Source organism: Sparus aurata, chromosome 3 (assembly GCF_900880675.1).
Source record: "Sparus aurata chromosome 3, fSpaAur1.1, whole genome shotgun sequence".
Taxonomy (NCBI): Eukaryota; Metazoa; Chordata; class Actinopteri; order Spariformes; family Sparidae; genus Sparus; species Sparus aurata.
The window spans coordinates 25426659-25498414 of record NC_044189.1 but is presented as its reverse complement, the minus strand read 5'-3'; the positions used below and the strand labels follow the sequence as shown (position 1 = coordinate 25498414).

The 71756-nt window shown below is 41.6% G+C and overlaps 4 protein-coding genes across 9 annotated transcripts in view; 2 read left to right on the top strand and 2 right to left on the bottom strand.

The window, feature by feature from the left end:
• The window catches only part of ldlrap1a (low density lipoprotein receptor adaptor protein 1a), a 15452-nt gene extending 7575 nt beyond the window's left edge, over window positions 1–7877 (bottom strand). For all 3 annotated transcript variants that reach the window (XM_030413018.1, XM_030413017.1, XM_030413020.1), the window contains exons 1-4: window positions 7646–7877; window positions 1129–1271; window positions 549–661; window positions 256–370 (exon numbers count right to left, since the gene is read on the bottom strand). In XM_030413018.1, coding sequence (XP_030268878.1) covers window positions 256–370; window positions 549–661; window positions 1129–1271; window positions 7646–7730 — 456 coding nt within the window. In that variant the 5' untranslated portion in view covers window positions 7731–7877. The remainder of the gene's footprint in view (window positions 1–255; window positions 371–548; window positions 662–1128; window positions 1272–7645) is intronic.
• Window positions 7878–13193: 5316 nt separating this feature from the next.
• Window positions 13194–31615, bottom strand: maco1a (macoilin 1a). The gene is made up of 11 exons (XM_030412219.1): window positions 31340–31615; window positions 29898–30039; window positions 29062–29188; window positions 28780–28903; window positions 28484–28662; window positions 25600–26137; window positions 25324–25482; window positions 21820–22002; window positions 21552–21672; window positions 21020–21194; window positions 13194–15369 (listed from the first exon to the last, which is right to left on the bottom strand). Exons 1-11 carry the CDS (start codon window positions 31417–31419, stop codon window positions 15167–15169), a joined length of 2031 nt encoding a protein of 676 aa, XP_030268079.1. The 5' UTR covers window positions 31420–31615; the 3' UTR covers window positions 13194–15166.
• srfbp1 (serum response factor binding protein 1) lies at window positions 30886–34715 on the top strand. Of its 2 annotated transcripts, none has more exons than XM_030412221.1 (3): window positions 30886–30994; window positions 32227–32682; window positions 32848–34715. In XM_030412221.1, exons 2-3 carry the CDS (start codon window positions 32227–32229, stop codon window positions 34138–34140), a joined length of 1749 nt encoding a protein of 582 aa, XP_030268081.1. In that variant the 5' UTR covers window positions 30886–30994; the 3' UTR covers window positions 34141–34715. The 2 variants fall into 2 exon arrangements, with proteins under 2 accessions (XP_030268081.1, XP_030268080.1); XM_030412220.1 differs by lacking the exon at window positions 30886–30994 and adding an exon at window positions 31583–31715.
• A 239-nt stretch (window positions 34716–34954) lies between these two features.
• On the top strand, window positions 34955–41575 carry e2f3 (E2F transcription factor 3). 3 transcript variants are annotated; one of them, XM_030412940.1, is made up of 7 exons: window positions 34955–35323; window positions 36862–36973; window positions 38377–38617; window positions 38978–39106; window positions 39346–39460; window positions 40085–40271; window positions 40397–41575. In XM_030412940.1, the coding sequence occupies exons 2-7, from the start codon at window positions 36943–36945 to the stop codon at window positions 40669–40671; spliced, it is 978 nt and encodes a 325-aa protein (XP_030268800.1). In that variant the 5' UTR covers window positions 34955–35323; window positions 36862–36942; the 3' UTR covers window positions 40672–41575. The 3 variants fall into 3 exon arrangements, with proteins under 3 accessions (XP_030268800.1, XP_030268801.1, XP_030268799.1); XM_030412941.1 differs by having other exon boundaries at window positions 34964–35372; XM_030412939.1 differs by lacking the exon at window positions 34955–35323 and adding an exon at window positions 36295–36447.
• The last annotated feature ends 30181 nt before the right edge of the window (window positions 41576–71756 follow it).

Genomic DNA, 71756 nt, shown 5'->3' with positions numbered 1-71756 from the left:
AAAAAAAAGCCCTTGCTGGATGTTGAACATGCAAACAGACATAGCATTGCTTTACAATGGACCAAGAGTGATAGAAGAACAAGTTAAATTAAAACATTAGATCATCAGCCCAACCACATAAAGAGGAAAAATAAAAAAAGGTACTCTTAGACCTAGCAATTTATAACATACTGATGCTGGTCAAGTTATAAAAGCACTGCACCGCATTTATCATCATCTCAAATGAAACAAGAACACTGTAGTCAAGCTACTCACCACTTTCCTCTTGGAGCAGAGGTAGGCGTGGCACTCCAGGGTCCCATTGAGGGTGTTTTGTGCGATATAAGCAAACACTTTATCATGTAGTTTGTCCACCGTGCAGTAGGATATTCTGTATGCCAGAGGTGGCAGGTTATAGAAACAGGAAATTCACAGGTCAAAGGAAGTTCACAGGGTGGGGACACATGCCACATCAACCACAAGCAAACAGTCTTATAAAGTTGTGAACTAAAGTGCAACGACATTGTTAACTTGACATTTATCTAACACCTGTGCTGCTCTGCAAGTACCTGTATATGGAGACATTTTCCAGGAGTTTATTGGTCAAGCTGTCGTGCAGGACGATCCCCTGAGGGGAAACCTTGAGAGCAACCTTCTGAGGCTTCTTCCCACTGGCTTTAGCCTGTTTCAGTAACAAAAGAGAAGTTTGTTTTACTGCATGTTAGTGTTAAACTATACGATCAGGTACAGCTTACAGAGTACTTACATGAAGGTAAAGTTTATCTGACCTGTTTTTTACTCCAAAAGGGGCAAAACTGAAGCTTAATTTTCATAATAATCAACTTTATAAACCAGCCACACTAGTCATAGATACCGTATCTTAGTGATGTGAGTGAAGTGCATTTCAGTTAACTTCTGCTAACCATATTTGGTTGGCTCAGTTAGCCATGAAGCCAGCTAGTCTCGAGTATGCCAAGACTGGGAGCACGGAACAAGGAGGGAGTGTTCGTCTTAACACAACTACCACAGAAGCATTGTACCAGTGGGGCTACATGTAGCACTCTAAATATGAAAGTAAATATTATAGATACAGAGTGAATACAGAAGTAGTAGTGGTGTTGACAGCGTCATCGTCACTTCAGCTCTCACCGTAGCAACGATCCTCTTCACTGCAGCAGCCGACAGCTCCTCTCCCTTGGGCTGGTCCACCAGTGTCATGCCAAGGTGACGAAGGTTAAAGGTCATGCCCTCTAAGATGGTCTCTCTTGTGTCCGTCCAGTTCTCCGGAAGCTCTGTGGAGAAAAACACATTTTCAGAGAAAAAGTGGGTCAATAAATTGATGGATTGAACAGGAAAGGTTTTGGTTGTACCCATTCATCAAGTTTAAAAACATCAAATATTTCTCGGTTACAGCTTTGCAGCTGACTCGCCTGCTTTTCCCCTCTGTGATCCAAAATAAATGAAATAAGTCGGAAAGAACATTCAAAGAGCTTGAGAAAAACAGAAATCAGAGGAAATGTAAACAGCCTACGTTGAACTTAAAGTAGAGCCATTTCATCTGATCGCTCCCTGAAGAGCAAAGGCAAAAACAGGGTAATCTAGGTCAGAGGTTCTGTCGACGTAGAGTAAATATTTCAACCCAGAAAACAACTTATAGGACTTGACAATTAAAAGGCAAAGAGTTAGGAGTCGGTATACATGGACTCTGACATACTGTGATAAGAGGAAAGTGTGGTTTACATTTCAGAGAGGAACATAACAGTAAACTAGGCCAGGGATGTCTCTCTAAAAAGTGCATCACTGTATTAACTCTGTGTTCTTTTTCAGAGAGATTAAAGGTCAGCATGCTGATCTCCTCGCTGACGAAGAAAGAGGAGTGTAAGAACTGTAACTGCTGAAGGAACAGCTGCTATCTCCATGTGGTTTCTTATCAGTTTTTGTGCGGTGCCGGCCGGCCCTGACCTGCTGGCTGTGTTTACACAGATTTCCTGTGAGAAAGAAAGGAGGGGAGAGGGGTGAGGGAAGGCGAGAGCAGAAAAACATGACCATTACCTAGAAATTCATCCCCTGGGCATTTACCTCCTCTGGGATGTAGAGCATACAACATACTCATGCAGACACATGTTTACACACACGATCAGGTGCGCGCACACACACACACACACAATAAGGGAATACTGCAGCTGAAATAGGATCCATTTAAAGGGCCAGTTGATTAGACTGAAATATGACAATTTTCATACCAAAATCTTGCAACATTTCTAAAAAAATTAAACAGCTTTTACTCCAATGAAGGTACATGCTCAAACACTGTTAATGCACTGATGGTTTTGCTGGTATAATGTCTAGCTTATTTTGCATCTTAAACCTTTGCTTCATGCCAACACAGCAGTTTATTAACCATTTTGTGGATAACCTTAAAATGCCATGAGCTTATATTCTTCCTGACATGCTCAACACATACAACATGTTCTACTGTGCTTGCCTTTAGGGATACATCCCGGGGGCCTCATCACAGAAAGTCTGAAATCTTAACTTTTCTAAGTTAGGTTGCCATAGACACTAAATTCGAGACAACTGCCAAAAGTGGCAGCACCATTGTTGTTAGGTCTATGCGGAAGAGACGATGCAGATGGGGAGCAACATGGATGCTGAAAAGCCCTCATGCCACTTTGAAAGGTGTAAAGTTACGAATTCAATAGATGAGAGTGGTGGAACCAGTGATGTTTTCGGCTCTTTAATAGCCACCTACTGGCTTTCATTATAGCTTTGGCAAAACATGTTTTACCCTGGAAAACAATCATTGACATCTCCTGCCAACACCACAAACATGGACACAAACAAGATTTAAAAATACAGGTTTCAGCAAAAGACACCATCATTTTTTGAGCCAAAGATTTGCTTTTAGATTGAAACACCACCCATAACAGTTCTAAAAATAACAATTATTCAATGTCAAGTGCCTCCAATACAGCAGTAAATATCATGGGCCAACAAAATTTTCCATTTACACCAATAGAACTTCTTCCTTTTAACAGCTCCTTTAAGTCTTCACTGGAGCTGGTTTAATTGCAGGTTTTACAGACTGTTCATTAAAACCCTCTCACGCTATTCTGGACTAACTGTGGTCAGGTCAAAACCATCATAACAGAAAAGGGCAGCAGTGAATGGTCAATGTCATATCTGCAATAAAATCCCCGCAGCACTTTTCAAAGCAGTCCATCCTGAGAAAACAGCAGCAGAGCAGGTACCAGGCACCGCTCAGCCAGCTAATGTGGAGGGCCTTCTGATCTGAGGTCAGCGACCTGAAAGGAAACAGCTGTGGGCATGTGTGAATTCAGACCAAGTACAACCAGGTGACCCTGCTGTAAATACAGGTTGACCTCACCATCTGTTTTAGTGTTGGAGATTATTTATTGGGTGTGAAAAAACAGAGTTATCTGATGCCAGGTAAGTAGAAGGGTACATGACAGAAGCAGAGAAAGACAAAGAAAGTGAAATGTAAGAGAGGGATAAGACAACAGCACAGTCCACAGCTCCTCAGTCATCCATCAAACCAAACACTAATGGATGAGCTTCCATTTCATATATCAAAGTACAAGAAAAGCCTTTGTTGTACACTGTGACAAAACATACTGATCCAAAAGGGCCTAACTGACAAGCAATTCACGACCTGGCTGATTTGTGGGTCTCCACCAAACACTGAATCACTGTGGAAACCACCAACTGTGGCCCTACAACTTGGACCACTCCTGCCACCGTTTAACTTCTCTTTCAACTCCACTGGTTTTTATCCACACAGCTACAAAATTTGCTGTCAAGGACTCCAAATTCAACTGAGTTGATGTCAGGGTTTCTACTGTTGCAGAGAAATATCAAGTGATAGCGTGCTACTCTGGATGTCTCTGCAGATACAAAGTTAAACAAACATTTCAGAGCCATTTGGCTTCAAGTTCCCTTAGCAGGCTGGAGCCGAATAAACAGAGCACAAATCAATGAAAAACAACTTGTAGAGCTGTTTCTAAGTGAAACAAACCCATCTTACCAAGTCACTTAACTTTGGAGTAACTATAGTGTATTCTCTTTGCTACTAGAGATGTGATGCATTTTGTATATTTAAACAAAAAAACAAACATTTTTGAACCAAAAAAGATTTTTCTCAACCCTTAGGCTAAATAAGAAAAGTGGGCTACAACTAGCAATTATTTCTCTAGTCAATACATCAGTTGATCTGTGTTTTTCCCAAAGCCCAGATGACACCCTTTAATGTCTTGTTTTGTCCACAACCCTGTCAAAAAAAAAGATACATTCCCTTCCTTGACAATTGAAATTTTGCTCCAAAACTTCGTCCTGGTGCAGCAGTATGGAGCACCAGTGTTACTAGTGGAGAAATGAGTTTACAGCCCTGTACCTGGTGAATAATTTAAATAGGTAACAACTAATCGATTAATTGTTGCAGCTCCAAAAAAAAACCAACAACCCCTCAGTGGAAGATCACCTACCTCGTCACGTCTGCTAAAGCAATAACACCATAAAACATTGTGTTCAGAGATCCAGCTCAACATGCAGAAACCTATAGGCAGATTTATAAATTAATTTTAACTCTGAAATTAATATCTAAACACTCAGCTATCCTAATTGTAATAATTAAGTGCAGACACATTGAATAGAACTACAGCACTAATGCAATAGGTCAAGACACTGAATATATTGTAATCTTCGTTCTATGATTTCCTGTCGATGCATCGTCCTGTATCTGCGCCTCGACGTCTCTTGAGTCTGACTGGTGGGCTTCCATTACTTCTAATCCAAAAATAAAGTTTCCATCCTCTGAGCCGGTAAGTTTTAATCCAGCCTGTCACAACAGATACCACCTGCTGCATCTGAGACTTGGGAGAAGTTTATCAGTCCCATGTGGTTCTAACTTCCATTAGGGTCTTCTGATTGTGGACGGATGTGATGCAAACTAAACAGGCTCCAGCAGCAATCAAACATACCGTCTTTGCCGGCGGAGTATCTAACTGAAGCGAGTGTGTGAATGCGGGAATTGATTGAAAACAGTTATCATTGCCAACTTCATCACAAAGCAGAGAGGAGGATGAGAAAGTCTGAGAGTAATGGCAGAGAATAACGATAGAAACAGGAAAAAAAAAGCCTCTTTCCTAGCCAGACTCCTCACCTAAACAGAAGAGGTGAAATAACTTCATAATAGGGTAAAAATATTCCCACCCTGGTGGTGGTCTGCCATACTAAGCATCGCTGTGTGCAGGCAGAACCACTTGCTACCATTTGAGGAGGTCAATCCCTAGGAAAGGCTCTTTGCTTCAGACAAGCACCCTCTGGCTGGTCCTCGACACTGGCAGTGTGCCGCTGTGGGTCGTCTAAGGCGACCGAGACAGGGCAATAAGAGCGAAGTGGTGGATAAGGAGTGGGGAGGCCTTTGCCATTTAAAAATAGGGCAGTCTCCATTTGGTTGAATAGGTTTCTCCTCAATGCAAACTTGCTCACAGTATGCAAGATGAGTGTCTATGCCTATAGGGCCCCTTTAAAAAGGAGATTTCTGGGTGAGACGCTGCTCCGCAGGTGCTGCAGCCCTGTTGTTTTTCGGTCAGGTCAGTTCACCGCATTCACCTGACTCTCCAAGTGGAATTAATTCCCTGGGAAGATAGAAATGTAGGCTGATCCCAACTTGGTCCCGCAGGCCAGAGTCAGACGCGGAAGTCCAGCATGGCCGACATGGGTCAGCACTGGTGAGGAATGTGTCCTGCAGCCCAGAGAGGGCCTGGTAATCTATACTACAATACACTACTTCTATAACAAGTGGGTCACCAGCTCCAATCACAGGAAGCTTTTAATTCAGCCAATGATCAGTGTCAGTGCCAAATCAAGGTCAGAACACTTCATTGAAACACCAAAGTCTGAATAAACTAGCTAATTTTACTGCATTTAAACAGAGGCTTGTTTAATATAAGTGAAAATGTATTATTTGATTGAAAGTTATTACAGGATTGTCATCTGTTTCAAGTGTTGCTGGTGCAACACGCAAGTATGCACCCCAATTGAAGTGGGTGCATGAACTTGACTGCAAGTAGACAGTGTCAATAATATCTTTTCAAAACAATTTCAGATCCCAGGGCTTCCTTAGATGTGCACTGTGCTGCACAAACTGTATGGAGCCTTTTTATTTCCCTCTTTTGGAGATAGTCCCCATCTTCTTCAGTTGTTAAGAAGCGCTGTTTTGCTGCAATGCTCCAGAAAAATATTTTATGGACTATGAAACTTCATCTGACTTTTCATCTGCATGCGGCGAGTAGATAGGTTGGTGAACTTAACCTTGAACCAAGTCAATTTACTGGTCATGTACTGTAAATATATTGTATTTATTGCAAATACATGATCACATTTAGAAGGAATAAAGGTTGGACCAACATGTTGGACCTACATTATCATCTGACCCTCCAGCATTATCACCAAAATGTGCTGGCTGGTTGTGTTTCCGCACGTAACAGTGTAATCTCAAATTCCTGAGGCATTGCTATTCTTCCAGGTAAGATCCTAAGGTTACATAGTAATGGGGGACATTGATGTAATCGACGCTGTATTTTCTAATGATCACATAACTGTACCCTTTCCGAAGGAATCTAAAATAGACCAGCTTGAACTCACGCCAACAGAGGCCATGCACTGACTGACTTGCAGCATTCCTGGCTTGTCCTCATGGTTACAGGCAGGGGAGCTTTCAGGCTGCCTAAGCCATCCCGGTCATTCCCCCAGAACTTTACAGCCGGGATCAAGTGAGATTTAGCTTACAAAGTGGCCCTTGAGTCCGACAATGGGCACCCGGGTGCTGTAAAGGAGTTTCCCGTTAATGTTGCGGTGTGGATAAGCTCCTAAACTGCTGAAGGGCCCTTGAGCAAGACACAAAAATCACTGCAAGTTCTGGCAATGACCCTGACCTCTGTACTTCCTCTGGTAGGAGGCTGTGCTGGAAAACTGGGATTATCTACAAAACCCAAAACACTGTAGCTGTTGTGAGTAAAATCACAAGGACAGCGATAAAATAAAATGTCACAGCCTCGCAAAAAAGACCTATTTGAAGATTATTCACATAGCCTTAACATTTTTTCTTAAAAACAGTACACCAAGAAGGAGACCATTTGTTGATACTATTCACAGTGCCTGGTTTAAAAAAACAAAAACAAAACTAAAAAACATTTATTTCCGGAAAATTCCTCGAGCTGGGTGAACCGCAATGCAAACGAGAAGCTTTGCACAATCTCCGCAGGATGCCAAAGTCGCATATTTTCCCCGTAAACATGAAGAAATTCGAGAGAGAAAGGCGCTTCTTAAATTAGCAGTTTTTGTAGTGGAGTTATGCGCTTCTGTCAAACAAAAGACGAGTTGAAAAGATGTCCAACCTCATCCTTTTGAACTTCGGCGTCAGCTCAACACGGGTAACATGACATTATTTTGGCGTTTTCGTGTTTGAAACAAAGCGTTAAAGTTGTATAAAGTCAGACAGATACATGTAACAGTGACTCTTTGTCGCAGCAGTAGCTGAGGTGAGACGCTCACAGCGGGAAACAGAAGTCAACTTTCGCACGGTTCAACTGGAAAACGCAGCTGACGGTTAAAAATGCAATTTCTAGTTTTTTTTCCCTCTTACTTCTGTGTCTGCCGGCGGTCCACGACTGTTTCGCCATGCTCGGGCTCCGGATAATAGCTCTCCCAGCCGACTTGAGGGCATCCATGTCGGTTCTTCTGAGGAGCAGAGAGTCGCTGAAGTTTGCTGCGGAGCCCTGAGGAGAAATGTTGTTGACCAGACTGCTGATGGGGAGGATGGACTTGTGCTGCCTTCCCGTGCTGTCAGAAACCCCGCTATTTACGAGCTCGACGCACGTGAGCGAGCTCAGCAGAGGGGTAATGCTGCATTTGGGTCAAATGGGACATGATAGACACCATTACGGTTTAAGTGGATGTTTTTTAATCAGAACAGTGTTTTTTATCATTGTATATCGTGTATTAGGTCTCTGTTGCCCAATATTATGCCTAGAACGCAGTAAGCCGAAGTCTCCACAACACTTAAACTGCTTTTTTATCCACTTTTCTGATAATCTTTCCAAAAGTTTATTGTATTTCATTACACGTGAATGCAGCATAGTTGTTGAGATGTGACATTTTAATAATATATCTTTATAAATATGCGTGGATGACGTGACATGGCAGTTTTGCTGTCTTCAGTGTCAAACGTGCATGAATAAAAAATATACTTGCCAAAAACCTTCTCAATATTGTTCAGAACATTACGCTTCATGTGAACATACTCAACATTAAACTGATATGGTGTGACTGTCCAGCACAAAGTGAGAGCTTGAATAAAAATAAGAAAAGTAAATGCAAAAATTCTCAAAAAAAATAAATAAAATAATAATAACAATATCACAGCTGTCTATTTGTGAGTACTCTTTTCAAAGTCCAATCATACTGTTTTGAGTCAGTTCTAATCAAAAAGATCAAAGATCATTATGGTGTGACACTATTTTGGGATATTTCAATGGGCAACTTTTTTGACACCCTTGAGAAGGAGAGGACCTTCTTCAGCAAGGTTGTACAGTATTAGCAATAGCAATACACTGCTAGTACTGTACAACCTGAGGTGAGTTATCATTTTTATATTTACAATGAATCAGATCTTGTTGGCACTCTGACAAAAGTCCCACTTCAAGATGTGTATTGGTGTGACACATTTTTATTTTGTCATAATTACATGTAAATATATGCTGCTTTGTTATAGCTAGCATGTTGTTAGTATGCTAATGTGTAGCTACAAGACTCAAAGTTGTGCTTAATGCAGAAAACATCATATGGTGTGACATGTCTGCCTGTCATGCCATATGATTTGATTGTAACACCATATGATATGAATTGTAATTTCCTGCAGATAAAACAATAAATAACAAAGTCCAATGTATGTTTTGTCCTTTTAAACATTGTTTGGGTCCATCATCACATAAGAGCTGTAATTAATGTAACCATAAAACTAAACTAAACACAATCACAATTGTGGAATTGTGATTGTGTTTAGTTAAGTTTTATTCGGTGATACAGATTTCTAGTTTATCAGACAGACACAGCAGACCCCCTCACAGAAACCTTAGAATGCTGTTTAAGTCTAAACAATGTTTTGTCTTCATCTCAAACCATACATTCCCTTTTCTTTTGTCAACTTGAGGCAGATAATGATGATAAGTGCAGAGAAGACAAAGGTATAGTTGCTGTTGCTGAGGAAAAGAAAAGTAAACAACTGTCTGTTTGAAGAGAATAGACAATGTTGAATAATTTGATGTATTGATTAATAAATAAACATTTTCATTTTATTAAAATGAAATGTATTTTAGTATTTTGGTTAATGTATCACACCTTCAGCAAGGCAGTCGGTTTGCTACTCACTCCAAATTTGACTGGCTTATAATGTAGTTTACATTAATTGATTTATTCATGGATCCACTAAGCTACCCTGTATGTTCACGGTTCATATGATATGAAAATGTGTTTGTTTTACTTATGTTAATATATATTGTAGACCCGTTTTGAATTGAAATGAAATGAAATTTGATACACAAACATATGTTCATATGGTTCATACGATATAAAAAAAATGTTTTATTGTTAAATATAAAATAAATCAATAAAATTTGAATATTACCTTCGAGCATTTAAAAGTGGTTAAATATTTCTTGCCATGTGATCAGTACTTACCAATCAGTAGCATCATACATGGTTTGCATTGACACATGGCAACATTATCATATGGCAGAGACAAATACTAGGGGCGCCGTCATCCGCGGGGCACGCCATAACGGGGGAGAAAAAAAATGATAATAATAAAACATTTTTAAATTATATATTTTTTTTACCAGTGCCATTATTACTATTATTTCGAAGTATTATATAAGCCCACAGCAACATAACGTCATAGCAAAGACGATTAAATAACGGAGAGGCCTTTTCTCTGGGTTCTAACTCATTGCACTGTACCTGCCCTCTGTGAGGGGGCGGGTCCAATACCTGTCCTCTGCGAGGGGGCGGGGTCAATACCTGTCCTCTGTGATGGGGCGGGGCCAATACCTGTCCTCTGTGAGGGGGGCGGGTCGAGGGGCCAGCTGCCTGAATCTGACCACATCGAGACCCCAAGACCCAGAGAGAGATTTACTGATACTGTAACGGAACCACAAGGTCCAAAAGACTGAAAGCATCGGGCGCCCAGTGAAGGAACAGAAGGAGGGAAATGGAAGAAAAACCTGAAGAAGATACAGGTGCAGTAACGTCGATGTGATGAAGTGAATGACATTAATAGTTTAATAATCGTAGTTATCGTTGTTGGAGCAGAGTGTTAGCTTGCTAGCTTACTTCGGACGATGGCAGCATTGTTTAATAATCAGCAAGTAGCTCGAGTCGACGTAAGTTAATGTTACTCCACCTTAAAATCATCAGGGACATTTGGAAAGTTAACGTTTGGCCTGTTCAGGTGTTATTTTACAGGTGTCTTTCCTGCTTGTATGCCAGTTAAATGCTATTAGTTTTCATCCCCTTTGTAATAGGGTAGTTGTAAGCCTTTGGTTTATGTGTCACAGTTTATGTATGTTAAAGTTTACATCAGTGTTAAAGTGCAGTTAAAGTGTACTACTGTTAATACTCCACACCTTAGCTTTCCCATACCATTCGTAGGCGATATATGTATGTATATATATATATATGTATATATATATATATATACACTGCACTTGCACTCTGGTTAGACTGAATTGCTTTGCAATGACAAAGTTGAATGAATCTCATCACATTTTTGTTATTAGTCTATATTAGTCATATGTATAGCACACATCAAGCATCTGTTTTATTTGATTAAAATGTAACATGCAGTGGTCACATTCTCTTCTCTCTTCAGATGCACTTTAAACATATTTCACCACCAGCCCAGTGACACAGCATCAGGTGCTCCTGTCCCTCTACCTCAGCACAGCAGAGTGACACAGCATCAGGACTAAAGGCACCAACAGACCTGCTGACTGGCCATCTCTTCTAACTGACTAAGTGAGGTGAGAGTTAGTTCATAGAGGACCAGTTCAAATAAAAAAGCAGTTACACATTTCCCCAAAACAAAGATGGGAGAGTGTCAACATGACTTTTATGACAGAGTCTTAGTCAATGCTGAAAAAAATCAAAAGAAGCTGGCCGAAGAACTCAAACAGAAATGATAGCTTGCACTGCTTCTGCTGCTAAATGTTTGTAAAAATACAAGCCACTTGCTGAAGGTTCATGAGGATATCCAGGAGCACAATACCCACATGGCAACATGGAAGGAGTCGGAGGTCATTTTGCAAAGCGGCTGACAATAGATAAGCGAGAGATGGCACTTGCTGAGGCTGAGAGATAACATGCTATTTATTATATTATTTTAGCACTTGTTTATTTCTTCAGTGTTTATTAGGTGTGATATTTTTGACTTAAAAGAAATGAAATCTTGAATACATACATGCAGTTTCTGTGTGAGTGTATGAAAATTGATTGTGAAATTGACTGCGATGCAAGAGGGCTCCGGCTAAGATCTTGCCTAGGGCACCAAATTACTCAGGGCCATATGGTGTGACACTATATCATTTGGTTTGATATTCCAAATTGAGAAAATGACATACCTTTATTAATGATAAAACTTGAAAATGTTCATGAAATACATAGAAAATAGTATCAGCAAGAGTCACAGATATTTTTATAATTCTATAGCAAGTTTTGTCACAATAAATAGAAAATATGTTGAAAGAACCGACGGCATAGGTCTCACATTGAGCAATGATTTAGAAAATAATACAAAAAATGTAATGAATTTTCACCATACTATAATGGATCACAGCTTAGTTATGATAAATGACTTTGATAAAGTGAGTAACTTAAGAAAGGTATAATCCATTTTAAGTTTATATACAATTATTTTCATGTCACACCATATGACGATTTTAGGCACTAATACAACAAATTGTCACATAAATTCTGATTCCAACTGAAAATCTAGAAACAACATATGTATTTATAAAGATGAGAGTTAGTTAGTAGAACAAAAGTCACCATTTTTATGCCTGTTATTTGACATTTTTGAAAAAACACTTTTTTTCTGGTATATATGTAACTGACCCGCATATATATATATATATATATATATATATATATATATATGTGTATATATTTTTTTTTTTCTCTTCAGTTTCAGAAGCCACCCTATTTGTGAACCTGACTTGTGTTATCTTCCTGGAACAGGGTCGTATTTACCTAACATTTATGTCAGCCTGCACACACATTTACGTAATTCCTATATGATAAATAAACGCTGTGGCCTTCTATTTCTCTAAAAAGGCTTACGTGGTTGTTTTGTCTGCCCTGAATGGGCCAAAATGAACTTGTGTTGACGTATTTCTTTACGAAGAAATTTTTTTTTTCACAAGGCTCCTTGAAGGCAGCATCAAACCACATGGAGCCTATATTTTTCTGACTGTATCCAGAGGTTGAGCAGCAAGGTTTTAGATATTAGAATGTAAACAGTAATGATGTAGCTGGCTTCCGGGTCTGGGAGAGACAAAACTTAATCCTTGAAACATGAATGAGCTGTTAGCTACATTAAAATAAACATGGAACCTCTGAATTGAGAAAATATGATGATTAAAAGGTGCTATATGTAGAGTTAGAGACCTGTTGAATTCTTACTCAAGACCAATAGGGGGTAGCAAATCACCAGAGTAACCACTAACTGCTGCTATCTGTAGCTGCCATTGACTAGTTAGCTCGGTCAGCTGTGCATTTAGTGGGCCAGACTTGGAGCTTAGCGCACCAGGGTAGTGTTGGTGTTTACACTGCACAACACAATACATAGACATCTTAATGTCCAAACTGCTATTTATTCACTTTCTGTTTGTAATTTTTGTGTGTTAAAGTAAAAATGATTGCATATTGCAGCCATCAATTAGAATTTGTTTGTAAATAAATGTCATTTAATTTTTCCTCCAGCATGAACACATATGTTGTGGACCACACCATCACAATGGTTGATTTTGTGTGATAAAAGTTTGGCTTCTTGTAAGCATAAAAAGGAAAACTGGACACACAGATCATGACACACACACACACACACACACACACACACACACACACACACACACACAGACTTAACAGCTTGCATTGCCACCAGCAAGACTTTCTTTAATAGTGATGGCCAAAGTGAACAGTGTGACACAGCCACCATCACCATTGGTTAAAGAAAATAAACATAGTGAAACAATGAAAAGATAAAACAAAGCACTTTTTTTTTTTTAAACCTTCTTCCTTCTACACAAACTTATAAAAGCAACTTGAGAATTGAATTCACAACACCAGAGCGATCCACGAAAAATACTTTTTTTTTTCCCCAGGTAGGCAACATGACAGCACGACATGGTCAAATGGTTCAGGGGTAACCTTTTCCCAACACAACACATTCACAGAATCCTTCCTGGTAGAAAATATAGGAAATCAACTGAATATGATGGGAAATATCAAGGAGGTGCCACTCAACAAAAGTCTGTAACAAATAAATTAAATGTGTGAATAACAATCAGCCTCCTGATGATCAGCTCAGAACCTTTTAAACACAACACCACCTGAATACGTTCTAATGACGGGAAAAAAACCAACACTCCTCGTCTGCAAACATTATGCTAGCTACATCGACCAAAGTATGGATGGAAACTGAACATCAACACTTGGCACTTAAGAACTGAAATGAAATAAACAAAAAAAACATTCCTCAGTATGTTAATGTACATTGCTGTAAACAACTAAATGCCAACCGTAGGGCACGATAATAGACAATCAGTTTGGTTGGTGTTTGGCATACCAAGACTGTGTCACCATGAAATGACATGCACCATGTCCAGTGTAATGTTTTCCCTTTTTAAGTCTGTAAAAATTGTGAGCAATTTGTTGGAAAAATAAACATTGAATGTGTCTGTGGTAACACTGTTCGGCCTTTGAATACTGAAATTGTAAGAATGTGAGAAATCTTGAAGAAAAACCAGGCAAATCAGCATTGGAGAGAGAAACGCGGCTTTGAGGCTTGAAGCTTTTAGATCCCAGGATTGCAGAGTATGTGGTTTTTGCATCTTAAAAAGACAAACTGCAAGGCACTGTAAAATCTGCAAATAATGGTAACGACCGGTTACCTCGACATCATTAAATCCAGTGAACGATATGTCCTAACGGGTTCTAATTTGGTCCATAGGGAGAGGAGAGGCGTCTGCAGCAAACAGGTGGACGTTAATGCGACATTTTGGCAGTGCCAGGTCGAATCTAGCAGAGGCATTTTTTTTTTTTTTGAGGACGGCAATACATCTGCTTCATTCACTTACTGATAATACTGGAGACTTAACTGTTCCAGCACTAAGAGAACAAATCGTATTGGAATATCCAAAGAAAACAGCAAACTGTTCAATATTACATTGTCACAACCGAACTGAAACATTACAAAACAAACAATCACTGATTTAAGTTAATGGTGATAGCAAAACATGAACAGTTTTACATTCACGTATCTCTCACAGGGCTCAACTTTACAGGTGAGATTCAGACACCGATCAGAACTGAAAACACGTCTTCTTGCCTTGATATTAACCATCACGAAAAAAAGCCAATTGTATTTGAAAAGAAAAGTCTGGGTGTCAGTTCATTAGAGAAGAAAATATGGCTGTCAGGGGAGCTCACACTGACACCGAAAGAAGACTAACACGAAGCGATGCACGATGGCTCTCCTGTAGACGTTTGGCCGACAAACTGTGTGTTCCTTTCTCCCCCTTCAAACAGATCACGTTGTCAAATGGCTAAATCCCAAAACTCAACATCAAAAATTAAGAAACCAATTTTGCACACAACCCCCATGAAAATAATAGTTCTCATAATAGAACCAAAAAAACGGAGCCAAATAAGCACATGTAAGGAGGGGTTGTGTGCACTGTGTGTGTGTCATTATGTGTTCGTTAAGAGTGCAAAAACTTTCAGGGGCTGGTAAACAAATCAAAACCAAAAATAACCCAAAACTGAAACTGAGAGCTTCACCAAGATAAAGAAATAGACAAAGTTCTGTCTGACAAAAGTGTGGGTGTCACAGTCACTTTTTGAGGGGCTGGTAGACTGAGGCATTGGGGTCCAGGGAAGAGGGACTATTGTCCATGAACTTGGAGGAGTAGTGCGGGGTGACGGGGCTGAGGTTGCTGCTGTCTGAGGAGTAGGACAGGCTGGGCATCACCGCCATCACCTCTGCTATCTTCTGTTTCAGCTCTGCGATCTCCTGCTCCCTCTGGTGGATCTGGCCTGGAGGAGACCGAGGAAACAGAGACATTCATGTAACAGCATGGAGGGCGGAATAGGGGGACATTTGTTCTGAAGTGTCCATGCAAATTAAATCCTTGACAGATTTATAACTTTCCAGTGTAGAAGGGTTTAAGAGGCTCCTTCCTATACACTGGCATTAGAGCTGCAATGATTAATGAATTAGTTGTAAACCCAGAAATGTATGACCAGCAGAAAAAAAGTCTTTACAAGGTCTTAAAAAAGGTATTTTTATGGTTTCTTTTCTTTTCTTTGACTGTTAACTAATTATCTTTAGGTTGTGGACCAAACAAACCTTTTTGGGGCATTTAATGGACATATCAGTTAATTGAGAAAATAACCTACAGATTAATCAACACTGAAAATAATAATTATTTGGAAGCCTAGCTGCAATAGGGATGGTCAATATGCATGAAATCCTTTATCTTGGTTTATAAAGCTTGACCAACTCATCACAGATACTGATATAAGGCAGTAAACATTATTACACACTCATTATTACAAAGATGGAGCTTAAAAGTAATGGAGGCAGGCTATGAACAATTAACAACAGCCTCTTTTTCTGCATTTTGGTAGAGAAAGTCAGCACAAAAAGTGTGTCCAATATTTTTAAAAAGTAGTCTGATCTGATAAATGGCCTCCACAATGTGTGAATACGCTTTAATGATAGAAGCTCAGAATCTGATACTTCTTAGTAAGGCTGCCACATTTCCAGAATTTGAAACCTTGATACAATACCAGTTTAAGAAACCAACTCAAAACCTCTAATAGTAACACAGTAAAAGGATATATAAAAAGCCATAGATGAAAAAAAATAAGATATTTCTGTTCAGTTTTCCTTTTTGCATTTTTTTTATCGTACTTTTTAAACCACATGGTACTGAAAAAGTATAAATACTTCTGACATCCTTCCCCGCCACATAATTCACTGTAAGACAGGGCTACTATTAGCTAACATGCTAGCTAATACTAATAGTGTTAGCTACTAATAGACTGCTACACTGCTATCCTATTTTAGAGCTTATTTGACAGGTCACAGCAGGCAATAGCTAATCATATTAGTATAAATGCACACTGAATGGAGCTGAGCCATCATTAAGGAGATTTATGTCACCGGTGCTTTTCCCACTATGACAAGTCAGACTGTCTGCTGGGAAAAAAGGCCTATTACAGTTAGTAACTCCACAGTATAATGGTAACAGTAGTGTGTTTCATGTACTGCAGCTCTGGATTTTAAAAGATTTTCCTCAGGAGCTGTTGTGATATCAACATTATAAGTAATACACTAAACACACCACATTTTTATCTTTTATTATTAATACAGCCATGGGACGGGCCAGTTCGGGTCGAGCATGTCACCTCATATCATATTGTGCTTTCAGGTTCTTTTACTGAAAATATAGTTTAGCCAGCATCCTGTCCTACGCCACCTCTTCCAGGGTTGGCTCCAAGCATGTCACCCTGGAGGAGGTGGCGGTGGACAGGATGCTGGCAAAACTGCTGGGAGTCATGGACAATGCCTCTCACCCCCACCACAAAACTCTGGACAAGCTTAAGAGCAGCTTCAGCAACAGATTCATTCAACCCCTGCTGCCTAAAGGACCAGCACAGGAAATCGTTCCTTCCAGGTGCCATCAGACTCTATAACACACTCTACAACACACAAAACATTTTTGTGCCTTAAATTATTATTAATGTAACTAAAACTGCATCCTCTTGCACCTCATGTTCCACTTACCTTTAAACAAGTAAAAATGAGTGTTGAACTACATGTCCTGTTAAGTGATGTGGTGTTTCATTTACATGACAAGGCTTTAAACATAACACAGAGGCTATTTGTTACTTACATTGTACTTGTCTGTGATCAGGGTAAATTGTAACTACGGTAACAACTTTGGCCTGTCACGTTCAGGTCAGGCTACTCTCTAGGACTCTCGGTTTTGGACAGAAACATGAGGCACGATCGCACTCCTAATACTTTATATATATATAAACTTTAACATACATATGTACATACAGTCTACATTTCACTATTGAGTTTTTAAGAGAAATGTGTGAATATCTAGAGTGAGATGAGATGATGCTTAGTCATCTTTAAGTGTTACAATATACTGTAATATTAATATGCTGTGTTTGAATTCCTGGCTTGAATGTACCCGGTTGAGGTGCTGGTCTGTCTTAATTTAATAAAATACACTTTCACTTTTAAAACAAATCATGTGATGTTTATGACATGAATCAAACTAGCAGACATGAGATCTCTGCTGTAAACATTCAGATGTGCTGGGTTAAAGTGTTAAATAGTAATCATTTAATCCTGTGGGTCTGTGGCACTGAGAACAGCCAGAAAGGCACACAGGAAGAAGCCACTGTAAGATGCTGCGAGCAAGGCATAATGGAAACACAATCAGTGCTGCAGTGTTTGTGGCTTTGTGGTGTGGTGGTAATGGCTCTGGCTTATTGTTTCAATTTCCAAAAGCAGAAATACACTGAACAAAGATATAAACGCAACACTTTTGTTTTTGCTCCCATTTTTCATGAGCTGAACTCAAAGATCTAAAACATTTTCCATAAAGATCCATTTCTCTCAAATATTGTTCACAAATCTGTCTACATCTGTGTTAGTGAGCACTTCTCCTTTGCCGAGATAATCCATCCCACCTCACAGGTGTGGCTTATCAAGATGCTGATTAGACAGCATGATTATTGCACAGGTGTACCTTAAGGTGGCCACAATAATAGGCCACTCTGAAATGTGCAGTTTTATAACAGCACAATGCCACAGATGTCGAAGTTTTGAGGGAGCGTGCAACTGGCATGCTGACTGCAGGAATGTTGCCCGTGAATTGAATGTTAATTTCTCTACCATAAGCCGTCTCTCCAAAGGGGTTTCAGACAATTTGGCAGTACATCCAACCGGCCTCAAAACTGCAGACCACTTGTTACCCTTGTTACCAGCCCAGGACCTCCACATCCAGCAAGTTCACCTCCAAGATCGTCTGAGACCAGCCACCCGGACAGCTGCTGCAACAATCGGTTTACATAACCGAAGAATTTCTGCACAAACTGTCAGAAACCGTCTCAGGGAAGCTCATCTGCATGCTCGTCGTCCTTATCCAGGTCTCTGCAGTTCCTCTTCATAACCGACTTGAGTGGGCAAATGCTCACATTCGATGGCGTCTGGCACGTTGGAGAGGTGTTCTCTTCACGGATGAATCCCGGTTTTCACTGTTCAGGGCAGATGGCAGACAGCGTGTGTGGTATCGTGTGGGTGGGCTGTTTGCTGATGTCAACGTTGTGGATCGAGTGGCCCATGGTGGCAGTGGGGTTATGGTATGGGCTGGCGTATGTTATGGACAACGAACACAGGTGCATTTTATTGATGCCATTTTGAATGCACAGAGATACATGACGAGATCCTGAGGCCCCTTGTTGTGCCATTCATCCACGACCATCACCTCATGTTGCAGCATGATAATGCACGGCCCCATGTTGCAAGAATCTGTACACAATTCCTGGAAGCTGAAAACATCCCAGTTCTTGCATGACCAGCATACTCATCGGACATGTCACCCATTGAGCATGTTTGGGATGCTCTGGATACGACACGTATACGATACGTATACGACAGCGTATACCCGGCAACTTCGCACAGCCATTGAAGAGGAGTGGACCAACATTCCACACTGCGTGAGGCAAATGGTGGTCACACCAGATACTGTCTGGTAGGGGTGGGAATCTCTTAGCCCCTCACGATTCGATTTGATTCTGATTCAGAGGTCAACGGTTCGATTCTAAACCGATTCTCGATGCAGCAATTTTTTCCATGCATGATTTAAAAAAATAATAATTAAATCTGAGTTTGCTAATCACTTCCTACTTTTTTATCACTGTGTGACTACATGGTACTTTCAAAGCAAAGTATTTGTGATGATCCATACTTTATTTACTTCCAATATATTTAATTAATAAAACAAATGAAAGAAATGTGGCAAGTAATCTGGAAGGTTACATTTGCTAGCAAACATCCAGCTTTGCAAAGAACCAAAAGGAAAAGAAAAGTGTTCCTGTAGCAGCATACATGTAGTACATTAATACAGCTGCAGCTGGTCGACGGTCGATACAGGTGGATGTCTCACACTTAGCCACAGCTGACTGACCTCACGCTGAGTTCGGGCTGGATTTCAACATACTGTGCGGGCTGTATGACAGTGTACAGTTTCACATCGACTTGGATTCAGCCTAATAACAATGTATGCGGCTGGGAACAATGGCTTTAAGTAACCATTTGAATGCAGTGTGTGGTGACAGAAATACCAGAGAGTTACAGGTGTCCCAGGTTAACCTGGACGCTGCACACTCAACGCCACAGCTAACAGCCAACTGCTAACAGCGGTCTCCACGCTTCTCTCGAGCCACTCGGCGTGAACAAATGCCTCAGACTTGTTGTGTGCACGCCGTCGCACTGCACTTCCGCACTTCCGAGTTCTGCCTCTTGTGTTCCGTCAACATTACGTTGTCAATTAACATGATTTTTGACATTTGTGAATCGATTCAGAATCATCCACGTCCAAATCGCGATTCATCCATAATCGATTATTTTTCCCACCCCTACTGTCTGGATTTGTGACCCCCCCAGACCCCCCCAATAAAGCAAACTGCACATTTCAGAGTGGCCTTTTATTGCGCCCAGCCTAAGGCACACCTGTGTAATAATCATGCTGTCAGCATCTTGATATGCCACACCTGTGAGGTGGGATGGATTATCTCAGCAAAGGAGATGTGCTCACTAACACAGATTTAGACAGATTTGTGAACAATATGGGAGAAAAAACAAGAGTGTTGCTTTTATATTTTTGTTCAATGTAATCATTCACAGACACTAGGTCACACCTGGTTAGAGTGCAAAGTTAAAAAAGTTATGATAGGGTTTGGTCTAGTTTCAGTCGCTGCTTCTTTGTTCATTGTGGCTTTTTAATATTCCATTATCTGCTAACTTGATGATGATGTTGCCTCGAAGCTTAAAGGGACAGTTCAGGTTTTTTGAAGTGGGGTCATATAAAGTACGTATCTATAGTTGATCTGTTCCCTACCGTAATTGCCGATCAGCATTGGTACGGTAATTACGGACGTTCTACATTTTCTCAACCATAGAACGTCCGTATATCCGTGCCAAAAGAAAGGGCCATCTGACGGCGATGTAAAGCGGTGTGAATTTTCTCTATATAACGTACACTTGAACTGATATAGATTTTTTTAAGGTGAGGCTGTTTTTAGTTGGTTAAAATTTGCTTTGCATCTGGACTCTGTTCACTGCAGTACTAGCAGAGTGTCTGGGCTGGAGCGGCTCTCTGCTTCTCCAAACTGAGGCTGCGCTGATCGGCAGTTGCGGTAGGGAACAGATCGACTATAGAGATGTACTTTATATGACCCCACTTCAAAAAACCCGAACTATCCCTTTAACAACTGCAAACTGTTCTTATTGCCTTCTCATCATCATGTATGGATGGACGATTTCACCTTCTGGTCACTGCCTGTATAACTAAGAAAAGTTAATTTCTTTAACTTCTCTCTATTAGATCATGTATTGCTCCCATCAAGAGCTTTGCATAATTTGTTACCAATAACCAACCTTGTGCTATCTCCAGCTGTCTCTTGGCGTCCCCCAGTGCAGAGAAGAGGTCCAGTTTGATCCTGGTCTCAGCGCTCAGGCTGTTCTCCAGGTGCTGGGTCTTCTCCTGCATGGCTGACAGCGCTGACATCAACACCTCTGTGTCCTTCTCGTTCTCTTTATACTTCCGCAGCTCCTGTAAATCGGCAGGATGTGAAAAGGAAAATGCATGAGAAAAAGCGATAAACACTCATCAAAAATGATAAGCAACTAAATGGTCTTATTTTCTAAACAACGCTATTACTGAGCTAAATGTCTGATGCTCTCCAAAGGCACAGGGGGTCTATTCATTTAATTACATCAATTACTCAAACTAAGTGGCATATAATCTGAGCGAAGTGATTGCATTTGTTTCAAAGTCAAGTACTGCAGCAGCTTAATGACTGCAGAAGAAAGCGTATTTAAAGCTCCACAGAATTTAGATAATCAATTCCACAGCCTGTTTATCTTTAACTAAAATTGTTTTCTTATCAGAGGAGTTATTCCTTCTCACCTGACACTTGCCCTCCAGATCCCTTATCTGCTCCTCCTTAAGTTTCATGTCCATGCTGAGCTTCTTGCACTCTGTCTCCAGCTCTCTGATGCGACCACGCAGAGAGTCAGTGGACTCCACTCTGCAGGACAGGAGAGAAAAAGAACAACTCTGTGAAGAGCAGAAAAGGCACTGCAACTCCTGTATTGATATTTAGGGATTCAATCTGTTCAAATTTTAATTTCATTTTGACAACACAAAGCTGGGTTAGATGATGAGATCATGATACCTGGTTGCAGCGGCTAATGCTACCGCTCTGGCAGCAGTGGCCTCTTCCATCTTCTTCCTCTTTCTCTCCTCAGCCAGCTGTTTCTCAGCGAGAGCGCGGGCCTCCTGCTCAGCCTTTAGCTTCTTCTCCAGCTGGGAGATGGTCTGCTTATCTTTCTGCTTGGCCTGGACGGCACTGTGGAGCCTAAAGAGTGGAGACGATCATAGTCAACCTGGCTGGATCATGAGATGAACACAGAGGCTCAGAGAAATATTTAAAAATTCAGGTTATTTCCTGAGACACGATTAAGCTTTTCTAATTATCAAACTCACACATTTTAGCAGTCTTTGAGGGAATTCAGACCTTGTATTAACATCCGTCCTGAGTGACCTGATCACAAGAGGACACCTCGAGACCGTCCGTTCACACCTGGCATTAACATACACCTTGAGGAAAGTAAGGTCACCTCTTGTGATTACACCTTACTTTCCTGACCTAGATGCAAATAAACATGATAATAACTTGAAGAAAAAGAAGAGATGTGATCTTTGTGCATAAAGTTTGCCGAATTAATTAGAAGGCTCAAATAGTTAAGAATTTGCCAGTATTTCACCGAATTGAAGATGTTTTCCTAACTAAACAACTAACAAAATTGAGCAATTTTCTAAGGGAGTCTGGGGACTCTCTCCACAGGCTATAAAGAAGTAGAATGCGTTGGTTACTGTTAACTTTATTTGTAAAATTCAACATTGTCCTTTGTCAGAACCTTAATGTAAAAGATGAAATCAGTTGAAACAGTGTTTTCAATCAGCTGCTAAATGTTTGCAAGTAGGAAGCGCTTTAGACACAGATGCAGACAGGCTGGTACAGCAGTGCTGTGACAAACATTTTAAAAAGAAATAAAAAAAATATATATATATTGCATTTAAGGCCGAATTTACAAGAATAAATGAATGATTCATAATTGACCATAGTGTCATTTTAAGGTTGCTGAACAGCTATCTGTAGGGAGCCTAGGATATCACGGTTACTAATGCAATGGTTAATTGAAACAGACAGTGTATTCACAAATGTCTGCTGCCAACATTGGCAGGTTAAGAGAGAGCATTATATTCATTACCGTAAACCTCATGGAAATCAGACAGTGTGTAATGCATTCTGCCTGTTGTTGTGGCTTCTTGTAAGACATCATTTGAGTAGGTGGTCCTTCAATGTGGCCGAGGACACATGACTTAACACACTGCTAAAAGAATGATTAGAGAGATTAGAGATGTCCACTTGTGATCAGATCACTGATGTTGGTACCAGGTCTAAACAATTGTTGTTGTACTGTTGTCTACTGTATTTGTGGATGTGACTGAAAAGGAATTCATTTGAATTTTTACAGCCTCTCCGCCCCTTTACTGCCATTATATCTCAAAGTAAAATCCTATGATAATGTTTGTGAATTCACCTCAGATTTAAAAGGTTTAACCTTTAATTTTGGTCACTGATAACACATCATTACACTAGCAGAGAAAGCAGTTTGTGTACCCAGGCTTAGTCAGAGACCTCTGGAGAAGGAGACAGGTTCAGTTGTTACATGACCTATAAGTAACTCATAGAGATAAAGGTCATAGACTTGCTGCTTTTGAACCCCCTGTGCTTCAAACGCAGTGGTACTATGCAATGTGTTCAGCCAAAATTGATGCATCAAGATTCTCTGTGGCTTTTTGTGCTCTTTTTTCAAGGAGAAAGTGATGCACTATGAATGGTAGCTGAGCTTATAACAGTGTTGTCAGTCGTAACTGAGGGGGGCACAACTGCTGACACCTGATTTGTCAGGTGATTCAGTCAGTTGTGTTTGAAGGTATAAATGTGTGCTGAACTCCTATGTAGTCTTTCCTCGAAGGCATTCATAGTGTCGGATAGAAGTAGTTGCATGAAGAAGCCAAAGTATTATTTTTCCTCCACACAACTGACTTATCATGGCGTGAAGTGGGGCATGCTTGCCAGAGTTTCATTTTTCGAACAGTTTATGCGGTTGGCAGGGTGTGTGTGTGTGTGTGTGTGTGTGTGTGTGTGTGTGTGGGGGGTTTCAGAGGCTGTTCGACCAATTTACGCATGCTTCGACTGAAGCAGGATGACAACTTTAAAGCCATCCTAGAAACTAGTTCTTTCACAATGCATGCTTTGGATGGGAGCTTCAAATCAAAACTAATACTCTCATTTACATTAAAACCACTCTGATTATTTCAGATTGAAATGAAAACTATCTCTACGACTGATGTGGTAAACAAAATTCCTCTGAGATTATTTAGGAAGGCTACAACAGTGCAGTATGCTGTAGTGCGATTTTTCTGTTTTTGCAGATGACTCATACTGTAGGTGTTCAACAGGATAATGTTTCATCTTAGACAATCTTTAATTTTGGTTCCCTTCCTGTCACCTGCACTCCCTCTCCTGTTGCCTCCTGGGTCTGCCAGCAAGACGCTGTACAAAAAACACCACACTGTGGCCACAGACCACAGATCTGACAGTGTTTTCTACAAGTACTGTTAAAAATTACGATGAATATCAGCACTGAATATTTAAGCTGTCTCAATACTCATATTCCACAGCAGTGATCCTGATACCAACTGTGCTTTCTTTCTCTCTTGTTTCTGATGTAAGGTTGACACACACACACACACACACACACACACACACACCGCTGCAGTGTCCACATAGGCCTGCCTCCTCCCACTCATCTGTCTGTGGTCTGAAGTAATTGGTCTTAAAAGCTATTGTGCTTTACACACAGTACACAAGCCTGGTTATATTTATCTTTATTTAAAATCTAAATTTGTCTGCCCTTTGTCTGCTACAGTATGTCATTTTTTCCCCCCTGTGGTATCCAACAGTGTATCGTATTTTGATATTTTAGAAGTTCCAGTATTGTGACACTATTTCAGTCAGGCTATGTGACAGTTTCCTGTGTGGAATTGTAATACTAAGCAAAATTCAGATTTGATTCTGGGACTCTTTGTACTTTTGATTCTGTGAAATGGGCGACAGTGGATTTCAGAGAGAATCCTCTTCTGTTTCACACAGCGCTTTTACATTGGCAAATCTCTTTAGCGTAGCCGCTCTGGGATGCTTTTTACAGCGGTACTTTTTAACATGATGCAACGTGACATCACATACTGTCGTGGTGGTAGTTTGCAAGCCCCTGTGGGTGGTTTGTCATTATCTGGTTCACTCAAAAGCCACACATTTATGTGAACATTACACCAGGAACAATTTATGCTTGTACAGGACAGAAAAATTAAGAGGGGATGAAAATACAATAGCAAAGCTCCAGCTGTTCTACTTCGACGCACTGTGGAGATCACGTTTTTGAATACACCCACAAAACCCTCCAAACGCCAGTACTTTGCTCCTCATTTGTTTGTTGTTTTCGTCCCTTAACTAACCAGCTCCTTACCTTTCCATACTGTTGAGGAAATAATATTTATTGCGTAACAACTTGAGTATGATTGTCAGGGTTACTGTACATGCACCCACTTGTTCTGTAGCAGCTCGTTGTCCTGGCGGAGCTGGCCAAGCTCCGAGCGAAGGCTGCGGTCCTGGCTGCTCAGAGAGGAAAGCTGACTCCGCAGCTCTGACTCCAACTGCCTGTTGGCCTGAAGATCTGCCTTGAGACGCTTTACATCCTGCTCCAGCCTTTAAGGAGGAAAAAGAGAGGGCCATGACATCGTCAAAAGGCTGCTACAGGAAACCACATCAACACAGGCAAACGAGGAGTGGGTATTTGAAAGGGGTGAACAGTGGGTGTCTTACCGTACAAGAGCATCGGGCTTGCCCAGCTGGTTATTGGGGATGCAGTTCTCCACTGGGTCCTTCTGCCCTTTCCCCGCCCCCTTTTGCTTCTTCTCACTCTTACTGGTTGAGGAACCTGGCAGCACGCTGCCATTTGAAGAGCTGTGATTCCGCGGAGACGAGTTGGAAATGTTGCCCCCGCCTCCGCTGGCGTTTTTGTAGTTCTTGCCCCCCATTTCCTCTTTAGAAGTAGAGAGTGTGTTGGTTTCGGCATGTGTGTTTTCTCCTGCCAGGTCGTTATTCAGTCTCTTTGCCCCTGCGTAGTTCTCTATGTACTCTGTTTCCTGTAGTTTGGAGTCCAGTGCGTGTATAATACTGTTGTTATTGATTCCAACTGTGTTTTGTTTTTTGCCCTCCCGCTCTTTTCCAGTACTGTCCTTTCCTTTTTCCCGGTACTCCAGTTCTGGTAATGGGACTGTGGTGCTTTTCTTTCCAGGAGGTGCGCCGTTTTGCGATATTACTGAGGGCTCTACCTCTGAGATCCCTTTAGCTAAAGCAGCTGAAAGAGAGTAAATACAGGCAGTGTTAGAAGACACATATATAAAGACACAGAATTAAGCAAATCCCAAATCAAACTTAACACAAAAAAAAAAAATACAAAAAAAACCCCTGACTGGATGATGGCCTTTTTAATTTGGTTCATTGGGCTGGTGTGAAAGTTGTCTGGTGCCGAAAGGTTACCGTGTGGTGTTTAAGCAAGGGTTACACACAAGCAATAGGGTTGTAACCGAAGCAGAATTTAGTCAAATCCACATCAGCGTAGATGAGACTCTTGTGAGAATATCAGATCACCAAACATTTCGAGAAAGTAAAAGTGTGTCTCTAAAAGATCTGCAACAAACTTCCAGCCCACCATGGATCCGAAGAGTCAGCAAAAGAGTCAAGCACAGTTGACAGCAGTAATGGAGGATGTACAACCATATGGTTCAAAAGAAGTTAACTGACCTTTCTGACAGTCATCACTGGAGCAAGAAGAATGGAGTTGTGCTGCCCTATGTTTCACCCCTCTCCACTTAAGTAGTTAGTTTTGTGGTTTGTGGTCATTTTGAGACTCTGTCTATAGCCTGCCATCCTGTTGCTCCTGCACTGCTGTGTGTTCAATGACGCAGCTAAAAAATCAAAGGTGCAATGATTCGACTGACAAAATGCGAGTCAGCGCTGGGAACATTTATACTCATATCATCGACTTTTAAGTAGCAGCCCTAGAAGGCAATGGTAAATGGAAAGTTCAAATCACGAATACATATTTTTTCACCTTGATTATCTGGGTCATTATTTGTGGAGAGAGTTCTATTGAATCTTTCAAATGTAATTTTTGGTGAGCACCACGAGCCGGGTGCCATCTTATTCCATTATATTCAAGAGAAGGATGTGTTTTTGATTTTGGGGCGAACTTTCTTTTTAATATTCGAAATTATGTTGGTAATAAAAAAGGTACATAAATAAATACTCTCTTCCGATACAAAACCTGGTGCAATCCAGTACAGCTGCTCTGTCACGTATTCTGAGCTCGATATTTTTGCCGGCCTCGATAATTTCCATTTGCATGCTTGTTTGTTTTCCTCGTGTCTCTCACGTGAACCCTCTTGTTAGTCACTCTTTGTCTCTGTGTGGGGAGACGGGGCCCTTCCCCTAGCGTACCACAGAGTGCAGCATGAGAGCCCCGTGAGGAGTAGCAAGCCAGAGGTAACGCTAGTTGGTATTTGACGGAATAAAAACAAAGATGCAATTGGTTTCAAAGCTGAACGCAATGGCTGCAGTGTGGAAGCACTTCGGATTAAAAACAAATGACCTTGGTGAACCACTTAACCTGGACAAGCCGGTGTATCGCATTTGTTATAAAACAGTAACAACTAAAAGCGGCAATACAACAATCATGCACCTGCACCTAAAGCATAATCATCCGATGCAGTTTTTCCAGCTGGGGAAACAAACTACAATCAAAGCTACAGGGGGCCGTCTCCGTCTTCCTGACAGTCCACAATCACTGGGGCATTTAGTCAACAAACAAAATACAAACAGGACAGTGCAAAATGGTGCGCACTCACAGAAAGGGTAGTTCCCCACATCGCTAAAGAGATGCAGCCCTTTAATACCGTCGAAAAGCCGGCATTTCAACAAATGCTGCAAACATTTCACAGCCAGTGCGAATTGCCTTGGAGAACATATGTGTCACAAACAGCAATTCAACAACTGTACAACAGCGTGAAGTACAACATACTAAAGGGTTAGGGTTATAGTTTTTGGTTGTGTTTAATTCAAGTGCAATTTTAACTAACACAGACTGAGAGTCCTTTTTATTTATTGTTTTTTGGTTGTTTGTTTACTTATATTGGATATTTAAAATGTCTTTTTCACATTCCAATTCCAACGTTAAATATTCTTTAGAAATAAAAGTTGATTGATCTTTGAAAGGGTGTACTTGCATTATTATGCCATTATCATTATATTAGTTGAAAAATGGTCTCAAAACGACAATATTATCATTTATCGCAATCATTTCTGGGACAATTTATCGTCCAGCAGAATGTGCTATCGTGACAGGCGTAATTCTATGTTGACCAGGCTTTTGTTTAAACAAAGTTAAATCAGCTATATGGTATAACGGATGTCAAAGTAAGTGGTTTTGATTGTATGGACCTAGACACAGTCAGCCACTGAATTGGTTAAGTAACACACTGCATGTTCATCTGGTAACATTTGCAACCTTGTTCCCCTCTCATGGGTGTCCTGACAATAAAATTACAACGGAGCATTCCTACTTTCATTTTTGGTTCGATCTATTGTGTTTTATTTTGATGATTTATTTTGAAAATTCCGTATTTTTTGCATGAAAATGTCTTACCCTCTTCTGCCTCCCTCTCTTGTCTCTGCAGCATCTGTTGCTCTGGAGGTAAAGCCTGCTGTAGAAGCTGCATGTAGAATTCGTTCTCCTTTTGCACTTCCTTCTGTTTCCTCAGTCGCATCTTGTAGCTTACGTAGCTCTTAAAGCCGAAACCCAGAGTCACCACTGGATAGCCGATACTGGGTGGTGAAGAGAAACACAGAGTCAGCTTTTTAAAGATGAGTATCCTTATATTGTAAGCCATTAACTATTAAAGGGTGTACTATTTTCCTGACAAAAGGCACAATGCCATTTACCAGTGAGCAGCAAAGGGTCGACACAGGTCTACATGAAAGTTCTTCAGATCTTTGAACCGTATGGCAGCCTCGATGTACACAAATAGGATCCACAGCGATACAGTGGGTAGACAGACTCCTCTCTCTGTGTGAAAGTAAAGGCAAGGGGAATAAAAAAAAAAAAACACTCTTGAAGAAACTTGGCAGCCGTGAATATCTTGTGCAGTCTCAAACATTCTTTGAGGTGAAAGTGTCTGTTTGGCTAGCAGAGATAAAATCAGTCGGCAGAAAACTTGGACTAACCTGTGTGCCAGACATACTGGACCCATACGTAGGTGCTGGCAGCGAAAAACAGCCATTGGACGGGGATGAAGAGGAGGCAGATGATGTCTGACGTAAACGCCACACATACGAAGAAGACAGAGAACGCCTAAGCGTAGGAGATAGAGACAGACAATTAAATACGCCTTGACTGTGGTGCAGACATACAGTAGTTTCATTTTGGAAAACATGTGTATACACATATGCACTAATGTATTGGCATGTATGCACAAGCATAACCCCGTCACACTTACGCATTAATATGAGCATTAAAAACACACTCAAAAACCTCATCTTTCGCAACCATCAAGTTTTGTCAAGTATGATACCACCTAACAACCTTTATCCCACCTTACTTGAATGTTTCTTTGCTACCACATGAACAGTCCAGTGGCTATAGGTTGGGTAATAATGCAATTTATGCACTAGGTAGTTTGGCGAAGAACTTTTAATCAGAGATTTTAACTGACTGATTTTTTATGCCTTAACCAACTTAAAAAAAACTAACTCTCTTAAACAGATTAAACAAACTGACCTTATAGGACAAGTAACTTTCATACCATTTTACTGTGTTCATATTTGGCAGACCCTGCCACCTTTCTAGCTGCAAACAGTGTTCTGGGGACCTAACTTTCCTCCGAGAACAGCTTGTTTATTCAGATATTGAAAAAATAAATATTCCCGAGTTTTTTTCTATTCCCTCATTAATATTGGAAATATTCAAATTTATTGTTGAATTTCTTCTCTGAAACGACATAGTGTTTAATGTATGGTGGAAAGGCAGAGAGGGGTTCAGGATCATACAAACAGGCTCTTACCAGTCCCTGATATCTGAAGGAGTCGTAGACACTTCGAATGAAAAGCCAAAAGGGCCACAGGTACTCAAACCTGAACTCCAGCACAAAGTCGGCCAGCAGAACTAACACCCACACCACCAGGAACTTCAGGTACAGGAACGTGCTGCGGGAGGAGACCAGATAAAGAAATTAAGATTGAGAAATAAAAATGGATGACACGGGAACATGACAAAGAGAGGATGCTGAACAGGGTTTACAATGGATTTAGATGGTATCATGACAAGCATCAGGTTTATACAACAGTCCGATGTTTATAAGAACGACATCTAGGCTGCACCACCTCAAGGTCTTGCTAGATTCCACAGCAGATTAAATTGCAGTTTTGGAGAACAAATTCACTTCACTCAGAAATGATATTACAATATAAATGAAGTAATAATACACAATACACATCCATAAGTGAATAAACAATCTGAAAATAAGGTCCCCAGAACACTGTGTGATGCTAGAAAGGTGGCAGGGTCCGCCACATATAAACATAGTAAAACAGTATGAAATTGTGTTGCCCTTCAAAGTCAAAGAGAGTTTGTTTATTTAGTTTGGTTAGGCAAAAAAATAAGTCTTATCTGATTAAAACTATATAGAGCACCTTCTAAGTCAATTCTACAGTTCAACCATGAGCGTGAATACAAATCTGGATATTCCCACTAGTGTGTTTCTATTATGAAATTAACTGACTAAGATAACAATGGTTTAAAAACAGTCAAACCAGTGAAAGAGAGGGGCAGGGTGGCTAAAAAGCGACAGAGAGTGTATATATACAGTGACATGTCTGGACATGTTCTTTAAAGCACAGCTGGTTTCAATTTATATCTATAGAAAAACAGTCTGCTATTTTGTTATTGCATTTCTTTAAGTAGGCCTAAGACGTGCGCTTTGCATGTCCCAGTTGAACCCTAATGCTTTGCTGGTAATGTCTTATCGGCGCATGCAAGGTTCAGACCTCTGCCAAACAAAGCACAGGTGAGAGCCCCGCCATAGCATCACCCCGGACTTCAGAAGAAGCGCTCCAGACGCCGCTGCTGTCAGCTCGAGCTAAAGCTTCATTATTCTAACAGGTTCATGTTATCTTTGTTCTAGCCGAGGAGGTTTTTACATTGTGCAGAACGTGTTACAGTAATTACTTAATGCCCAGAGTCCGTCGGCCAGCTTTCATTTAATGCCAGAATTTGAATGAAAAGAAACGTTACCTAGTCGGGCACAAATCACGCACGAGATGCCTTCTAAGTAACGTTAGGCCGTTAATTTTAACAATACGCGGGCATGTTCAGTTAGCTCCTTCTGTGGCTCCTAACCAAAGCGTGCTAAAATATGAATGTAGCACAAGCTGGCAGCCCCGTCTTGACATATGCAGAGAGGCGCCATTGTTATACAATAACGTCCCTCCAGCCCCTTTTTTGTACCTGCTATATATACCCTCGGTGATTCGGTTCCGTTTTAACGGCCGTCGGAGTTTGCTGCAGTCCGCATTGCGCCGCTTCATCCTCCCCCTGTTGATTCACTTGTGATATCGGTCTGGTAGCTGGAACTGGAAATGTCATTCGCTCATCCTAATTTTCACACTTCTTTAGTTATCCACCATTGTTGTTGTTTTATGCACATGAAACAAAGAAATAAATAAAAACAGTCCGCGGAAGGCCCTCCCCTTTTCACGACACGCTGCGTCCCCTTGCTTGCACTTGACGTCATGACGCCGTCAGTGGCGTAGGAAACATGGCTGCCTCCAACGAGTCGAGACGTTTCTCTGAGTTTTAAATATTTAATATTCGTTCCGGGACGGTAAGTGTGTCAATAACAGCATATGTTGAAGCTATGTTACTATATAAGCTACCGTTTGTTATGTGTACGCCACTGGTGCATAAATTAAGCGTACACACACGATATTACGTGTTAAAACGTATCCATGCTGACTCCACGTTTGTTTGGCAAACTTGGTCAGGCATTTTTCTGCTCTCTTATTAAATATGTATTTTGCCTCAAGCCTATTCAGCAGCGAGTTCATTACCACATCTAGATATAAATATAAGTTCGACAAGGATGTTCGTGTTGTAATACCAATGCATGTTGGGGAAGTGTGGGTGACAAATGTAGGGACCAGGTCTACAGTGATTAAAACACTGAAAGACAAAAAGCAATCACACGTTTTAAATGAGCGTCTCTCGATAAGAGTGAAAACGCAGTGCATTTAAATTCATGTCGTGGTGTTTTTTTTTTTTTTTTTGCTAATGTGGTTGTCCCCAGTAAGGACATCATCCAGTTACAGATCTATAATGGGTATGTTTTTCAACAGATGATGATGGACGAGGTAGAGAAAATTGACCCATCTGCTGAGGAAATAGAGAAGGAGGAAGAAGAGGATGAAGAAATAGAAGACGAAGGAGGAGATGATGTTTCTGGTGATGAGGAAAAAGATGGAGATGATGAAGAACAGGAAGTTAGAGATGCTCCAGAAAAGGCAGAAGAGGTACCAATTCCAAAGCCCGCAGAAAAAACTGGGAGAAAAATTCCGCCGTTTGCGAAACCCAAGGAGAAAAGGCCAGATGATTGCCTGAACCTCAACAATGAGGTGGTGAGGATGAGGAAAGAGGTGAAGAGGGTGAGGGCTTTGATCATCAGGAAGCTGTCGCGACAGATGGGCGCCCTGAAGAAGAAGAAGGGGAAGGACACGGAGATTGAGAGGAATCAGAGGAGAGCTGCCAGACTGCTGGAGGAGATCCACGCCATCAAGGGGCTATCACCAGACCTGGTAAGGTTTCTAATGAAATCCGTGTATTCATCATTTTTGGACTATTATTGTGTAATATATTTCAGTGCAAATTTTAAAATGTGAAAAGGTTATTCAAATTTATGATTCTTTTTCAAAAAGGTGAGACACTTTTTCTGATTCGATAATCTACTTACCCATTGCCAGGTGACAAAGACAGCTATGCAGAGGGATTTCAACTTTGAAAAGGAATGTAAAAACCCCAAATCCACTATGTCCGACCGGGCCATTGCACGCATCGCCACCCACCCCCAGTTCAACAAGAAGATCCAGGACCTTAAAAAAGCTGTGAAAGCATTCAAAAATGAGCGGATGAAGGGTGGAAGGCTGGTTGAGAGGGTAAAGGTGGAAAATAAGGCTGAAAATGTGCAAAATAAGGCTGAAAATGTGCAAAATAAGGCTGAAAATGTGCAAAATAAAGATGTAAGGGTGAACTCACAATCTCCTGACAAAAGAGTGGAAAGAAAAAGCGAGAAAGACGAGGAAGACATTATAAAGGGGGAAAAGGAAATCATTCACAGTGAGGTAGGAGACTGTATCCCTATAGACACTACGGATGCAATTATGGCTCAACCCGAAAAGGAAATTGTCAAAGCAGCCCATTCGGCTGTTACTGCCGATGATGAGAGAAAAGAAATGCAGTCCAAGCCCAAGAATGTAAGACCAGCCTTAGTGAAAAGTAGTACAGTAAAGGACATTGTGAAAAACAAACCTCAAAGTAAAGATGCAGAAAAGAAGCCCAGTCTTAAGCCTGCACCTGAAGTGCTTCAGAAAAATGATACAGATGAAGACGAGAGTGATGCGGAGTCATCAGATGAAGAAGAGAAAGAGTACTTTGACGACAGCACAGAGGAACGTTTCCACAAGCAGTCCTCTCAGTCAGAGAGCGATGAGGACGACTTCTTTGTTGGAAAAGTGAGCAAATTCAAGAAGAAGAAGAAGAAGGTTGTAGAAGAGGAGAAAGTGCCTGAAGTTAAAGCCGGCCCGACAGACGAGCTCCAGGGTAAACTTGATGAGCTCGAGTCTAGGCTTAAGTCCAAAGCTACCTCATTTCAGTCTGTGTTTTGTTCTTCTCTCTCTGTGTCTAAGCCTGGTGGGGGCAGGGGTTCAGGCAGAGGGAGAGGTGGGGATAAATTTGGAGGCAGAAGAGGTGGAGGTGGTCTTAATAGAGATTTAAGTCAGCAATCCAAGTTCCAAAAGCAGGAGAAGGGAGCAGACAGAAATTTAGGGTCCAAGTACAGCAAGCCAGAGTCGTCAGAGAAGAGCTTTCCCTCTTTTGGCAGAGGAAGGGGGCGAGGCAGGGGCGGAGGTGTCTTTTCCCATCAGGCACCACAGCAGGCACTGCATCCATCCTGGGAGGCCAGTAAGAAAAGGAAGGAGCAGCAAGGACAAATCCTGGCCTTCCAGGGGAAGAAGATTAAGTTTGACGATGATGACTGAACTGTTTCCTGTGTGTTTACTAATGCTGAATTCATACCTTTTGCTTGGGTGTCTTACATGCCATATAGCGGTGATTGTTGTTATCTGACCCACAAGTGATTTGTAAAGGTTTACTAACTTGATCTGTTGTGATCTCAGCATAGTTCAGTGATGTGTGTTGCTAGGCGTAAACTGCTTTTTATTCTTATGGCTGGGAAATGACCAAAACCTGCAGGTTTTTGTATAAAGCATCAATAAAAATGTGTTGTTTAAATATTTTTTATTACTTAATACCATTTAATTCTAATTTGTGAAAGGCATCACTTGAAGCATGTCAATTTTGACTTGATTTGTAATGATTCCAGTTCTTTGAGAAATTAATTAAATATTGTTATTTTTAATGATTTAACCTTTACACAATTGAACTGCTTTGTCTGAAAGCTTCAGTTATTGTGTAGTACAAATTTTAGGAAATTATGTTTGGTTAAACACATGCATTTTCTGCAGGGTTAGACTTTCAATGAATTTTACTGTTTTTGGTACCTGTCTGTCACAATTGTATGACTTTCCACAATACAAAGTTTATATTACAGCAATGGCTTTGATTTATTTCGATGCCTTTGTATCTAGAAAACATAATTAAATCATTGTTATATGTTGTTTCATTTGTAAAATTGTAAAAGCAGGACATACATTAACATTATTCCTTATTTTACTGTTTATTTTTGTAAAATTACCCACTTTGTTGCAGAGCTCTGTAGCCATTGGTCGGCTATCACTACGTCACACGTACACAGTGCCCTTTACGCATTGACGACCAATAGTAGTTCACATGCTAATGTGGTTTAAAACTGTAGCGGGGAAACTTGAGTCTCGCACGTATAATGTATTTATACATTCTCTGCGTTATTAAGAGAGGTGATAAACAGGATGTAGATGGATACATGCTGCTACACAGTGTGCATGCGGTGGAAAGGAAACACAAGATGAGTGGAGAGGTTTCCTGTGTGCGGGAGACCTCTGTCAAGATTCACGCAGGGTGTTTCGAGAATAGCACGCCTTCCGGACCAGAAGTACTCCGTGTACCCTGTTTAGGACCGTCAGAGTGGAGGCCTATTCCCCCGAGCTGAGTGACGCTCAGAAGTACGGCACACTCCCCGGGCTCCTCACAACCGGGACTGGGCAGGAATCCAAGCCCGCTCAGGTAACGTCAAGGGAAACAGTTGAGGTGGAGCTGGGTCAACTTGAATACGGTATGTCAACATGCTAGGTGGTCGCTGGGTAAAATCCCGCACCATACGCGTCCATTTTAATTTCGCATAACATCGCCTATTTCATGTGGATCCGAACAGTTAACGTTACAAGCGGTCAACATTTATGGAACGCACATTAGCCGCTTTGACGTTAGCTTTACGACACATCTGGGCGAGTTTATTATTTAGCTTCCTCTCCGGGCTTGTCCCTCGTGATGGGTTCTTTAAAAAAAAAAAAAAAAACACATGTTGTATGCCTGGTGACATGTTCTTGCATGGTTTACCGAATAAGCCACCCGGTGACACGCAAGGCCAGTGTTTTTTTCTCTGATATTAGCGCCATTCGTAACTCAAAATGCAACTTTAGTTAGCCGCGTCAAGCGCGCGACGTTTGCATTGGTTGTTGGCGGAAGTACCCATCTTGTCTTCAAAATAAAGGCAGATTGTTATTCAAAATAAACTGTACTGCATGTGTTGTAATTTGGTAAAAATGTACTAAAATTACTGACTGCCTTGTATAAGAGAGTTTGGAAAGGGCGTGGGACATTCATGAGTGAATTACAACCCGTAATACAAGTGTAGGTGTTCATGTGGACTGTGTCTTTTGTTGGGAACATTTTATATTAACACTTTTTGCTAATGTAAAATCACGGTTTTTCCTTTAATCAAATCCAAAGCTTGGCAGTGGTATGGGTTGTGTATTTTCTGGACTTAGACTGTGTATAAGTCTGTATTGATGTTTACTCATACATTGACCACTAAATCATCGCTCTATACTACTGTCTTTAAACACTATGCTATTGATATAATTATGTTCCATCCAAAATCCCTGATTTGTGTAATCATAGTTGTTTAAATAAGAGTAAACGTACGATGGCGTGCTTTTATTTTGGTGATGTAAATGTTGGACTCTACGGCTACATTTCTGTATTTCCGGTAACTTTCATATTGTTTTACCTTTGGCTGAGGCATCACACCGCGCCTTGTCGGGACATACTTTTGCACACTTTGGTCTTCGGGTTTAGCACACGCTGACAGCGCTCTTTAACTGCCGCTTTTCTCAGGGAATACACTGGTAAGGGGGTGACTGTAATCTGTAATGTGTTCATGTCTGCCTGAAGCGAACTACTGCTCAGGGCCTCTGGTGAGCATGGGAGGGGGATGGGGAGGTGTTGCTCTAACGAGCTAAACACACTGGTGAGGGAAGCTAGCTTATATCCCAACCCCCAGGTAATAACAATCCTCTAAAACGACGAATAGCCAGCTCCAGGTGACGGAATTAACTTAATATTTCACGAAGAGGCTAATGCATTACTTCTGATTACATGCTGCTCCAGGCACAAGTGAATACAATGGATTCTTGACAAGTTAATACTGTATTGCTGCCCAAGATGGCTGCCCTGTTAGCCACAGGGTTCAATGAGATGGGTGCAAACTAAAAGTCTAAGTTGCATGACCATTGTGAGTAAATATGCCTTCTTTCTCTCAGGCAAAAAGAAGGCTGGAGCTCGAAGTCGGTGACCCCCAGGACCTTCAGGATGGTGATGGGCCTGCCAAAGCCAAGAAGCAGATGGCCTGTCAGTCTCAAAGTGGAGGAAAGGGTGAGACACTGTACTGTAGGGTTTCTTGTACTGAATGCTTCAGTGCTGGGTGATAGAAGTTGCAGATACCAGCCTGTACTTCAATATTTTTTGTGTGACAAACCCTCAAACATTTATCGGACCCGCTCAAATTTTGTTCAACACACACAGTCAGGGGAATGATGATAACCTACAATGCCATAAGTGGTCTTTGCTGGTGTTTAACATATCCACATCCAATGGTGCAAACTGAGTTTAATGGCCTGGTGAGCTAGTTTGTGATTTGGCACTGTGTGTACATGTGCAACATCCTCTTCACGGTTGTTTTTGATAATTTGTAATCTGTTGAAAGCTTCCCAAAGTTTGCCATTTGGCCTATTTCAGACCAAATCAGACATTGCGATGATTTGGGCTGGCAGGGTTGTGCAGTGGTGTTGCGGAACCAAACTGGGAGTATATCACATCACTCTGTGACCTCTAACTGCATTTCTCCTGGTTTCTGGCACCCATCGGAGGAGCACCACTCTCTTCCAGACAGGCTTTTCCCGGAGGATTTCTCCCTCCCTGCTGTGGTAGTCTCCTGGCAGCACGTTGTTTTTTGAGGCAACTCAGAGCAGTTTTGCAGACCTCTGAATGTTTGTGCCATGCCTTTTGTGGCCCCATGACGGTATCTGATTCACCCAGACACTGAACAAGCCATGTCAACTAGCTCCCTTAAGAGAACATGAATAACTTCAATTATGAATACGATAGTAGAGTATAGTCTCAGGATTGATTTATACATTTTGTGTAAAAGGGTTTGACAACAATTAAAGTTGACTAGCTATTGTGATTGCTGGTCATTGCAGTACAGTATCTTGTAACATTGCTTTTCTCCAAAAGTTCATTCTGTTTCAACTTTTCACTACAGAGCTGCTACATGTTTTTATCAGCAACACCAGCAATAAATGGGAGGACTGGTGCTATCACCACATCTGTTATGGTCTGAACCAGGATTTAGTATGCACCGTTTTTCTGCAGAATCTTCTTAGTTCATCAAACTTAAACGAGGTCCCCCTTATATTGCGAGTGAAATTCAGTCCCCTTGATGGACTTTTGAAACACGGTTTCTGGTATTAATTTAAGTAACTTTTCCTGAGGCCTGTTTTCCAAATTCTTTGGCAATCCACTCTCACATCCAGTTTAAAATGGATTTATGATGATGAAAGAGTGTCAAATGTCCTATGACATGGGAATTGTGAAAGCATTTTGATTTTATTAGATTGAATCGTAGTGTAAGGCCTAAGGTCTTTCCCTGCATCCACTCCAAGTCAAAATGAGCACACTACAATATGACATATTACATTGGATATTGGAAAAATTAAAGGATCATAAAAAGAGTCATCACAAATTTAAACTCTGTCAATCCTCACCCCTTTTTCCAGCTCCCGCCCCCAGTCCCATAGCACGCAAGGCCCTGTTTGACAGGTCACGTCTTGACACCTCACTTGGTCGCTTGACGCGGCGGTTTGCGGAGATGATGATGCGCTCCGCTGACGGTGTGTTGGACCTAAACACAGTCGCTCAGGAGCTTGGTGCCCCTAAGAGACGTGTCTATGATGTCACCAATGTCCTGGAAGGAATCCAGCTCATCAAAAAGAAGTCGAAGAACACCATTGAGTGGTTGTAAGTATGAGAGGATGTAACATGTAGTGTAACATGGTTGTTCAACTCAAATGTGCACATTATATCTGCTTCTGCTTTGCCAGTGTCTTTTGTTGAGAAATATTTTTTATTTTTTAGAAACCAACTTAACAAGTGAAAGTCAATTTAAAAGATCTAATTTAAGACTGGCAGGTAACAGCAGGTTAAACTGCCATTAACACTACCTCTGTTATGTGTACAGTTAGTGTTATTGTTACTTCTAGTTCTTACTACTTCTCCTATTCATGATATCATAAGGATTGGTAAAGTTTACGGTCCAGTTTGATGTCTGAAGTTTGGTCTGGAGTTAATCCTGTGCTGCTGCCGGATGTGTGTGCACAGGGGCGGTCGTCTGACCGGACTTATAGATGTCGAGCTGAGGGCTCTCGAGGAGCAGGAGAAGAAGCTGGACGAGTTGATCCAAAGCTGTACGCGGCAGGTTCACCAGATGTGTGAGAACGGGCATCAGAGATATCCTTTTGCTTGTGAGTAAAGACTACCCAATTCTGTTTGGCCGATTAGATTTACCCTAAGTATAATGGGAAAATGATGCGATTTAATCCAAACCAACAGCTTTTGTGTCTTGGTGAGGATTGGACGGCTGAATGTGTGTCTTATGATGTGTGTTCGGGGTTTGGTCATTGAGTTTATTCCCAGCTGTACACAAACACCAGCCTAGGTTGAGTATGTTCCCTAACCTTGAGGATCACATTTGCCTACTTGACTTACGAGGATGTCCATGGGATTCCCAGCTTTAAAGAACAGACTGTGATCGTGATCAAAGCCCCCGTGGAGACAAAACTGGAGGTGCCACACCCAGAAGAGGTAAATCTTTCGACATAATAGGATAATTCCATTTTTTTCTTGTTACAAATCTGTCAATATTAAGAAATTAAGATAAATGACTTGCATCCTTTTCGTTAATTAATTAATCAATTTGAAAGAATGCATGCTAGATGTTGACAACAAAATAAGAGGGTGTGCTCTGCTGTGTTATTAAAATCCAGCAGTGAGAGCACGCTCTCTAGTTAATTTCGAAGGGATCCATTATACAAGACGCTGAGCAGGAGCAGGGTTTTTATTTTCTTCGCCACAGAGTTTGTTTAACGTGTTCAAGGCTGCGGTGTGTGTTTGTTAGCGGTTTTCAGCTGACCACTGCTCCAATCCGGTTGCATTATGTTATGTCTTGTGTCGGCATAAAAAGTTATCACAATAGTAATCCAGTCATTAAATGAAAAAAACAAAACAATTTGAACAATTGTTAACAGATTCTGAATTGTGGGTGACTAGAATCTTGATTCTCATGGGAATCGATATATTTCACCAACTGCTATATCCAAAAATGTAACATTTTTCCTCTCTGCATCTTCTCATGACACTGTATGTTTCCATTGTAAGCTTATAAGCAAAGACCATTTCATAAAAGCACTCTACTTATTCTGTGCTCAGAGCCTCCAGGTACACCTCTGCAGCACACAGGGGCCCATTGAAGTGTTCCTCTGCTCTGAAGAACCAATCCCTATGGACGCCATAGACGGCTGTTTAGCTAAGGACAGCCACTTGTACCCATCAACCAACAGGAACGGCTCAGCTCCCTTCTTGCCTTACTCGTCCTTTGTCCAGGTCTCTTCCAAAGGTGAGTCTTTCTTTAGTAGAGGAAGAAGAATTTCTTACCCTTCATTTTAGATTGTCCATTTTGCTTTATATATATTTTTTTGCTTGCCCTATGTCTCCTCATCAACAATTCTTTAATCTTTCCAGACAATGCTAAGCCTACTTCTGGAATCAATAGTATCTCAAACCCGTCACTTGAGCAGACACAACACTCATCGGCTACCATCAACGCTTTTTCCCCCATGCCTCCCTCCCTCCATACCCCCTCTCAAGATCAACAGAGCTTCGTAACCCTCGCTCCGCCTATGGCGTTCTCTATGGATGGCAAGGAATACCTCCTGAGCCTGACTGAGGATGAGGGCATCACTGACCTCTTCTCCTCTGTTGACCTGGACCAATTGCCCCTGGATATGCCTGTCTGAAAAGCCAATTGGGAAATGCATTAATTTTGGAGGCATTGGCCATCTTCCCATGAAGAGGATATGTGTGTCCAAAGTGGATACAATAACAGAATGATTTTTTTTTCCTTTTTATATATTACATTTGCATCTCATGGACGATGCAACGGGGATTTACTGACTCTCAAGTATCAGGAGGAGGTTATCCAAACCCATCCCATTGGCGTTGTCTTGGAAGAGCTGTACATTGGAAAGACAGAGTGAGATGTTTTTATGGATTCCTTATTGTCTTTGACTGACCTGGATGTTGTTTGACACTTTGTCTCAGACCTTTAATCGGTTACACCTGTGTTTCCTTCCTAAGTGCCCTTCTTCTTTAAGTCTCAACTCAGGACTTATTGTTGAACAGTAATGTCATGACATCCTGTAGTGACAGTGTTGAAAGTCTTTACAGAGGATATTTTGTATCATGATCACAGAGGACTCTCTCAACAAAGCCTGATGATTTGGACACTTGTGTAGCATTTAAGACGTGTTGATTAAAAGCATTAAAAATGTAAAGTGATCCTCATGTATTGTGTTGGCTGTGCTAGAAGGACTGCACTGATCCAGCTGTTTATCACTTCGTACAGATTCAGTTATGTATACTCTGAGTATCGTCTGAGAATGGGCAGAAGTCTTATTTCAGTGCTGGCAGTTTTGCGAGGCCAGGGATTTGTGTCGTACTGCAATCTGTGTCGGCAGCTTGGTATGACTTAATGAACTGACATTTGGCCACAAAAAAAATGATTTTAGACCAATGTTGTGCTACAAGATATATCTATCTCAATTTTTTGAAATCTTTTTAAAGCACTTCATGAATCCTAGGACTTGGCGACAAGGTCACAACATTTTTTTTTACCAAATACATCCATTGATATTACAATCATTTTGTAGTGATGAGTATTGGTGATGTTCTCAAAATATTATATTGTATATTAGTATTAAAATAAGTCCAACAGTCTGATAAGTTAAGAAAACCAAAAAAAGTCAAGGAAAAACCCTTGTGTCATATGATGATTGAACAGTATCCAAAATCTGAGAAGAAATGTGACTTCATAACGGGAAACAATATAATATTGATGTATAACCAAGCGCCAATCTGAGTAATGAGACGGCGTCATCATCAAACTAAATGTCCATAGATCACTTCATGGCTGATACTCAGCCCATTTATTGAATGAATCCAGTTTTCCACTTCATGGTTTGCTCTTTAATGCGGTTGCCCTTAGTTTGTCATTTGATTTCTAAAATTCTTCTGCCATTCAGAGTGGTTCGTCTATCAGCTTTATTGTTTAATCTTCCATACATGTCGGCCTATAACATGCAGGTACAGTAACCCAGCCTGTCTTCACCCTCGTAGCTGTTTAGAGGCCTGGAACTGATAATGTACTAAACAACTAAAAGCAGACTTGCCTTTCCTTTGCGGTATAAAAACAACAACCAAGTGTCACTTCTCGATCACACAGTGACAGGTTGCTATACGTTTCTAAGTAGCTTTTGAAAAGCCTGTTTTGGGAAAAACTGTGATACCCCATTTTGGAGCGCAGCCATGTACATCATTTTTACATCACAGGTAATTAACGGAGAAAGCGGTGCTAAAATGTTGACATTATTTTGACCACTAGGAAAATGTGGCACAAGAAAGGGTACAGAAATGGAGGAAAACATAGTTTTACCTGCTGACGTGATTCTAAGGTTTACTTTTGATTTAGCTCAGTGTATAATTAAGGACATGGAAATACGAAATTTCGAAGATCTGAGATGAGTGAAGTCCAATATCAGTGTTTAGAAAACTGTAAAACTATTGTGGATTTAATAGCAATGCCACCTTTGTTCCTCTCACTCATTTATCTTCTCATTTCGGTCAGACCTGAATCTCTCTCCTGAACAACTAAATTCCACTGCCAGGAGCTGAACACCTTGAAGTTTAAAGATAGTGTACGACTAGCTTCAACTGGCCCAGCATGATCCTGTTTAGCCGCATACCAGGGTAGTCTGTTCGGACATTTTCCAGTTTTAGAATCAGGGTGCCATGAACTGAAGGAGGATTGAACATTCTGAAGGTCTTCCAGACTTTGACGCTGTTGGTGGTGAGAGGGGTCGTGAGTAATGTTAATCAAAATTATACACTGAAGGTGAGAATTCTGAAAAACATCAAACCAAGGTCTCACCTAGACTTGTAATGGGGTTTTCTTTTAAATTTGTTCAGAGCTTCGTGTCGGTGGTTTTACCCTTGTATACCTCAGTTTAATTTTTTACTAGACAAACCACTTGGTGTATCAAGTACTATACACCATATCTGTGCTTTTATGCACGGTTTTCAAGCAGAAGACCTTGAGGGCTCAATGGCTTCTACGTAGCTAAAATGTTCCGTTCTGGTGAAAGGAAGTACGGTAACAGATTAAAATAAATGGAAACATCTGGTTACGTAAGCTTTCACTGTACATAATATATTATCGTCTTATGTATTATCGTCACATTTGTAGCACTACAGTAATTTCTACGACTGAAACTTTGAAAAGCATTTCACAGCAAACCAATTACCCATAAAGGCATTTATAACTGTTTATATGTTTTGGAGTAATGACTAGTTTTATTGCGACCCGCATGTTTAATGGCAATTGGTTCTCATAATAAAACACAACAGTACTCTTAACATTGTAGTTTAAATGTAGCATTATTTCACCAAACTATATTGATCTCCAAAAGGAAACGCAAGATCTTTGACGAGTCATCAAACGCCCCTCCTCCATAGCTTTTAAATGCAGATGCCCTCTACATTTAGCCCCTTTTGTTCTGCAATCTCCTCCTGACTTTTTTGGGTTAAGGAGCGTTCTGAGCAGTATATTTTCTTTTTATAAAAGCTAATAAAATGTGTGTTAAGTAACAGTTTATCGGCCATTGTTTTCACCAGCTGTGATTAGCTGTGTGAGAAGGTGGGGGATTGCTTTGCTTGTTTGTTTGTTTTTTTAAATAGGAACCCTCTAAAAATGAGACTTCTGTCTTTGTTTGACAAGAAGAGAAGGAAATTATTCAGCCAAGCCAAAGGAAATGTTTCATTAACTGCCAAATGTTTTTTTAATCAAACATTTAACAGGCTAATTAATTAAGTGATGAAAATAATAATTGTGTAATTGGTTAATTTTTGGTCAACTAATTGATTAATTAACTTACTTCAATAGACACTTTCGTTCACCATCGTACAATTTTTGCATTGCAAAGATGCTATAAGTGACTTCCCAAAACTGAACAGTATGTAGTAAGCAGTAGTTTAACATGTATATCACATTTCAATGTAGTAATTGTGAATGATTCTGTTGAATTTGTTTATTGATTACACACTTGTTACCTGCGTATAATCTTGCAAATCTGACTTTCCCTGCTGCTGAAGTCAAGTCAGCCAATTTCAACCACTGCCAAATGAATGTGTCCAACCCATTTGAATAGAGCAGTCAAGTTTAATTGCACACTCACATTAGTTGTCATCTGTTCGGATCTCCCACCGATTCCCGAAATGTAGCCGCTTGAAGTGTCCTTTGTCACTACCTGCTGCATGAAATGATCAGTCATCAAGTTCTGTTCTTAGCTCAGGTGTTCTATCAGTCCACTATGCAGTGCTAATATATATGGAGACACTAGGAGGCAGTGTGATCCCACACAATCCCTGCCACAGTCACATGGCTGTGATGTTTTGAAACTCTGTGACAAAGTGTTCTCTGTCTCTGTGGTAACCCATCTCTTTCTGGGAATTTTTACTATCTTGCGTCAACTGAAATGTTGTTGCGATAGCTAAACTCACCTGTAGTGTGTTTGGCTGCTGTGTCCATGACAATGTAAATGTCGCATGTTCAGTGCCATCCAATGGAGGCAGTTCTAAAGGAAAGTATCCTCAAATTGAAGTGTAGAGTTTTGTTTGATCACCTCTTAAACCAGTTGTGCTACAGCAGGATGGACACATGTTGACAGGTGAAAATAATGGCTTTATATATAACATCAGGTCTTCCTAGTGATTCAAGTAAATTGCTTTTGCAAGAAATACTATGTGATATTTCCACATTAAAATCTCTAAACACTGCTAAACTTTTGATGCATATTTTTTTGTGTTGTGTACTTGCATTAATGTACATTTCCAACATTAGTCAAACATTTAGCAGACAGTTTTGTCCAAAGCGATTTACAGTAATTCATACACTGATGGCAGTCGCTGCCATGCAAGGTGCCGTCCAGCACATCTGGAGCAGTTTGTGGTTCAGTATCTCGCCCAAGGGCACTTTGACATGCAGACCAGGGGAACTGAACCTGTGACCCTCAGACAACAAGACACTGGCTCTACCCCTGAGCCACAGCCGCCCAAACCTGGAAATATATGTAATTCTAGTAAATGTAACAGTGCTTTTGACTTCCAGGAGAGATTTAGGAGGAGAAAGATGTCAGGCAAATGCGACTGTACATGAATAACACACCTACAAAAATGACCTTGTCCATCAACATATGTGCTTCAGCACATAGAGAGATTTTCATCAGCGCTGGTGTTTGTTAAACAATGAAGGCAACTTCTATCAGTCCACGCAATTTCTTTTGTTTTGACTCGAGTAAGACAGCCCATGTGGCAGAAATTAGAAATAGTGTCAATACACATGCAACCTGTTAAATAGCATGTGATAACCCTGTTAAAAGACTGGGGCAGAAGGGATTAAAACCCATGTTTGACTGACATCATTTCCTCTACTGACCTGATTACGTTTCCTTTCGGTGGTTTATTGTCCATGGATATGAGACGAGGCACTTGGCAACTGGCTTGGTTGTCAGGTAGACTGGTGTATCTAAGATATCTAGGGTACATTTTTAGGGTCATAAGTATCTCAGATTCAAACTTACAAACATCTATTACTCAGACGCAAAACAGCAAAAGGTTGTTTTTTTGTGGAATCTAGTCATTAGCCCAGATGGCAGTTACTGTCAGTGGATTGATCAAATCCTCAATTATTTTTTTTGAAGTCATATACAGATGTGAAATATTTTACAGAAGTCAGAACCAAAAACTTCCATTGCCTTTTTCCCGTATACATCCACATAGCTTCTTTCAAACTCTTCCTATATCTGTCCTCTGTGGAGTTCAAATGTCCCTGCTTCTCTTTGTCTGAGCCTCAGCATCTGAGAAAAACACATCAGTGCCCTCAACATGATGATGTAATCCGTCGGGAACGGCAGCCTCCAGACCTCTCCATAGATGGCAGTGTTGTACCTCAAAATCTCAAATAAACCCAGTCAACCCAGTTCCCCACAAACTGTGGCACACACACTTTGACTTGATGGAGAGTCACTGGATCAACGCTGTAATTGATTTGTGTGTGTTTCTGGTGTTTTTTTTGTCTTCTCTGTGCCACAAAGATTTGCGCATGTAAAAAAACAAAAATCAAAGTTAATATTGAGTTGGGTCATATCGAATTAGGCCTGATGTCAGCCCCCTCTCATCTCAGGAGGGCTCTGTTAAAGATCAGTCAATATCGCTGCCAATCGGCCGATCAATTGGTCAATGAAGTTTCATTTTTGGAGTGCTTTTCCCTGTCACGTGCAAGCAAGTGACGCAAGTCGGAGGCCTTAAAGCATCGGACAAAACACACAGATGGCTGGGCTTAAAGGGCAAGATAGGACTAGGTCACCACTTAAGACTCTATCCCTCAGGGAGTGTAGGAGTGACTCTGAGCAAGTGCAATCGGCTCTGAAAGTGTAGGGTGACGGTCCTGTCCAGCTGCCACCTTACCCTAAAATATGGCGTTTGTATTCTGCGCTGCGCTCTCCTCAGCCAGGCTGTTGTTTTGACTGCTGTAATGCTCTGAGGCAAGGAGTGAAAGAGAGAGAGAGAGAACCAAAATGAGAGAAGGTTAAAGAGGGAGCATGAAAGCGAGAGGGAGAGGGAGAGAGCGTACTACTGGCCTCTCATTGGCTGCCGAGAGCACGCCGTCTTTTTGCGTAGCGCGCGCCCAGCCTATCGGCTGCCTTAACAATATTTTGGGTTTGTGAATGAAGTGAATAGTGAGAGAGCAGGACAGGAGTAGTTTGATTCATCACCCGTAGCTGGTGGTGCGCAGAGTATACCAAACAGATAGGTGTGCTTGTTTGCAGTGCAGTCTGACTAAGAGGGCCTCTGGATGTGGATATGGGGAGAGATCAACAGATGACCACAGCAGCACATGTGAAAAGCACCTGCAGGCACTTCTCCATCTGTCTTTGGTACACAAGTGATTTCAGTCTAAGAGGCACATATTTCAGCACGAACCTGTAACTTGAGCAGCACTGATGGACGGGGATGTGGAGGAGCGGCTTCCTCAGTTGCATACCTTTCTTAGCAACCCCTATGTAAAGTCGTTTCATTATGCCATGAAGTGATTCCGCTCGCAGGCTGTCGTGCTAATTGCAGCAGCAGTTCTTGGCCTTTTTCCAGAGAAAGAGCGAGCAGTGCTGCCCTCCAGACGAAACACATCTGTGACATTGCCTCGTCCTCCACGCCCCAAAAGTACAAGACAATGTCAGATTCTGTCCAATCAAGATAGTAACCCTCTTTGCAAAAAAAAAAACATGACGGAATTCAACTTTCAGCAGAGTGTGGAAAGCTTAAAAGATGCAACATTAGATGTTTGGGTAATTTTTGTTACTTTCTGAAAGCGACAATCACACACCTAACCCGGAGACTGGTTGGTGTATGAAGAGGAGAATGCAAGCTCTCAATGCAATTATGTCCCTAACTTTTTTGTAAAATTCTCATGTCTAAACCTTCTCTATAACATTTTAAGCTTGGCCTTCCAGAACAGCTATAAACACTTGGGTTCAGACATTGGACCCAATTGGACGATGGTTTGGATCGTTGAGCTTCTGCGGCCCCAGTTGTTGCAGTGCGTCTTGCATCTTTGGCAGTGGTCGGCCGTTGTTAGTGGCTTTTTGGGCGTTTGAGCATGTAGAATTTGTAGCGTAGCCCGTTTGTGTAAAGTGTACCCTGGCATTAAATGTTAGGGGCATATCTGTGTCCACTCCCCTGGCCTGATCACTCTCCACTGCAGTATCTGCCGAGCCTCTATATTATCAACTAGAAGATTATAAGTATGGACAAATTCTTGGCCATCTGTGGAGGTAAGGGACTCAGGTGAACGGGAGTCACTACTGCTGCTTTGGGTTGCAGTTATGCTTTAGTGAAATGTGATCCCCTACCGATGTAGACAGATTTATTGTATTTACCCGTTCCTTCAGACGAGTGTGAGCCACAGTGAAAAATGTGTCTGAAGCACGCGGACAAAGGGAAATGTGGAGGGATGCTGGAGCAACGATCTGTCGGGGCTGTGAGGAGCTGAGGGGGGCGTTCAAGCTAAAAACCGGGTCTTACATAAGGACCCCTTTAATTGTAGTCCATGCGACCTGAGAGTCAGGACAGCATACCAATTGGTTGCGTAATTCCGGGCTAGTTTCTGCCTTGTAACCGTTGATGCATGTCATCCCCTTTGCCCTCTAACCAAGTCTCCTGTCTCTCTTTTCTGTCAAACTCCAATTGAGGAGAAAACTTTGAAAAATAATGTGTGCGTCATTGCCAACAATTATGCCAAAGGGTTGGTGGACCACTGTATTGGGCAAGCTAATGTCTAAAAGATCTGACACACCAGGCCGATGGTCAAGTGTCAGCCATGTCAGGGTGCTGATGCTTGTATACCATTTCATACAGACATGCCATAAAATGCTTATTTAGCAAGAGGGTTGGCTTGGTTGGTCACACAGGTCAGTCAGGAGTATTTGTGGCATTGATTCCTGTCTCATAACTAGCCCGAAAGCCATTTCAGTTTTGTGGAGCAGCTTGCACTCGGATAGGCGGGTTAAATAAAAGTCAGCGGTGTGAACAGCTAAACAAGGTAGGATGGCTTCCTTCATTTTGTGCTCTCTGTTCCTGAAAAGGTCAGCACTGTCAAGATGTTGATCAAAGGCCAGGATTCTCATGGCAAAATTCAGGGATGAAATTGACAATAAAATGATAGATTCCATTCAGTTAAACTGATTTCACAGCCACATTTCATCATGGTAAGTGACAAAATTGAAATAGCTCATAAATACAGAACTGTGACAGAACCCTCAAACCCTCAAATATTTCCTTTTTTCTCCAGTATCTCATTCTCAGAGTATATCATCTTACGTTAACTCACGCTCTGGCACATTCTCCAGTGGATTGCATGTGGCTGATGTTTGTGAATTATTCCTTTTGAAGTACACGTATGCACAAAGTTAAGTACAATACAAGTTATCTAAGGTAACATCCACATGACTCAGTCTTGAGCTGTACTGCTTCAGGGGGTGGCCATCAGGGGATTGAAGTGGAGTAGGCTGATACGTCACCTCACCCCTGAGGAGTTTGCAGCAGGTTCACCGTAACGTCACCGTATGTTCCCTCTGCTAGTCTAATAGATAGAATTGACCTAATGTGGAACAAGCTTTTACCAACAACGGACACGTAACAGATTCTGGAGGTGCATCGGGACTGGGACAGCCTTGGCAACATGTCATTACATATTTAGTGTAGAACTGTGGCTTTGATGGAGGAGGAAACTTGAGTGGGTATAGAGCTCAAAGTATGGAGGGAAGTGCAGGATATAAATGTGAGCCAAAAAGGAGAAAAGCAGGAGTTCCTTTATAGCTGTCCATGGCAGAAGCTGGCTCTAGCTCCTTTCCACTCGTGTTGATGGTTCAGTGAGGATGGAGGGGGATCAATTAACCGCTCCTGCCCGCAGGAATCCATATAGTAGGTCGGTGTATCTACTGAGCATTAGAGAAACTGATTTTCCTCTGTCACGTGGCCTCTGGGGGCTTGTCTGTACAAAGGCTTGACCTCTTCACAGGGGGGGCTTTCACCTCAGATGCAATTTGACGCTGACCGGATATGCCGTATTTGTACGTGTGCTTTGGAGGGCTTCATCTCAGAAGTGAATATATTAGGCAAGGCTCCAGATGATGTAGGAGTTGGCTGGATCACACGCAGCTGGGTCCTGGCTTTGGTAAATGTGGAGCGGTTGGAATGTAATGTCTACTTCCCTCTTGTTCTCTGGTTTGAGGTCTGTATTTTTCCTCTCCTGCACCGGGCCACGCGGTGTGGGTGTATAATGCTTCAGCTGTTGTGATGACAGCCTCCTGACCTGTTGTGAACCTCCACCCCGCTCTCCAGTGGGTATTTACAATCTTTAGTTCCACTTGGATACATCAAATATTTGCATAGACAAAATCGGACGAGAACCCAGGCCCATAGGCTCCTACCCTTTAGCCAATAGAGACAAAGACAGTCAGTTGTCATTTGCATGTAATTTGCATTGGATCCCCCCGTGACTGCTTGCAATGTCAGGAGGCCAAATTAACCAGTGTTCCGTTTTAGCCAGATTTGCATCTCATTTGCATTAGAGTAGCTTAACGAGGGTTACTTAGCCGAGTGACCCTTGTGGAAACTCCTTACCTCATGCGCATAGAAGGAAGATAGTGCGATCGGCTAATTTCATTAAGGGAAACAGCCGTTTGACTGAGAGAGTGCCTTTGGATGTAATCATTAAAAGGGGACGAGGGCTTGCAAGCTGTTTGTAATCAGGCTGTTTTCGCGTGCATATGGACATTGTGTCATATTTACTGTAAGGATGAAAGATTAGGCATGGAGGGGATAGCGGGCAGCATCAATCTCACTCAGCATCTTCGAGCAGGCACATTAATCATCCCATCTACGGAAAATCATCCTCATCAGACTCGGGGCCACAGTGAGCACACATGGTGATGATCACTGGATGCAGGAATGGACAGAAGGAGAGTTAGTGGCTGACTGAGCAGAAGCACTGCAGCCAATACTTCTTCATTGATCCCAGGGACTTGGATTGGATGTTAGACGGTGTTTTGTCCTGCTAATGTGTTCATATGGCAGCCCCTGACTGCGTAAACATCCCAGCAGGCCGGGTGGCTTCACAAGCGGGCCAAATCATTTAAGTTCTGCGTCCTCCCAGGTTGATCAGTGCCTCCTCCTTCAGAGAGGCTCCAGATATTTCCCTCTGCCTCTGTCCTCTCTCCACTTCCACCTGGTTATTTGTTTTTCATTCTTTGATTTATAGACAGCAAGAAAGCTTTGTGGGCAGATGGATTCCCTCAGATATTATTTTGTGGATTTCAATAAGGAGAATCAATTCTGGCTTTGTTTGTGGAATCGGGCCGCACCACAAACTAATACACCGACATCAACCGGGGCAATATATCATCCGCAGAAATTTCATCACGTTTGTTTGCTCCGGAAAGGAAAAAGTCGAGGAATGAAAGTCAGAAATCAGGCCCATATTCCATGAGGAATTGTTGCGCCGTTGCTCAGAAGTGTTTTTCTATAAGCATTACCTGCAGTGAAGAATGTTACATCCAGAAAATGTGATTAAATCTCAAGGATTCATCAAACGCTTTCATACATATTGTATACATTCTCTGGGCATGGTTCCACCTGCATTTTCTCTCCTGTTGAGTGGACTATTAGGAAAGTTTGACGCATTTCCTCTGTATGTGCGCTAATCCCATCCATACAGGGGGAATGAAATGCCCTTGTTGTCTAAATTTGCAATTATTCCCTCTGTAAGTGGACAAGCAAGTGGTCACACTCTCATTATTAGTGTTTAAGGGTTTAGTGTTGTATGAAGTGCTTAGCCGTGAACATGTACTTGCACATGTGCTCATACATACACACGCACACACCCAAGCACACACACCCACACAAACAGCGAGGCCGGTAGTACGTCTAATGAAGGAGAAGGCCTTGAATGGTTCCTATGCTGTGATGCATTAAAGCTTAATAACCTGTCCTTTCAGCCTGCTCTTAAGAAGATGCTCCAGAGCTGATAATTGCAAAGATATTTACCTCTTTCTCTTGCTCTCTCTCGTCTCTTTTGTCTAATGGCTCCTTTCAGTTCAGTTGGGTCTATAATTTGTTCTTGAAAGATTCTCCTTCCTTTTTCCGAGTCATATTTCGGCTCTTTACCCTTAGTTCATGGATGAGGCGAAAAATGTGCACATCGAGGTCTGCAGTAGTTGCTAACCTAACATCCGTCCAACGCCGCCCGTCATAGCAAATGAAAAGACGTTATTCAGAAGTAATTAAAAGGCCAAGAACATTTTGGTTCAACCAAATTAAATCAAGAGGTAACAGCACCTGAATGAAAAAATAACCCGTATTAGCCTAAATAAAATAAAAAAAAGGACTGTCATCCTCTCTGCTGTAGGTACAGTAAATGTGTCTCAATACCCCAATTGTAAGTCAAGTTCAAATAAGCCACCATAGCCAACAAAAAGAGAACACCCAAAACTAAAACCATGCATGAACATTATTTTCATATGGTGGATATGTAAGGGATAATGTATAGAACGGCAGCACTATCGGGAAAATAAGTCCTGACAGGACGAACCGGACTAATTCGTCCTGAAGGGACTTATTTTCCCGATAGTGACCGCCGTTCAATACATTATCCCGCTTATTACACGGTTACTTGCCAACAGGAACGTGACACACGGTGTCTTTTTACAATTTATTTGTCACCGTTCATAATGTTTTTCAGCAGAGAAATATAGTTTGCCAAACCAACGTTGTGTCGCTTCTCCCTCTTCGCTGCTTTCCTCTCTTTTTCTTTTCTTGACCGGTGACGACAATTCAGCCTTTTGCACAGAGTTCAAATCACCGTATTTTCCAAGAATATAAAAGTTAATGTGAAACTCATCCATACTAGTGGCCTATGAGTACGTTTTTTCTGATATGAAGTAGACCTCAGATCAGCTGACGTCGCTTAGCGACCGAAGACGCTGGGTTGATAAGTGACCGGACTACTTGCGGAGCAAAGATTTTAGAGCGTGGAGTGCTACGAAATACGCGAATCAGAGGCAAAAAGGCCACTTTCCTTGACAACAGTCAAATATGCTTAGCAGCGGTCAATTATATGAAAATAATTGACTGCCGAACGTTGGGAAGACCCACTCAAGTGAATGGAGCATTCTACAGCATTAAGAAAAGCCGTGTAATAAGGTAGTTTAATAGAATGATTCCAACTCAGGGGCTTTCAGCTGTAACCCCTGATTAAGCTACTGGATTGCACGTCAAAAGATCAATCAATCTACCCAAGGCTATCACTGGTGAAGACCATGTAAGATGGGGAGAGAGCTATACAGTGGACCTTGAGTTAGATTATTTTTTTATTAAACTGTTATTTCCAAATCAATAATGAACCTTGATGCTCAACTGTAAGCCAACGTCCTAAAAGAGCCATGAATGGATCCTTGACCTCTACTGAATTTGCACTTCATCAGATCAATCTCCCAGACAAGTGAGAAAAAAATACTGCTGGACCAATTTGGCAGGAATGTATCCTGATACTACGTTAGAGCCATTCTGGTAGTGATCAAATGAAAATTCAAGAGGTTACCTTCTGCCATGGTTGCCTGATGATGTGACTGAATGCTGAAGCGTTCCTGTCTGGGCTGCACGTGACTGAACACGTACAGGGTTAGTTTCTGTTTTGAACTGACCTCCCAACAGTAAGTTGAACCCTACAGTCAGAGTGCCTGATGCACAAGTCTGCATCAGGTGTTGAGATTTGGTAGGTGTAGGCATCAATCCTCTACGATCTACGATAGCCAATAACAATCGTTCACTGTGTTGACCAGCAGAGTACCACAGTTCAGTCCTCAGGCGGTGTGGAAGGGTACTTCCACCAATTTCACACATCAAAATTAGTTTACTGCTCATGGACAGCAACAGTTCTATTAAGTCAGTAGGATAATGCCTACAGGGTAGGGTTAGGGGACTGAGCACTGTCCCAGCAACATCATGATTTGAAAGGCCAGAGAATACAAATGGAAGTTCGTTGCTGCTCAATTATCTACCGTTGTCTTCATGTCCCGTTGTGGCTGGTTGAGACCGTTTGAGGTTGCCATCAGAGAAAAGGTGGAATGAGAAAGAGCGGGGACTACAGTGGTCCACTGATGAGCAACTCCTGCCTCACAGCTATGTCTAATTACTCAAGTAACATCACCTGTGTGTGTCACAGCTTTAGCATTGAGACCAATACTTCTGCAAAAAGCCTGCCATACTAACAGAGGGTGTACAGTTTACCAGTCAGGGGCAGCCTGACTAAAAGATGCTATCACGTTGCTTCATGATATTGTGAAGGATCTAGCACTGGAGCTTGATGCACACTGGTGACTGAAAGTCATGATATCTCAGATTTCCTTTTAAATCAGAAATTCTTCCACTTTATGGTATTTACACTATTCAACATGTCATTCTTCAATGTGTAATTCTTCCCTGTGTGATTGTCTTGGACTGAGCATCAATGGAATAAGGCCTTATTTTACCACCAAAGACTCAATGGCAAAGTTCTAAGATGCTTCTCAGACCAGTCACACGCTAACCAACCTTAGGAATGTGACATGAAACTAAACTAGTTCATGCTCTATGCCCTGCTGACAGCAACTCAGTGACAGTTGCACATACCATATATGTTCCATACCATGTCCTGTATGTGTTACCTCTCAATGTTGACGCCCTCAGCGGTGTTCCTGGGACCATTACTGATGAGAGTTAAGGTTTACATTTGTGCCAGTCAACACACACTCCACTGCCGGCTTCCGGCTTCTTAGATGTAGGTCTGTGTATTTCTCTTTATGCCGTGGATTACAATAAAGGCCAACTTCATGTGTTGACGCCCTGAGCAGTATCTGTATGGCTCGCAGTAAGTGCCTAATGTGTGGTCACAGTTGGTAGAAGCCTGTCGACATTGCTGTGTCGCCACAGGGCCGTGGACGAAGGCTCAGTACGGCTGCTTGTTTAATGCGCTTTGACCCAGAAACTAACAGTCTGACCTCTTTAGCTTCTGCTTATAGAAAATGTCCCTCCCTCCCTCTCTCTCTCTCTCTCTCTCTCTCTGTCCTATACACCCCTGCCTCTCTTTCTCCCTCTCTCTGTCTTACGTCTTCTTGTTATGTGACATTACACCTTTTACTCCTCCCTTGTAAACTGTCCTTCTAAATCAGACTTGGCCTTTACGGATTCTGTCCCCCCCCCCCCCCCCCCCTTCCTTTCATAACACCTTTTCTGCAACCTAAATGCATATTTCTTAGGACATGCTGATATGTTGAGTGTCCTGGCCGATCGTCCTCATGAATTGCTTTCACAACTAAAAGCACAACATCATGACATTTTATGGCGATAAACTAGAAAATGGAATTGTAAATGTTTTTCTTTTTTAAAAAAGTGTGTTATATTCTTCTCTCTGTGTGATTACCAGCTCCATGAGCCAATTAATTACATGCTCTGACATCAATAGTCAGAGAGCTCATCTCGCATGGCTGAGGTGATCAAGCTCGAAAGAAGCAGGTTTAATGACAATGTGATAAAAACTAGTTGTGCCTGCGTTGTCCATTCATTCAGACACTTAATCCGCTGATTAGATGCCCTCATTAGTCCACTACCTTATTTGATAAACAGTGACAAAGCACACTTACTTTGGGAGGACGCATTTCACTTCTTCAGTTTTGCAGACTGATTTTGTTGCAGGAAGCCAAAGCTTAGAAATGTGTTGTATATCTTGGCATTTTTGTACATTAGTCAACATTATAATGTAAAAAAAAGCAGATATCCAAGTTCAACTTTTTTTTTTTCTACTTACAACCACACAGTAAGTTAGCCAGGAGCTAACGTTAACTGTCTGAACCAGTCTGCGAAAAACTCCTCATGCAAATCCAGCCTGGTCATCGCTATCACCATAACTGGGCTAGCCTCAACCTATTTCTTTCTGTTGTGTGGTACAAACACAGCACAGAGTGTGTTGGAGCAGACAGTGACTTAGCAATTGTTGCAAAAGCGTGGAGGATTGCACACTGGGAATCTTTGCTGGTGAGCCGGGCTTTACAAGTGGAAGCCAAGGTTAGGCTTTCTTGCTAGCTAGCACTCTCTGGTGGAATAAAACCTGATACTGGTTAAATGGTACCACGAGTCTTGTAGAAAGGCGCATATTAAAAACAATTACTCTATTATTCCTTGTTTAAACATAATTATAACTGTGAATTAAAAACGCAGTTTTTTGTTTACCTCTTTGTAAGAATTCTGAGGTCTGTGAGCCAATAGTGAAACGGTTGCCCTGGTTACGTCAACATCAACAGTCCTGGAAGTTGCCGGTTTGTGGAGGAAGAAAAATGTCGCAAACGGCTGAGTTCTATAGTATGCGCCCGGCTACTGTACCGCTGTAACGTTAGCTAGCTTGCGTCGGCCACATTAACATCTGCCAGTGTTAGCAATTTTATGTTAGCTAGCTATAGCAACATTAGGCAGTGCAACAGACTGGCAACCACTTGAGGGGGCAGATGACTGGAACAACAGCGAAGATGCAACGTGACTGCAACAGAAGAGGGGAGATGGAATGACACATTTAGATAGTTGTGTTGTATATAACACCTTTTATTCATTGTTATTGCGTTATTATCCCGGGAGAGTACAGGAGAGGAAAAGTGGGTTTAAAGTGATTATAGAGTGATTATATTCTCTGCAGGAAAAAGATGTTAGGATGACGCAGAAGAAGCGACATGGTGTGAGAATCTACTGCTTTTGGTTATCATTGAGATGATAATGGAGCAAAAACCTTCCATGAAAGCAGTTGTTACTCTGAAAATCACTTTCTTCACACACACATATTCACACGCATGCACACACACACACACACACACCTCTTGCCCCTTCCCCCCCGCTCCTGTTATTATGACTTATATAAGCTGTGTTACTGTTTCTGTTTGACCTCTCACTGTGGTGACAGTAAGTGCTGTGAGAACGCCACCCAGTCCCATTCAATCAACCTCAACAGATACGTGTGTGTGTATGTATGAATGTATGTGTGTGCCCATAAGTTGGAAGACCCTATTAAATATTCAGCTCAAATAGGGCAAAAATTTCTTTGGTGAAGTATAAGTTTACCAGAAGTGCGAGCGCTCCTATGGGAAATGATGTTTGAGTAAAACACAAGTATGGTGCAAACATTTCGGGAGAGTGCAGGACTTTGTAAACGCTCCAAGCCTATAAATTGAAACAAGACAAACTTTGACTGTTGAAAATAGTTCAACATTCTTGTGGGTGTTTGCATATGTTTGTGAGGATATACGCTATGAATGTATTATGTGGATGTGTAGGAAGTGTACACACAAAGCACTCTAGTTATAAACCCTTGGCTCGAGTTAGAGTATGGAGTTCTGGGAGCTTAAATAGGAAATGGAGTATGTGAATAAAAAATGGAAGTTCTCCAGAAACGTTGTCAATACTGCAAGTTTTATCCAAGAATGATTAATTAGAGGAACACCACAAAACATCACAAAAAGTGTGATGTTTTTAAGGGGAACTTTGTGTGCCAAGGTATGTGTGTCCTTGTCAGCATGTTCTTGTCATCGCTCCGGACCCCCTGTCTGGCCCGTACCAAATGTCATCCCCTCCCTTCGTGCGGCGCGAGAGATGTTATGCAACTTTATCCCGATGAACGCTGCTCTCTCTCGCAGCGTCAACAAAGCCTACCGGCTGCAGATCTGTCCGCGACAGCCTGTTGTTTTTGTTATTTCCCTCTCTCTCCATGATTACAGATTACATTAGCAAGTTAATTATACGACCTGACATGCACCGCTTGAGGAGGCTCGCGCCGAGAACGCCGGCACTCGATAGCCAGAGAGCGCATCTTGCACAGCTATGAAAAACAAGCTGAACAGAGGCAGGCTCAATGACAGACGTCTGTCTGTCTGCCCCTGTGTCTCAAACTTGTGTGTGATTCGTCCTCGTCACAGTTGAGCTCTCACGTGCCAAGGCTGGGGATTGCACTGTTCCATACCTTTCAAGGCCCACTTCTCTTAGTTCTCTCTCTCTGCATGGCTATGTAACCGGTGGCCTGGTTGTTGGGTTCTTGTGCACTGAGTTCACCTCTCTCTCTCTCTCTCTCTCTCTCTCTCTCTCCCTGGATGAGTCATCACAGGATAATCAGGCCCAGAGCTTTACGAGGATAACTCAGCCCGACAGCATAGACACGCTTTAACCACCATCACCACCCCGTCAAGCAAAAAAAAAAAAAGAAAATTATAGATACAAAGAGCGACGAGAGAAAAGGAAAGAAATTGATTAAGAAGCACGGAAGAGGGGGATTAGTTTATTTTGTCTGTGTACACAAGATTTCCTTTCTCCTCCACTGACTTTGTGTGTGCATGCATGTCTTTGCATAAATAGGCCTGTGCATGGGTATACATGTGTGTGCGTGTGTGTGAGACAGTGTGTTCCTTCCCTGCTGGTTTTGGGAGGTCATCGGGTGCAGTGAGTTGGCACATCAGGGTTTTCCCCAGGTTAGTGCCAAGGCCAGTGCCCAGGATAATTATGGTATTATTGCGTGTGTGTGACTGTGTGTGTGTGTGTGTGTATGCGTGTATGTGTTTATTTTACCAGAACATTCTCTCCTTCCCTTCATTCCCCTCACATTCCCGCTCTGCACAGTGTCTGAAGCCAGTGGTGCCATCTGTCAGTTTTGTGTGTGTGTGTGTGTGTGTGTGTGTGCATCTTGGACTTCAGAAGGAGAGAGTATATTATGCAAATTAGAGAGAGAAAGAGCAAAAAAGCAGAGGGTGGCAGTGGAAGGGCGGAGGAGGGGAAGAAGTGGAATGGAAATGATTGTGTGTGTGTGTGTATGTGTGTGTGACTGCAGTGCAGTGCAGTGTGCATTTGTGTGTCTGAGCTTCTGCCCGAGAGCTGCAAAGTCAGCCATTAATTTGACCTCTTCCTGGCAACGTGAGTGTGTTGTGGTTTGACACTGTGTGTGTGTGTGCGCGCGTGCGTGTGCTTGTGTGTGTGTGTGTGTGTGTGTGTGTGAGTGTGTGAACTGGAAAGTGGCTGGTACCACCAGTTCCTTTACTGGAAGCACACTGTGAAGCAGGAGCCCTCCAAGTGTTATTTGGTGTGCAGGGGTGGAAAGAGCAGCGGCAGCAGCTCCAAAACTGTCCCAACTCCTGCAGAAGTGATTTTTTGGTGAAATATTACTTGATTCAAACTGAACTCACCGGCCTTGAAATGAACCAGTGTAGGATATGGTAACTTGGGCCCAATCCCATTTCCAAGTGTTACACCTGTCTCTCATTTCCAAGTAACAAGATTAGTAGTTAAAATCTCCCCTTTTGAAACGGGACAACCTTTCAAGAACCTCACACTTCATCAGCCGACGTCGATGGTGTTTATATAATGACCAGACCAGATTTCCAACATGGCAATCCTGTTATCATCACAAATCCATTTATCTGATGGGGATGGAAAAGCATGACTGGCCAGAATTCGTTAACAACTTCTTGCTATATCAATCAAGGCATCAAATAAAAAACACCACTTCTTCCATACCTGGCTGCTGGCAGTGCTTTTTTGACTAGCATTGACAACCCGTGCTCCCACCCTGCCAATATGCACTGAGTGGTACAGAATGCAGCAAGTCATCGCTGGACTTCAGTTAAATTTACATGACATCATATCCCATCAAAGGGCAACATTTCTATGTCGTAGGAAGAGAATTCCACCACTGCTCCCTCAAACTCTGTTCTGAGAGGAAGAAACATTGAAAGTAACAGGTAGGGGTAAATATTGGAAATGGTATAGAGCCTTACTTTTGTCCAGCCTGCTGCCTGCTTGTTAACCCCATCTGTCATTGTACGCGCTGCCTAGACAGTGTTTCCCACAGAATCAGACATTATGTGTGGCGGTAGCTGTCCAGCTGGGGTGCCATAGAGCATGCGCACTTTAGACTTCCGCCGAAGAAGTCGGCTAAGTTCTTTGTTACTGCAGAGCTAACTTGGCTGGTGATAAAATGTAACTGGGCGGCTCTTCTAGACTCTCCAAATTGCCCATATTCTGACTGTGGAACGAATCATTTCGCGGGGCTGTGAGGCTTTTTTTTACCGTGTTACAGATGCCTCTTTAACAATGTTAGCTTTCAGGAAAAAGTCCCAGTGCATCACATGACGATGTAAATACCTTGATCTCGACGATGAGGCCAGTGGTCTTCTTTGCAGAGGAAGTTACAGTCAAGCCAGGTGCGTTAAATAGTCCTCCTCCTCTTCTTCGTTGGTTTTCCCAGCGGACTACAAACCACACCGCCGTCCGCTGGATCGGAGTGTAAAACATCATGCTATTCACTGTCTTGAGTGAGTGAGAACTGGACGAGCTGCTCCAAAATAGAAAATCAATATGTGCCAGCCAATGTTGATATTGTGGCAGACCGCCTCAAATAAATGAAGGTGGGCAACACTGCGTGATGTCTGTACAGAGAATGACAAGCTAACTTAGTCTAATAGCTAGCTTAATGTTGTGCCGTAGAGTGTTAGGTCTTACTTACAGGAAGAGTGTACTGGCTCAGCCCAAGATACTGTACATAGTGCAAGAAGAGACACTCAGTATGCAGGGTGGTAATGAAAGAGGCACCATTCTCAAGTCAGTGTACCATCAAAATTATTTTTAAACTGTTATTTCACAGTGAAGAAGTTGAATAACGTTGCTTTACATAACTCATCAGCTGATTTAGCTTAGCCTGATTTGATTTTTTGCTTTGAGAGTAGAACAAACTGGATTAAAATCAGTGCAGCAGGACTGCAGATATCATATTGGTTTAATCCACATATCCGTCTTACTTGTCTAAACATGCCGCTTGCACTACCCACAATGCAAATTGGCGTCCGACAGATGGCCTGGGGATTCAACTGCATTGTGCTAGTAGCAGCTAGCGTAGCGTCCAGAGGCTAGTCTCAAGCAGTTTCAAGGAGTGTGCCACGGAGGTCTGCTAAGCTCACTTCTCTTTGACTTCATCCGTAGATGGATATTAGTGTCAATACCGTGGAGAAATGAGTTGATGTTGATGATCCACAAAATCAAGAGCTACAAATCTATGTGATATTTTGTGAGTTAAATAAATATTAGTGTTTGACATCCACCTTTCCAACCTTGTTTAATAGCACCAGCAGTACTAGCACTATATTCGAAGGCTGACGGGCTATTTTATGTAATGTTAAACAGATGTCTGAGTTTTCCACCAGCCCTAAACACAACAACATGCATTTGAGGATCAGAGCTATCGAAAAGCATCAAAACCTCACACACAAATGTAACCTGAACCACATGTCAGGGGGATCTGTTCCCAGATTGTTTTCATTTTCAAACTTGAGGTCTTCAGCCCCGACTGAGGATGACTCACGTGACATGACTTGAGACCACAAAATGCTTTAAACAGCTGTTTTCACATACACAGTAATACTTCCCAACACCTGTAAACAGACTTTGATGCGAAAAATCCTCAATCAATAATCATTGGACAAGAAAATCTGTGATTGTTTTGATTTTTCGTTTTGCCTGTACTCTCAGGAAAACATGTTTTTTTCTGTTGGTTAAGGACGCTTTAAGAGGACGTCTGGTCGTTTGGTTTCTGAACAGATTGCATTTGGGGAACACAAGGTCGATCTTCCGGGCTTCAGAGTTTCAGGTAGCCTATTTTCAAAAAGAAATACCACAAAACAAACTGAACAAATAACCAAATCTGGAATCAGCGCACTCAACATGATTGCAGCTGGTCAGTCGATGGCGTGTATGAAGAGCCTGCAAGCAATTTGAAATGAAGCAATGAAAAATACTTTGGTCAAAACATACCTTGGAGCAAAATAACAAACTTCACAAAAAAAAAGAAAAAAGATCCAGACGGTTACACTTGAGGAGCGTAATTGAAATTTATTACTTCCACCCTTGGGTCGGACTCCTGCTACATCACCACGGCACAAGCCCTGTTTGTTGCTCCCAGTGGCAAAATGTGGTCTCAGCTTTGGTCATGTCAAACTGAAAACATCTTACAGAAAGAACTACTCAGCGTTTGCCACATCCGCCCCTGTGTTGCTCTGACTGAACCATTAGGACTTTGTTGCTCCACATTCTGCTTTTAGACCTGAGGGGTAATTACATAAAGCGCTGAAGCTTTCCTTTTGACGTGAGAAGTTAAACATCCTTGGACACTGATATTCAGTGCGGATATCTGTCGATCCATCACAAGAAAAACAAAATAACAGAGTGACGACGCATTGAGAGCACAGATACTTCTGCATGAATATGATAATCATGCGAATAACAGAAATGATGTGCTATGACTTTCAGTCACCACATTTCTGTGATATAATATCATCTCCATTATTATATCAACTCTTTTATCTACCGTTCTATTGAATGACCAAGGACAGACACTCGGAAATCATTTTTCTTCAGAATCACTTATAAGTTTGCTCACATAGTGTTGTTTAACTTCTCTTTTCCCAGTATGTCTGCTCTGTTGACTGTCCTCATCATGGCAAGTTACCCATTTCACACCCTCTGCTTTATGGATTTTCTCACACCTTATTCCATTTTCACAACAGGTGAGCTGAGTGGTTAATTATGCAGCTTATCAAAACTAGGGAAACCAATGTGGTACTAATGACATCGCACCAACCAGGTGCACTTACAAGCTCTTATGAAGCAACGTCCGACATTCTGTCCGTTTGCTGAAGGTAAATCCCATCTCTAAAACTAGAGAACGTCTCTCTATGTGCATGCTAGTACAGGGACTGGTAGAGTGAGGGCAGATTGGCCACATGTTAATCGATCACGGATGGATTCATTATCTCTGACGGATTGGCCGCTGTTGCCCCGCACTTTGGTCTTGATGCCCCGTGAAATCATCGTACGGCCACAGTGGCCTTTGTGCCCCTGGCCCGGTGAGTGAAGAAAAGTGCATCCTTTTGAAAAGAATGTGTCCCTTTTTGATAAAATGCTTTTGTAAACATATTTAACATGTCAGATTGCTTGCTATTATAAAAACAGATCAGTTTCCATTTGGTATTGATAAAGTGTTAACATAACTTTTATTAAATACTTGCAAAAGGTGCCTTTTGTTTCCAAATAGTATTTTATATCCCTGAAGATATGTAAACTAAATCAAACAAATGCATGCATTGCATAGTAAACACTGCATATTGGTAGATGTACAGGACATGAGGTGTGTGCTTGCTGTCTTTTTAACTCATTTTTGGTCAGGAACACGAGCCTGTCTGCTTCCTCTGGCTTGAGACATCATGACCCGTTGTGGCTTTGTAGCACAAACCTGGGGTCGAACATTTTCAGCATGTGGATGAACCTCCGACTTTTCCACTGTATACGGGTACCATATCTGTAGCGATATGCAACATGACTGCATCCGTAACAACTGTCCACCGAGACCCTTTCTTCTCATACGGGACACAATGATTAAATGATTCTGCTAATGTTGGTTGCTTTATAGCAGGTATTTGTGGGCTGCTGCGGTCTTCTCGTAGTGAACAAGTGTCCCACTGTGATACATGCGTCTGTTTGAGAGGCTGAAATAAATGTCGGTCCGCTGTCTTTAGTCACAACAGCCTTTGAACAAACTTTGCAGCGGACCGTGGTTTGTTCGAGGTCCGACGCTACAAAACCAAACTACCAACGAGACGGTACCATTTTAGGAACGAGCTCGCAGCATGGTGTTGTGTTTGTTTCTCAGTGGAAAGTCAATGCGGGGGGCGGAGCCACTATGAACTACGGGAGCCCATGAGGAGCGGCGGCGGAGCAAGTTAAATAAAAACTCGATTTTCATTTTTTAAAATCGTCCTAAACCAAAAACTCGAAATTAATCGATTTTGCCGATTTATCGCCCAGCCCTAACAGTAGTCACACAGTAACTTCAGTGAGCTAGCGGTTCGTGCAGGTGGAGTCTCATCATCACATCGATGATCTCACGTGAAAGCCTCTCAAACAGCAGCAGCATGTCAACACGGAGGAACGACACTAAAGCACAGGTGTGCGAGCTCAGCTAGTTTTGATATGATACGTGACTGACTCATGTGGTAGGATTTAGTTTGGTAAAGTTTGAAACAGATTCGAACCTCCCAGATCAATAACTCATAAGTGAAACCTTGTTAAAACACAAATGACGACTCTTTCCTACCGTAGTAAGGTAGACAACAAGATACAACCTTATTTTCATCAGAATGAGCGCTCCTCCGGGCTGGACATTAACATTGGACTCTATGGTCAGCCGTCTGTGAGAAGAGGGACAGGGACCGTCTACAAAGTGCAACACAGAAAAGATAAACTACAAAAAAATATTCAATAACTTCACTATTATTCAGTCTAGTGTCACCAAAATCACTCCACACATCAGTGGTCTCCTGCTGGTTATTCTACAATATTTTTGTTTGGAAAAAATGTGCTTTGCCATAATTTTGGGGAATTTCTATTGGGAGAAATATTCAATAACACTAATATTCAGTGTAGTGTCACAGAAAATCACCTAACCCTTCTTTAAAAAAAAAAAAACGGTTTTCTAATGTAACATTAACTTGATATTGGTATAAAAAAATGTTTTAATACATAATCCATGTCTTAAATTAGGATGTTATGGTATCAGTCTGAAAGGTAAATCATCGAATTTTACTCAATGGCCTTTGTGCCCTGTCATGTGGCCTTGGTGCCCCTGAAAAAAAAAAAGTGAAGGCCAAATGGCCTTGCCCCTAAAATGACGAAATTCCCACCCTGCTGTGCGGCCTGCCTGGTAAAGTCTATGTGTGGGAAACACCAAAAACAGTGCCCTCACTGCGACAAAGAGAGCAATAAATATATTTAGGAATTGAATTTTGTCCAGCAAGTTCTCCCAGTTAGACAACAAGTCATCTATAAATGTCCTCGAGAAAGCCACTTTGAAGCATTACTGATGATGCCCCTAAAGGGCGGAACAACAACAACTGTTTGCGCCTTTAAACTCCAGCCCACATGCCAGACTACAATTTTAGCAGTTTACATCTCAGCAAACCGAAGATATGTTTAAATCTATACATTGTGTATGGCTTGATCAGCATTTCTACAATACATGTCATACAGAGGTGTCACGATTTTGATTTTAAATAAAACACTTCATCAAAATGAGCCTCCAGTTTGGATCAGATATTTGCGCCGACAGATGCGTAATGATGCGTTCAAGTTCACCTCATTAAAATGCAATTTGAATGACAGTTGTCAGGGCATTAAAGTCTAACAACAACATAGTAGTCAATGCTGAAAGAATTGTTAAAATCAAACTTAAACAAATTGGGACCTTAAAATTGAGAGTTAAATCAACTCCTGGATTTGGAGAACCATGCGGCCCCTACAGTAGTGTCATATCACGTACAGACTGCTTGTATATGAACTGATTGGAGGAGCTGGAGGGATAGACCACTGCTGGAGATGGACATTCAACATTTGTAAGTGTGAATCCACTGAATATTTTTAACGAAACATCTGGACAATATCCGGCTGTGTTCGTGGAGACACATCAAGTGAGCAAAACATGTTCTTTAACTCACCCTAACCAAGATGTTTTATGCCTAAGCCTTACCAGACCATAAGTTCAGCTTTCCACAACATCAAATTGAAAATTGGACTTTTAACTGTACCTAATCGCAGCATTTGGAAGCCTCTGTGACAACAACCTGCGATTACATGGAACTTTTAATGCCACAATAAACTGGAAACTGCCTTGGAAAACCAAAAGCAAAAAGTCAGTGACAGCAAGGTGGGGATGATAAAACTAAGGAAAGAGGCATGGAAGCAAGGTCAGAGATAATTAAAAAGATAATTACATGAAAGCTATTGTATCAGAATGAGCTGGAGCGCTAATCTGAAATGATGGTACAGATTTAACATGCTCAGCTCTTCAGATAGGTCGATCTAAAGCTGGAGAGTCCTACACCCTTTGATTTTAATCTTTATGTGCAAATAGAGATAGGAGTGTTGAACTGCAGGCAACAGAAGTAGAATTACATTATGGGGCCTTTTCGTTCATATGAAAAGTCATGATTTATATCCGCAGTGGGTAGGAGAAAGGAGAAATAAACACTGATGTGAGCAGATGTGGAGAAAATAGACGTTATTACAGAGATCTAATGGCATGAAACATTCATTCTGTCAGACAGAGGAGTAAACGTAAGGAGAATGGAGCATTGCAATGACAATACGGTTGGCATAAGGCCTGTCAGCCTTTGGGGACATCATTAGATGAGATTAGTAGCAACGGAGAGGTTATTTATTTTGGCCTGTGGTTCAAAGTTGTCATCTGGCCAACCTTTGACCCCGGCGGTCTCCCATGGCCATTGCCTATTAGCTAGATGTTGCATGTCAACATCCGCAACTTTCCTGCTTTTGCCGTGACAATGAAAATGTTGATTATGTTCAGTCCGCCGCCCCGCTGCACGCAACGTTTGTGCAGGAGTCGGCCTCGTAAGACCATCCCTGACTTGTAGAGGTAAAAATCTGATGAAGTGCAGTGGACGGACGGATAGAGGTGGAGTCTGAAAAAAATCATATAAAAGAATAAGGACTGGTATGTTTGTGTTTGTTTCACCTGCTATCAAGAGCACTTGATTCAGGGAAGAAAATGCTCTAAACTCAACTGGAGTATCTCAAGCAGACTGATTTAAGATGGAACCAGACAAAGTGACTTTTAGCTCCCTGCAGTATGCAGACACAGATTAGGATCATTTGGAAATGTGACTGTGTGTGTGTGTGTGTGTTTCCATGTCGCACATCCTTGACTGGGCAGGCTATATTCTCATCGTCCCACAGGAGTGTCTCTCTCTTCTTTTTTTCTCTCTGTAGGAGGTGAACCAGTGAACAGGCCTGTAATTGCGGTAAACATGGAAATGCAATATTCACACCAGGACTGCTCCGCTCGCTTAATGGACAACTTCTGTCATCCGTCTCACACTCCCTCGCTTTCTCCTCTTTATTTTCGTCAGATCTTTCAACACTTTTATCACCCCAGGATACGAAATGACAAAGTCATCACCAGCACAAAACACTTTACTTTAACAAGGCGCTTCGTAAGAGGCCTGTGTTATTCTGAACATCAATATATCATTGACGTATTTTGTCGTAGGTGTAACTGTAAGACCACGGCTGTGGCTACCGTCATATCTCTCCGACAATGAATTTGTTCATATTTCTTAATCTCATGACCACATTTCCAGAAAGCTCTGTTGCTCAGAATTGTGTTTCTCGAAACACTCCAGGATGTTGCGCCACATTGGGTTTTCGTTTCCACCTCTCCAAAGAGGACAAATATGTTTCAAATGTTCGACTACTTCCATGACTGGAAACGCTGAAGACTCTGGGGTGAAAGAAATTCTGTCTTGCAAATATCAGTTTTTCTTTTTTCTTTTCACTTTTTCAAAAAGTATTGGATTCATTTTTCACTAAATTGTTACCCAGAAGATAAAACCTGCTGTCTCTTGGCAATTCCCTGACTTTTCATCTGTTCATTCTTATTCTTGTTTTTTGAGATAAACTGAAAGGCTCTGCAGTCCCTTTTAAAGGTACCCTGTGGAGTTTATGACCACTGGTTCTATGGAGCGATGTTTTTATGAATGAGGTCCTACTTTGTTTGTGTAAACCATGATGGTTTCAGGCTATTCCGCTCATCAACAATCAACAGTTGGTGGCAGAAATGTGCAGTAGTCAGTGCAGTGGTAGTAATGCTCTCGCAGAGGCAGAGAAAAGGAGGACTGCTAGCAATCGAGCATCAAATGTAAACAATTCTGGATTTTTGCAAAAGTATTATTTTTTTTAATTAATTTTGCAAATGTTTTTAAAAGGTTGGACAGGAATCAGACGTGTTTTCTTGCAGGAATGGGCATTTCAAGAGAAAAAAAATGCCATAGGATGGTCACCAGGAACAATTTGACGAATTTAGTTTGAAAATCTACTATTTGTATGTATGGTGGCATATGGCACAGGCTTACACTGACCTTGTAGGGACAAGACCGCAATACACAGGTTTTACTGGAGCCTGGTAATAATAATGTGATTCTACCCAGGCCTGTGATGATGCAAACACGAGATGGTATCGCGTAAATGTCAGGCGCTGTTCAAAACAATATATTTTTCATATAAACCCATAGTTGCATGAAGTGTTTAGTTTATTCTAATTAAATGACTATTCGGCAGTCATGACTCATCCCTGTTTGCAAGACCTCGAGGACACACACGATGAGCATGTTAATGTAAACACAACTTTTGTTTGGAAGAAAAATTCCAAAAGACACCTTTTAAATGATTAAAATGCAAGTAGTCTGTGAAAGTAAAAAATCGTTCTTTACTCATGTGTAACTCTTACAATGCGTCAAAGGTGTAGCTGTGTTTTAACTGGGTCACAAGCCAAAAGGTTTGGGGAATCACTGCAGCACTCTCCATGCTAATTTAGCGATGATAAATTATTATATCTACATGAACACTAGCATCCCAGTTCTTTGTCGGGCTTAAACAGCAAGGGACCCAAACTCAAGACACACAGGCAGGCAGGTAAATGAACCAAACGTTTTCTACATTAACATAAAGCTGAAGGCAAAACTCAAACAATACAAAATACAGGTTATAAAAAGGAATTAAAAAACGGCGCGGCAGGCAGGGGTAAATCCAAGAATTTAGAGGACACAAAAAATACAAAATATAAATATTAGTACAAACCAATTAAGCTCTGGGAGAACGAGGAGTGGAACAGGACTGGAGAAGAGATGATGCAGGACTAACAAAGGGAAACTTTATCACCTCAGGGAAGAGTACTGTATGCATGATATGCTTCTTTTTGATATTTAGCAGTAGGTACTACATTTACAGTAAATCAATGTTGAAAATGCATAGCCAGCCAGCTAAATCTGACCCCCTCCTTGAATTTGGGGCATGATTTTCAGCGAACACGTTTGGACAAGAAGCTGGGAAAAGGACAAAGGGAGGAAGTGAAAATCTAAACATGGATTGGGAGAGAACTTCAAAATAAAAAAGGGAATGACTAAACCATAAACTCAAGCCATGGTAGTTTTTTGTCTTTACCTTTACTTTAAAGCACCTAATGTCATCTTCAACACTAAATCATAGCTGCCAAATGTTGGCCCCCCCAGTAAGTTGCGATTTGGCCGCCAGATGTTTTGAGTTTGAAAATTCTAATATAATTTGCTTTGTGAAGGTAAAATGCTATGTATTATTGTTAGTAATTGGTGACCCGCAACTAAGTTTCAGTCTGGGCATCCTTGCTGTAAATCCTACTTTGTTTATTTGTTCATCTCGTAAATGGATTTGTCTTTTTTAGTTCATCACTACGCACACACTTTCTTTCATAAAATGCTAACATGCATTTTAATACATTCGCAAAGGCTACGTTCTTTACAAACCTGGATACTGGTGTGCATATAAACTCATGTGCCTCAGCACGCGATGCAGACAGGTTTCACAGTACTTAGCTTCCACCACTTTCTCACCCCAAGGCCTCACACCATCTCTCGCCTCCTCTCCTTTTCTCGGAGCAATTAAAAGAGTTAGCCTTGCGAGAAGGCTGTTCGAGCGCCAGTTCGCTTGTATGCCTCGCCAGACAATAGCCGCTCTCACTCACTTAGGCGGAGGCACGGCGCGCTGTCGGCCCAGACAAAGAAAGGGGGAAGACAAAGTGCGAGAAAGCACTGGAAGTTTGTTTCAACAGAGAGATGAACGCTGCCTGTGGAGCACTCATCATATCTGATGCAGACGGCATCATTCTCCAGCCCGAAGTGTGGTAGATGTGTGTGTGCGCCGCCCCCTCCCCCCCCACCACCCCCCTAATAACTGATTCTGATCAGCGCCCCGGCATTGTCTTGTAGTTGCCTCTCGAGAAATAAAGCAGGAAAGATAAAAAATGATGGCAGAGAGAGGAATCCTAATTAATTGTGATGAATATGCAGATTGGGTTGAATCCTCAGGATAGCTGACTCTTTTCACCACGATCTGCTTCAATATTTAGACAGAGCTTAGGGACAAAGACAAGTCTACGCCGAGAATACAATCAGCCTCAATTTAACTTCACTGCTAGTCCTCGGACTTGTGTGTGTGTCAGGAGTGTGTGTGTGTATGCTTTTAGTCTTCGGCTGGTCCTCCGTCTGTCTCCTCTGCTCCTTCAGCTCAGCAAAATCAAGTCTTTTACGTTTTGCCTCGTTTCGCTTCCGTTTAAGCAAGTGCAACATCTCAGTTTGAGGTATTTATTATTATAAAAAGTCCTTGGCATGGCTTCCTGCTGGTGCGATTTGACGGAGTGTGACTCAAGAATACTTGACATTCATAGCAGGGACGGATGAATTTGAATGAATTCTCTCATCGAGAACAGAGTTTGGACTTTGTTGTGTCCCTCTCCCTAATTTTCCTGTCATCTCGCAACTGTGGCTATTTAAAAACAACGCCCAAATGATTATATTGAAACGAATAGCTGCTGTCAATGTTGCATCTATTAACACGTTATAAATAAGACTGGGTGCTTGATTTTAGTGCGACTCAAAGTCAAGCATCTGTCTGATCAGCTGGTTGAAAAACATGAATAAAGAATGCAAGGGGAGTCACCAAGATACCAAGTGAGGACAGAACATCAGGATAATTTCAGGTTTTGCACCAACATCGATGCTAACATACCAACCTGTCCTCATCAGAAAAATGATCATTTAGGTTGAATGTAAAAGCAGCTTGTTACTACCCATTTACGTTTATGATAATGATAATATATAATAATATTTCTTGTTTTACAGTGACCTCTAGTGGCTGTTATTTTTATCCATGTCACAATGGAGGAAGTCAGAAGGAGCTTCCCCGAGACAATTTTCCACAGCCGGAGTCAAACGTGTCCGCTGAAAATCTTGCCCCAAATTCAAGGAGGGGGTCAGATTTCTCTGGCTGGCTATGCATTTTCAACATTGATTTACTGTAAATAAATAGTACCTACTGCTAAATATCAAAAAGAAGCATATCATGCATACAGAACTCTTCACTGAGATGGCATCTAGCACTAAACTTAAAGTACAGCTGAGGCTGTTTGGAATGTCATTAGTTTTGTTAAAAAAAACATTAACAATGTATTAGACAATTTTGACGGATGAAGTCAGTGGGTCACCAGTGCAATAAGGATTCATCCTCTGAGGATCAAATGTCATAGTGAGCCCGACAGTTGAGCTGTTAACTGATGGACTGACTGACATTTCCATCCCTAGACACATTTGTACAGTTAAAACACAGCATTCAGATGTGTGTGAAAGATAGTAAAGGGCACTCTATAAAGGAACCTTTCACTGTGATTGATTTGATCAAATGTTTCAGTCTGTTTCATGTCCACACAAAAGTACAGATATTCTTTATACTTTTTTGTTGAGCCTCACTTGCTCACTTACTAAACTGAATGTTCAGTAAGCACAGAACAGCTCTGCAGACCTCCAGTGGAGTCACTAACTGCAATGTTTGAATAAGAAATCCAAATTTTACACAGCAAAGCTGCAGCATAACGTTAACACAGTGTTAGCTCTTTTACATTCTGACAGCATTTCAACTCTGCGGTTCATGTTGCTGCAGACGTTTTAACTTTTCTCATCGAAATGAGACAAGCATCTGGTTCCTGCTGCTGTTTCAGGTTCACTGCATGTTCATTTTCTGTTTCCTTTTTTTTTTTTGCCAGAGGAAGTCTTTCAACCAGTACCTCACTTTTACTTTGATTACATCTGTGGATCAAAAAACCTAGTCTAGACTAACTGAAGACAGAAAACTTCTGGCAGCTGGGATCCATAAAAGGAAATGGAAGTTTAAAGCTATGCTTTATGAAATGACTGCTAATTTGCTTTTATTGTTTTTATGAAAAACAGCTATGAGACTGAAGCAAAAGTAGCAAACACGGCGTGATAAAAGCACAAGAAGGCAATTTAAAGTAGAGTGAGAGACTGCCAAAAATGAACAGAAATCGTCTGTCACACTGGAAAAGCGTTTCAGCATTGACCATTGTGGAGGAACGGAATCTGAGTAAAGGGAACAGTGCAACTCTTTCAGGACTCAACCTTTAACCCTTTCATCAGCTACCTCCCCTTGTCTCTCTTTCATTTCAATCATTTCAATTTTTCCCTTTATCTTTCCTTCTCCAGCCTGAATT

Coding starts and splice junctions, on each gene's coding strand:
- maco1a (XM_030412219.1), bottom strand. CDS start 31,419: ATGAAGCGGCGCAATGCGGACTGCAGCAAACTCCGACGGCCGTTAAAA. Junction 25,483..25,599: donor AAGCCCGATGCTCTTGTACG/GTAAGACACCCA, acceptor TCCTCCTTAAAG/GCTGGAGCAGGATGTAAAGC. Junction 21,195..21,551: donor ATCTGGAGGGCAAGTGTCAG/GTGAGAAGGAAT, acceptor GCCGATTTACAG/GAGCTGCGGAAGTATAAAGA.
- srfbp1 (XM_030412221.1), top strand. CDS start 32,227: ATGATGATGGACGAGGTAGAGAAAATTGACCCATCTGCTGAGGAAATA. Junction 32,683..32,847: donor AGGGGCTATCACCAGACCTG/GTAAGGTTTCTA, acceptor ACCCATTGCCAG/GTGACAAAGACAGCTATGCA.
- e2f3 (XM_030412940.1), top strand. CDS start 36,943: ATGGCCTGTCAGTCTCAAAGTGGAGGAAAGG. Junction 39,107..39,345: donor TGTGAGAACGGGCATCAGAG/ATATCCTTTTGC, acceptor CTTGAGGATCAC/ATTTGCCTACTTGACTTACG. Junction 39,461..40,084: donor AGGTGCCACACCCAGAAGAG/GTAAATCTTTCG, acceptor TTCTGTGCTCAG/AGCCTCCAGGTACACCTCTG.